The sequence below is a fragment of the Pantherophis guttatus genome, chromosome 2, assembly GCF_059756535.1.
Source record: "Pantherophis guttatus breed Tessera chromosome 2, ASM5975653v1, whole genome shotgun sequence".
NCBI classification, from domain to species: Eukaryota; Metazoa; Chordata; class Lepidosauria; order Squamata; family Colubridae; genus Pantherophis; species Pantherophis guttatus.
This window is the reverse complement of record NC_142064.1, coordinates 257,838,188-257,910,276: the sequence shown is the minus strand read 5'-3', so window position 1 is coordinate 257,910,276 and position 72,089 is coordinate 257,838,188. Positions and strand designations below refer to the sequence as shown.

The following is a 72,089-nucleotide window of genomic DNA, read 5'->3' as shown; positions in this document are numbered from 1 at the left end:
CCAACATGCTGAAGGTGATCAGTTTGGCTTCATTAAAAGCCCCTGGCAGGTTTCGAGCCAGAAATGCCACCAAGAAACAGATGGCAGCCAAAAAACCCATGTAGCCAAGAGCAGAGTAGAACATGGTGACAGAGCCTTCATTGCACTGCAGCAGGATGTGTTCTGGTTGGGAATGAAAGTCAGAATCAGGGAATGGGGGAAAGACTCCCAGCCACATCATACAGAGGCCTACTTGAATACCAGAGCAGGATAAAACAATAGAGTTGGCCAGACTCTTCCCCAGCCATTTCCTCATGCTGCTGCCTGGCTTTGTGGCCAGAAAGGCCACCACCACCATGACAGTCTTGGCCAGCAAGGAAGACACAGCAACTGAGAAAACAACACTGAAAATGGTTTGTCGGAGGAGACAGGTCATTTTCACGGGGCGACCGATGAATAGAAGGGAGGTCAAGAAAGAAAGCAGGAGTGAAACCAGGAGGATGTAGGTGAGTTCACAGTTGTTGGCTTTGACTATGGGAGTGTCTCGGTATTTCATGAAGATTCCCAGAATAAAGGCGGTGGTTAGGGACAAAGCAATGGCAAAGAAAGCCAGGATGAGTCCCAACAATTCTTGGTAGGATAAGAAGCTTATATTTTTGGGGACACACTGATCTCGCTTCTTATTGGAATACTGGTCATCTGGACACTTTTCACAATGGGCTGCATCTAAGAAAAAAATGGTTAGCATGAATCTGTTTGTGGAGCTGTAGAAGCATGAAAACCGCATCAGAAATCAATTACTTCATTTTCAAGGAATAATATAATATTGCTCCCCAGTGATATCTATATGACACAAAATTAGTTAAAATAATCAAACAGTCTTTTTAAAGGCTGAAGATAAATGTGATTATCAGCTCTCAAAACTTGTCCTCTTGCCCACAGCCAAGCAAGAAAGTAACAACTCAATAGAAATCAGCAACCTTTCAACCCAAAAAACAAGATAGAATATTGATCGTACCTTGATTTTTATTTGTTTTTTGGAGTCACCTACTATACCTTCTTGCCCAGAGAATGTTCCTTCCATACACAGAGAACAGTCGTAGCAGCAAACTGGGGCTCCCTCTCTCACAAGCTTGGCATAACCTGGGGAGCAACTTTCTGTGCATCTAGAAGAAGGCACCATCTAAACATAAACAGAAAGATTAGTCAGGGTGATACATGAATTAGAAGGATTTACTGAACTCAACTGGCTTCCAGAAGCTCAGGAGCACATAGAGCAAAATCAGTCAAAAAGTCGTGGCATGAACTTTAATGACTCTACTTGCAAGGGGCAAATGAAAGATCATTCTCTTTCTCTATCAGTCTCCATTGTAGATCCCAAAACAGACTCATTGCCACATTCTTTTTTCCAAAGGAAAATAGTTCCATTGCAAAAGGTGTTTCTCCTGAGGGCATGTGTAAGAATGCTATAACATACCATATTTTTCAGATTATAAGATGCACTTCCCCCCCCCACCTAAAAGCGGGTGAAAATTTGGTACTGTTCTATATACTGAATGTAACAAAAAATGCGAGGCACGGAGGAGGCGATGGTCTATGGAAATCCCTGCAGCCTGGAACAGCTGATTGTGGGTATTCCAGGAGACCAATCCATCCACCAATCAGCTGCTCATACTGAATCAGGCTACAATAATGTGCTGAGGCTGACCTGACTGTTTGTGCAAGGACTGTCAGAGTTTGAGCAGCAAGGAAAACACAAGCAGAGGAGAGGAGTTTCAGTTTCAGTTTTAGTTTCAGAGATCAGCACAGCATACAGCTTTAGAACAATTGACCTAAGCCATGCCCACACTCCTTCCTTGTTGGTCACTCAGCAAATACTTTTTCAGTTTTCACAAAGCCCTCAACTCTCTCACACACTGACAGGATGTTAGCCAGATGAATACTGATGGATGCTGGTAGACAGAGGCAGTTTTTTTTTTCTTCCTATTTTCCTCTCCCAAAACTAAGATGCATCTTTTATTCTGGAGTGTTTTATACTCCGAAAAATACGGTATATTTTTTTTTATCAATCTTTGCTTTCTCAGGAAACCTCTAATATCTAGCTTTCCCTAGAGTCCCTATCTTTTTCTCCTACAACTGATCATTGTATCATCATATGTAAATGATTTTTTTAGCTGCCCTCATTTCCCTCACCACATTCTTAGTCATATCTTTCTCTTATGCAATTCAGCGGGCTAAACCCTTCATATTCTGGATTTTTCTCCCAAAGGTGCTTTTTCAAAAGACAACTGATCTTTGTTTTCCCTTGAAGACATTTCACTTCTCATTCCAGAAGCTTCTTCAGTTTTGACTGAATGGTGGAATATAGAAGGATTTGTATTTCTTGCAGTCATTTGGTTGTTAGCAGTCTTTCTGAAAGTTGTTGAGGCCACTTGGAATTTATCTGTGCCCTCAGGGTCACATGAATAGTGCAAATGGGTGTGTAATCTTCCTGCAATTGCTGAATCTATATCCTGTTTACAACACAGTCTTTTCAGCAGTTCCAAATCTTTCCATCCTCCACCATTCAGTCAGAACTGAAGAAGCTTCTTGGATGAGAAGTGAAACATCTTCAAGGGAAAACAAAGTCCAGGTGCCTTTTGAAAAAGCACCTTTGGCACAATCATGACATGGATGACTGAGAATCTCCATAGACATTCTGGATTTTCTCTTACTGAAAACAAGATAATTTGATGTACTATAAATTATGGCAACATATCCCAGTTTAATAATGTAGATTGCAAATCCCTCAATACAATGCAGCAGGTTCCAGCATGTGATAGATTATTATAAAACCTCTAAAGTAAAATGATATAAATTAAGGAGGCTTTAAGTTCTCTTATTTGGAAGTTATCTCAACAGGCCTCAATAAGAATTATTTCTGAACAGATGGAGATAAATAGCAAAATCCAAGCAGCCTCAACTACTTTGTTAAATAAAGTTGGCCATTGGATGGCGCTTTGATTGACAGATATCTTGACTTTCGAGGAGGCTTGTCTTTCTACGTTTCCAATTTTCACCCCTGCATCTGATTTGTTCAAAACTGATATCCACTGCATGATATCAAAGTCACCAACAGGAACTCCATTTTCATCAAAAGAAATTCCATCTCTGGAAATATTGTGATGCTGGAAGTTTCTCAGGAACTTATGAAGCTGCAGAAACATAGAAAGAACATGACAATTTGAGCCTTTGTTCAATGTTTTTCTTGCCAATAATCTGGATTGGAGGTACTCTGAATAATTCAACCTCTTCAAATCAGTACTACAATCTGAAACAGATCAATTCAGCATTTCATGGGAAGCTTCTTTCAGACATTCTCCAGGATTTTCAAATATTTATCTCACTTATCTTGAAAACATGGAATAGATAACACCATCACCATCAGGTGGCTTTGTAACTGTCTGACAAATTATATTCAACATGTAATCCTCTGGGGAACCTCATCCACATGGAGGGAAATAAACAATGGGGTACCCCAAGTTTCCATTTTAGGCCCAGCACTCTTCAACATCTTCAGAAAAGATCTAGGTGAGGGAATTGAAGGGGAACTCATCAAATTTGCAGACAACACTAAGCTGGCAGGAATAGCCAACACCCCCGAAGACAAGCTGGAAGCCACCCCTTAGGTTGAAAAAGGGGCCATTTCCACACTTCTGGAAAGCGTGTGCTGCACCCCCCTGTGTTCCCCCACCACCCACGCATCTGCATGCAACCCCCATGCATGCTCACACATCACCCACATCCTGCACATCCCAAAAATCAGATGGTCGGCGGGAGGCCATCATGGATATAAGGTCTCCTGCTTGATTAGTGGGTTGGACTAGAAAACCTCTGAGGTCCTTTCAAACTCTTATTATTCTATGTTTTATGTTCTATGTTTTGCTGCTTCACCATCACAGCCCATCTGAGGCAAGACCATTTGCAGACATGGGAAAACTTGTAATGGGAGAAGATGGAGAATACAATTTTGCCATCAGTCCTGATCAAGATGAAGTTAGCCGAGTTTAACTTTGGGCTAGGAATGTAACAAAAGTTGCATAGTGATGTTATCTCTTTCAAAGAACAGCTATGGAAGCATATCCATTAGTTCAGGAGATGTATGGATGAACCTTTTGTTGCCCCCAGAAGATGCTTTGATTTATATCTTGTTGCTATGTTAGAAACTTTTAGCCAGCAAAATTCAATCTTAATCCAGAACAAAAAATCCAGCTGAACTCCTTAGCTTGGAGATCACTTTGTGATCACAATAAGAGGTTGAGGATTGTAGAAATATTCTGTTCCTTGTTAGTTTTGAAAATTACGTTGTCACCATAACTTTGGAAGATTTTTCTCTATCATCTCTCTCTAACTCACTGTCAGGGTTCCAAGTAATACGCCCATAGCAACCAGGACTCTGAGGCAAGCAGGTTCCTCAAATATCTGTTTTATTGGACATACCATATAGGCATAGGCTGGTGAAAACTGACTCTAAATATTCCCACAGTTTTCACCTAATTAAAAGTAAAAGTTTTCCTCCTCTTTCCAAACAATCAGTCACATGGTCCAATCAAGGTGTCATCCGGTTGCCTGGTGACTTCACTCATCCTCCCTCTGGCCATCAGTAGGAATGTCCTTGGTTCCCAGGAGAAAGTATTTTGTTTTGGCTACAAAACTCCAGTATCTCTATTCCTCCCCTCCCTCTCTATCCCTCAGCTCCAATGTCGCAACACTGAAGCATCAAAATGGCCTCGGTCAGGTCAGCTTCAGAATTGACACCCACTCTCAAATATCACAAACTGGGCAATTGCTCTTTGGAATATCTCACCCTTTTCTACATCTAATTTAATATTGAGGAATTGGAAGGGGAGAATCCATGGAACCTCAAGGGAGAAGACTTACCTGCCATGGCTGTACAATCTGGGGTGGTTGATGGTCTCCAACTTGCATTCTCCTCTTACTCCATTGGGAGGAAGATGCAGCACTGAGGACCCAGGCCACAATTTGAATTATTTGAGAAATACTCGAGGAATCCTGAGAGAGGATTCTTTCAATCACATCATGGGGTGGGAATTCCCAATTCTCTTTTTCTCTGCATTTTTTCCAAACTTTCTTAGATAACACAGGACTTGAATAAGAACATTGGAACGCTTCCTTTCCATACAATATGACCATGGATGCATAAGATTTAATGTCATAATACTGAGTCCTTCTCTTTGTCTGGATGAGGAAAGAAAACAAAGCATATTTATTTTGGAGATCAACCCAGAGGTCAAAAATACCTAAAGCTGTCAAAGTTGTTGCAATCCACACCCTTCCCACAATGGATGTATTAGTCGTATCAATTGCTTGTATTATTGCTGCTAACATTCCTGAGGCCTGAAAATCCAGTTGGCATACAATAATTTTTATTTGACTCTTGATAAGAGAATGGAACATTTTTCTTTTTTCTTGTATGAGAGATTCTCCAGCACTTGTCTGCACATTTCCTTCTGGGACAGTTCCTGAGAGGACAATGCAAATCCCATTTTTTAGAGCGAGAACTTCCAAGCGTCTTTTGAATTTTTCTCCTCTTTCATTATCCCGAGAAAGGAGGCCGATCCACGTCCATTGGAACTGCAGGAGTAGCTGGACAATAGCTGAGTAAGGAGGTTCTTGGTTTGGGGTCATCCGATATGAAAAAGGAAAACGATAATTTTGCTCAGCCATCTGGTTAATGACATTATAGTTGATCTAAAATAAAAGAGAAAGTATTAGTAGTGTAGGAAGTTAGCACCCACTCCGTCCTAGAAAAATGAGATATTTTAGATAACAGTATAGTTTCCCCTCCCCTCGTTCCCGACACTAGGGGGCGGTTCTCATCTCTGTTTCAAAGCCAAAGAGTCAGCACTGTCCGAAGACGTCTCCGTGGTCATTTAGCTGGTATGACTAAATGCCAAAGGCGCATGGAACACTGTTACCTTCCCACCAAAGGTGGTCCCTATTTTTTGGGTTGGGAGAAGCTGGGACAAGTAACGGGAGCCACCACATTATGCGGCACTAGGGATTCGAACTGCTGAACTGCCGATGTTTCGATTGACAAGCTTAGCATCTTAGCCACTGAGCCACCATGTCCCATTTAGATATTTTAGGAAACATTAAAAGGGCAGAATATTTCCCCTGAAAGGGAGGCAGAAACTCAGCCCCTCCACCTTTGTCAATGGGCCATTAAGGCCTGAGCCAGTCTATTCTACATAACAAAGATCTACTTGCTTCAGGCAGAACCATAATAGCAATTCCAAAGCCCTTTCAGTACATCACCATCCAGCAAGACTCAACTAAACTTGAATTCAAAACACAGCCTACAGAGTTGCCCCTGTATGGCCCCAAGGGAGTCTGACAACCAATCAGAATACAAGCTCAAATTCAAAAGCCAGAGAGGGCATAAAACTCAGTCACTCTCAGCATCTCTTCCCTTTTTTCTTCATCCTTGTGATCCTGTCCACCATTAAAACCATCTTTCCAAGCAACTTCCTTGAATCCTGCGTCTTTCCCCCCACCTTGGAACTGAACCCAGAAGGATATTTCTGCCAACAGTAGTTTGTGCCCATTTTAATGATAAAAATCAGATGGTAAATCTAAGGGCCTTTCCACACTGCTGAGGGACGTTTCAAATGATAACTGCATGAATTTTGCTATATCCCTTGATGTTTTGTCCTGTTGTCTTGTATGCTGCCTTTGAAATCAGGGAGGTCTGAATTATCTGTGGGTGATGTTCATTGGTGGTCCTCATAGAGCACACCCTTCTGGTCACATTAGAACTCTGTTGGTCACCCATCCACTCAGTCAATTAGTCAATAAGAATAGAGCTGGAAAGTGTGTGTGTGTTTCTGTGAGAGCATGCTTTGTGCACGTGTGCAGCATTCAAAATACATCAATTTCAAGCTCTATAACTTACCTTCTAGGGCAGCCCCGGTAAGTAAAACAGCTGAGGCATGGAAATCCACAATGCCACACAAATCAGGTGAGCTGAGAAACATGGAAATATAGGACAGGATAGGGTGGGGGCAGGTGGGCAGGTGGGCAGGGACAACTGATCGCTGGAGCTTTCTTTGTCCAAACTGGCAGCATCCCACCACTGTATGTATATAGAGAAACACACATATACACACAGAGACACACACACACATATACATATATATACAGAAACACATAATTTGTGAATTAAAAATTCTTTTAGCTCTTCTAATATTTATTCTCTGACTTTCAATTTATTTGGAGAAATATATACAAGTGCTGCCTGCTAGGCAAATCTGAACATTTTACAACATGGAATTAATTTCATTTGGCTTTATACCTGAGGAAATTTATAGATGCTCAAGACATTGGAAATGTGATCAAAGAGTTCAGAATCCATCTCTTCAAGAATCGCCAGCAGGTTCTTTTGTCTTCCACATCTGTAGTTTGGGATGTTCTCCTGTCCTGTAGACAGCACATCCAGCATGGCCTCATATGTCATTCTTGCACTGAAAAAGTTCTCATAGATGTTGTAGCCCAGGGTGATGTTGGGTAAGAGCCTTGAATTCTGGTTGACTTCGTGAACAGCCAACAAGAAGGGCAGAATGTTGTAGAAGGTATTCTCACTGCAATATAAACAATTTCATCATGTTTTTTTGCTCTTTATCAACGATTTATGTGATCAACTTAAAAGCAATTGCGTTCTTTTTGCCGATGATGTAAAATTATTCAATTCTACAGATAATTCTGTTGTTTTGCAAAGTGATCTCGACTATGTGTCTGAATGGTCAAATTTAAATTAATAAATGCTCTGTCTTACATATTGGTAAATGTAATCGGAATGTCAAGTATAAGATAGGTGGGATAGATGTAGCAGATAATCCTCACCTTGTTAAGGACCTTATCTGTACGTATCTCAGATGATTTATGTTCCAAAGCTCACTGTAACAGCATTGCTAAAAAAGCATTAAGAATTGTAAGGTTAATTTGGTGAAGCTTTTTTTTCTGGAAACATGTTATTGCTAATTAGAGCTTATAAAACCTATGCTAGACCAATCTTAGAGTATTGTTCAACTGTTTGGAATCCCCACCATTATATCTGACATCAGTACAATTGAGCGAGTTCAGAAGCACTTCATGAGAAAAGTCTTGCACTCTTCTGTACACAATAGAATTCCCTATGCTTCTAAGCTCTAAATTCTCGATTTGGATAACTTAGAACTGTGTCACTTGTGGTCAGGCCTAGGTATTGAATACAAAATTAAACGTAATAATGTTTTACCTATAAATGACTTTTTCTGTTTTAATTGCAATAATATGTCCGTGAACAACTGCTTTAAACTCCATGTAAATCGTTCTAAACTTGACTGTAAAAATATGATTTCTGTAATAGAGTTGTCAAAGTCTGGAATGCTCCACCTGATTCAGTTGTCTCAGCTACAAATTTTCACAGTTTCAGTCACAAATTGACTTCCATGGACATTACTTCATACTTAAGTGGTCAGTAGAGGGAGCGTGCATAAGTGCACTAATGTACCTATCGTCCAGGGGTAAAATTCAGCAGGTTCTGACAGGTTCTGGAGAACTGTTAGTGGAATATTTTTTTTGTACCTTTTTTTAATTTTTTTTTATAAAACAAATAAACATTTAAAAAATCAGTCGTCCCTCTCCTATGACATTTCTGTGTTGACTTCTACTTTTCTTTTTGTTCTTCTTGTTCCATCAGTTTCTTCTATCTTAATCATCATTCAATCCACTGTAAAAGTTCATTCCTGTAGACATATTCTTACAATCAAATTTTTATACATAGTTGTAAAATTAATCATTTATATCTCCTTTCCAACCAACAATAAAAATAATTCCATGTTCTAAAATATTCTGATTCTTTCCTATCTTTAATCAACAAGGTTAATCGATTCTTTTCTGCACAATCTAAAATCTTTTTTATTACTTCTTCTTCCACAGGTATTTTCTCTTTTTTCCAATTTTGAGCATAAACCAGGGGTTCTAAAATTTTTTACTACTGGTTCTGTGGGCGTGGCTTATTTTGTGGGTGTGGTTTCATGGTGTAGTTTCATGTGACAAATCTTTAGGATTTAGCAGAGGTACTGGTCTACCAGGCTTTTAACTGCTTGCAGAGCTGTACCAATCTACCCATTTGTTCTTGGAGCGTTCCGGTCTACCCATTTGTTTTTGGAGGCACCGGTCTACCCATTTATTTTTGGAGGCATCGGTCTACTCATTTGTTTTTGGAGGCACCGGTCTACCCATTTGTTTTTCAAGCGCACTGGTCTACCACCACACTGCCTTTTAACACTGATCAGCTGTAGGGCGGCCCTTTGAAGCCCCGTGGCGAGAGTTTAAATAGTTTTTTTTCCTTCTACCCAATCAGCTGGGACTTGGGAGGCAGCGAATAGATTGGGGGTGGGGCCAAATAAAATGTAAGAATAACATGGAGGGAGGGTTGGAGGGCCCACCTCCTGAACAAAGAGAACCGGTTCGGTGACATCATATCGTCACCGCTACCGGCTCAGCTGAACCGGGAGGAACCCACCACTGTCATAAAAAATTCTTGCAGCTGCTATTACATGTATAATCAAATAAATTTATTCCTTTTTAATTTTATCTGGTAGGATACCCAATAGGAACAGCTCTGGTTTAAATTCAATACGTATTTGTTTCATTTCTTTCAGCCAAATTTTAATTTTATTCCAATAATTTTTTGCTTCAGGACATGTCCACCACATATGATAATAAGATCCTGGTAGTTGGTGACATTTCCAACATTTTGCTGATTTATCTTTAAACATTTTTGCTAACTTCTCTGGTGGCATATACCATCTATAAAACATTTTATATTGGTTTTCCTTGTATGTGGTGGACATCATTAATTTATAATTCCTTTCCCATAGTTGTTGCCATTTTTAAGATCAATTGAATGTCCAAAATTTCTTCTCCAAGCTATCATTGTTTGTTTCACCTGTTCCTCCTCCAATTCAATATATAACAAAAAATTATAAACTTTTTTTATTAAATTTTCTTCTGTTCCTGTGAGTATCCTATCTAACTCAGTCTTTTCAAATAAAAACCATGTAATTTAGCATCTTTTTCATATCTTGTTCTTATCTGCATATACATATATCAATCTATCACAATCCCCTGTTCTTCCAGTTCTCATTTCTCTTTCAATTCCCCCTTATCTGTTAACAAATCCTTGTATCTAACAAAATTTCCAAAATTAAAAACATTTGGGTGTATTAAAGCTTCCATTATTGATAATTACCGTTCTGGAGAACCGGTAGTGGAAATTTTGAGTAGTTCAGAGAACTGGCAAATACCACCTCTGGCTGGCCCCAGAGTGGGGTCGGAATGGGGATTTTGCAATATCCTTCCTATGGAGTAGGGTGGGAATGGAAATTTTGCGGTATCCTTCCCCTGCCATGCCAAACAAGCTGGGTCCACCAAGCCACACTTTGCCCACCAAGCCATGCCCACAGAACCGGTAGTAAAAATAATTTGAATGTCACCACTGCTATCATCTCTGTCATTGTATTTTTATTCTCTTAATCTTGTTCCAATAAAGGAATAAATAAATCTTCAGTTTGGATGTTCATGAAAGCATGTCATATTTACTGTAGCTTTATATCTATATAGTGTAATGCCAAAATATAATCAACTTCTCATTATTCATGTCAGGGTTCCGACGGATGCCCTAATTAAATCATGAACCTTAAGCCAAGCTTCAAAAGAAATCCAGTTATTTATTAGGAGCTTCATGTCGGCACATTCCCAAGTGAAGCCAACTCTGACCCCACATAATTTACGCCCCAATCATGACCCTGTTTCTCCCCCCAGGATGTGTCATCAATCACATTCACCAACAGAGCAATTTTGCGGGTTGTAGAAATCACTCCTCTCAGGCTGCTGTGGTAACCCTGAGATAGAGCCTTGAGAGAGATAAGTCTGGAATGTGCATCTGTCTTTGGCTGCCATGCTGTTTTGTTGGTTTCCCATCCCCCTGGCCTATGGCAACTCAAGAGCAAGCCAGGGATGCTTTGTGAGTTGACATTTCAATTAAATCATTCAATTTATTTGAACTTTGCAAGTGATAGGCATTTTTGAAATTTCTATGAGAACAACAGTCTCATTGACAACACTAGGAGCTTCTTGCCAAAAGAAATATCAGAGAGAGATAGCAAACTTTGTTATGTCAGGATCAAAGGAATCCTATCAAAATCACCAGAACTGATTCTGCCTATTTTTTTCTCTACATTATGACTTGGGAGGAAGAAATGAGGACAATTATTCTTACAGTTCAGGAGCCAGGTAAGATAAATGGTTACAATGGTATGAAACCTCCACACCTTCTTCTACTCACAAAGAAAGTGTGAAGGTTTCTTACTATTGTAACTGTTTCTTAGTTTAGTTTAGTTTAGTTTTATTAAATTTATATACCGCCCTTCTCCCAAAGGACTCAGGGCGGTGTACAGCCAAGATAAAAAACCAACAATATAAAAGTTAAAAACAATTTAAAATTATTAAATAGTTTGGCCCACAATCTAAAATAACATAAAATAACCCATTAAAAATAATATTTTAGGCCAGCCCTGCTTGATGGAATAATAGTGTTTTAAGGGCGCGGCGAAAGGTATGAAGGTCAGGAATCAGACGAATCTCCGGGGGCAGCTTGTTCCAGAGGGTAGGTACCCCCACAGAGAAGGCTCTCCCCCTGGGCGTCGCCAGTCGACACTGTCTAACTGACGGCACCCTGAGGAGACCCTCTCTGTGGGAGCGTACTGGTCGGTGGGAGGCTATCGGAGGCAGAAGGCGGTCTCATAGGTAACCAGGTCCTATGCCATGGAGCGCTTTAAAGGTGGCGACCAACACCTTGAATCGCACCCAGAAGACCACCGGGAGCCAGTGCAGGTCACGCAGGAACGGTGTTACATGGGAGCACCGAGTCACCCCCATAATCACCCACGCGGCCGCATTCTGGACCAGCTGGAGCCTCCAGGTGCTCTTCAAGGGGAGCCCCATGTAGAGAGCGGTACAGTAGTCCAGACGGGAATATTACTTACTATTGTAAAAAAGTTTAGAATAAACTTTTTGCAAAACCAAAGCATTTATTTTATATACTTACTTATTTGCAAAGCTAATATATCACTCATATCAATTCACAACAATCCATAAAATGTAATTAAATTACCCTTACCCCCAGGCACCAGACTAAATATGCTCATTGCTCGCAACCTCCATCCTAACCAAATGCTTGGGGGAAGATCTGTATCTTCCCAGTCCCTAAGAATGCTAATAAGGGATGCTACCAAGTATAGGAATACCCAGTTGCTATGTGTGGCTGTGAAAGGTGGACCATAAGGAAGGCTGAGCACCAAAGATTTGAGGCCTTTGAACTATGGTGCTGGAAAAGACTCCTGTGAGTCCCTTGGATTGCAAGGTGTTCAAACCGGTCAGTCCTAGAGGAGATCAACCCTGACTGCTCTTCAGAAGGCCAGATCCTGAAGATGAAACCCAAATACTTTGGCTATCTAATGAGAAGGAAGGACTCACTGGAGAAGAGCCTAATGCTGGGAACGATTGAGAGCAAAAGAAGAAGGGGACGGCAGAGAATGAGGTGGCTGGATGGAGTCACTGAAGCAGTAGGAATGAGATTAAATGGACTCCAGAGGATGGTAGAGGACAGGAAGGCCTGGAGGAATGTTGTTCATGGGGTCACAATGGGCTGGACACAACTTTGCAACTAACAACAACAACATTCATGACTTTAGAGTGATTGTCCTATATTCTACAGTTAACAACAGTTAATGTGATTCCTCTGCGACTAAACATTAACTTATCACATAAAGTCTCTCCCCTCCTTGAATTTGGTTTTTAAAAAGTATCCCTTTTATTTAAACCAAAAGGAACAGGGAAGCTGCAAAAGTGTTAAAGGGTGGAAAGAAAGAGTGGAGAGGGTGGTAGGAATTATAGAGTAAATGTAAGGAAGGGAAAGAAACAATGGGGAGAAAATACCAGAGATCTCACTCTGTTCTAAGGTGTCATTCAATCACTTTATTGGGAGTTACTGTTTAACTATTGTTAATAAATAAACAAAATAAATATGAATAAATAAGTTGTTGACTCTCCACAGTACCTATGTAAGCAGGCAGAACCCATCCAGGCAAGATTCATTGTGGGACAGTGTTGGCAGTGCCCAGTGTTGCCCAGTGTTGAGGCTGACACTTGTGGAAGAACTTAAAAAGAAACTTTGCAAACTCAGGTTTTACAAAATTATCCCCAGGAGCCTTTCCTCTAAAGCAAATTGGGATGACCAATAATGACTTGCCTTTTTCAAGATGAGGAATAGGGGAAAGGAAATCATTTCTAGAAAAGACATTGGAGGTTTGTGGTTGGAGAAGATGACGCAGGAACATATCGATTTAAAACCTGGACTATTCCTGTTCTGTATTCTACCAGAAGCTTATAGTAAAGAAAATACTTGATTATTCATGTAATAACTGCAGCTAGAATTGTATTTGCACAAAATTGGAAAAGTGAAGAGATCCCTAAGAATGAAAATATGATTAAGAAAATATTAGAATGTGCAGAAATGAATAGATTAACACTTGCAATCAAAGGAAAGGAAGAATCTGATTATTACAATATATGGGAGTTATTCTATCAATGGTTAGAGAATAAATATGAAAGCAATGTATTATAAAGGCAAATAAATTAAGAAGAGAAATGTTATAAGAGTAGGTATGTTAAATATTAGTAGTAATGTAAGAATAGACACAAATAACAAATATGGTGGTAAATTTTAATTTAAAAAATTATATATATACAATGTATATATAAAAAGAAAAGACATTGGAGCAGGTAAAATCAATCACCAGAACCCTTGGACGAGCTGACAATTATCTTTTCAGTTGGTGGGTTGGAGGCTTGGAGAATGAAAATTGATACAATCGAGCTAAGATTCCAGACATTATTCCAGTAATCCAGTAGTCTCCTGGCTTGTAGTAATGGAACCACTCCTTTTCTTCTATGATCACCTTAAATGGACATTTCATCAGTGTACTGGCACAGGGAATTTGAGACAGAAACTGAAGCAGAAAAAGCTGTATTTGCAGCAGCAGCAACATTTGACATACAGTATACTGCAGGAGATCCTTCCTAGAGTTTTTTCTTCAGCACAGAGCTAAATCTCAGAGATCACAAAAAGACTACAACTATAGTGAAGAAAGTCCAGTTTGCCCCCAGATTTGGAAGAGCTATCTGCAATTTCAGACTGCTAGAGTATTTGCCCAGCTTTTCTCCAAACTCTGATCTCATCACAGGAGGCTGTTACAAATCAGATTATCACATGCTGTCTAACCCATTTGTTGTCACATTGATTGGCCAGTAATTGTGGTGGTGTAAATCCCATAAACCTTGTTCAAAGGAGAATAAATAATCATGATTTTAACAATTAGAAGGGGAATTGGGAACGAGCCTTGGCCATCAAAGTGTGCTGTTGGAGAAAAGAGTTTTCTTTGACTCAGGAGAATAATCCTAATTTGAGAATTGAGAAAGGAACAATTCAGGGAAGTTTGATTGTTTTTTAGTCTCCAAACTTATTCTTGAGATTGTAAAGATTTAAATGTGAAAAAACAGTTCAACACTTTTGAAATAGGCAGTGGGCCATTATAATTCTGTCTTATTTTGTCTGGTGTGGATGACACCATCTTCTTCAGTGAAGGTTAGATCAGTGGTGGGATTCAAGTAATTTAACAACCAGTTCTCTGCCCTAATGATTTCTTCTAACAACCACTTTATTTATTTTTATTTATTTATTTGATTTGATTTTTATACCACCCTTCTCCAGCAGGACTCAGGGCGGTGAACAGCCGAGATAAAACAGAACATACAAAATTTAAAAAACAGTTTAAAAGATAATTAAATAATTTCGGCCCACAATTTAAAACAACCCAATTAAAATCAATTTCAAATTGAAACCAAACGGATGGGATCAAGCCAGCCCGGCTAGGTGAAATAAATGAATTTTCAGGGCCCGACGAAAATTCCGGAGGTCTGGTATCATGCCTATCTCTGGGGGTAGGTCGTTCCAGAGGGCGGGTGCCGCCACAGAGAAGGCTCTCCCCCTGGGGGTCACCAGCTGACATTGTCTGGCGGACAGCACACTAAGGAGGCCCTCTCTGTGCGAGCGTACCAGTCGGTGGGAGGCTATTGGCGGCAGAAGGTGGTCTTGTAGATACCTGGGCCCTAAGCCATGGAGCGCTTTAAAGGTGGTCACCAACACCTTGAAGCGCACCTGGAAGACCACCGGGAGTCAGTGCAGCTCGCGCAGGAGAGGTGTCACATGGGAGCGCCCCGTTGCTCCCATAATCACCCGTGCGGCCGCATTCTGGACCAAGGGGAGCCCCATGTAGAGAGCATTGCAGTAGTCCAGGCGGGAAGTGACTAGTGCCTGAGTGACCGTGCATAGGGAGTCCCGATCCAGAAAGGGACACAACTGGCGTATCAGGCGGACCTGATAAAAAAAACCCCTGGCCACGGCCATCATATGCTCTTCTAAAGACAGCTGTGCATCCAGGAGGATGCCCAAGTTGAGAGCCCTCTCCGTGGGAGCCAGTGATTCGCCCCCAATAACCAGCAATGGCACCAGCTGGCTATATCGGGACGCCGGAAGCCACAGCCACTTGGTCTTGGAAGCGTTAAGTCAGAGCCTGTTTCTCCCCATCCAGGCCTGCACCACCTCCAGGACCAGGACATCACTTCAAGGGCATCGTTGGGGTGGCCTGGGGTGGAGATGTACAGCTGAGTGTCATCAGTGTACTGATGGAACTCCACCCCAAAGCCATGGATGATCTCACCCAGCGGCTTTACAATAAATGTTGAACAGAAGGGGTGAGAGGACTGACCCTTGCGGTACCCCACAAACAAGGCACCTCAAGGTTGACCGCTGCCCCCCTGTCAATACAGATTGCGACCGGTCAGAGAGGTAGGAGGAGAACCACCGCAGAACAGTGCCCCCAACCCCAACCCCTCCAATTGGTGCAACATGATACCATGGTCGATGGTATCAAAAGCCGCTGAGAGATCTAATAGGACCAGGATAGAGGAGCAACCCCTATCCCAAGCCCTCCAGAGATCATCCACCAATGCGACCAATGCCCTTTCCGTGCTGTGCCCAGGCCTGAAGCCAGACTGGAGCAGATCTAGATAGACAGCTTCATCCAGGTACTGTGGCAGCTGCCACGCCACCACACTCTCAACAACCTTTGCAATAAAACGAAGGTTGGAGACTGGACGATAGTTAGCCAAAACAGCCGGATCCAGAGAGGACTTCTTGAGGAGGGGCCTCACCACCGCTTCTTTCAAGGCGGCCAGCAGGACACCCTCACTCAAAGAAGCGTTAATAATCCTCTGGAGCCAACCTTGTGTAACCTCCCGGGAAGCCAGCACCAACCAGGAGGGACACGGGTCCAATAAACATGTGGTCGCATTCAGCCATCCCAGGATCCTGTTCACATCCTTGGTAGCCACAGGATCAAACTCCTCCCAGATAACACTCTCAATCATGCCTCAATCATCCCATCCGGACTTACCCAGTCAGTGGCCAGACCTTCCCGAATCTGAGCGATTTTATCATACAGATACTGCACAAAATCATGGAGCGGATGGAGGAGGGAGCGGGTCACCCTAAACAGGGTGGCTGGGCGATTATCTGACAATGCAATAAGAGTGGAAAAATAGCTAGATTTTGCCGCTTTTATCACCACTAGGTAAGTTTTAATATGAGACCTCACCAGTGTTCAGTCAGATTCGGAATGGCTGGTCCTCCAACCGCTCTCCAGGCGTCTTTTCCGGCGTTTCATAAGCACATCTTCATTGTCACAGCATGTCTACATGATTCCCCCACCCAAATCATTCAGAGTTGTACATATTTTTTCTTTTGATTGAAGATTGTCAAAAATAATAATTTGTCTCATTAATTGATTCAAAGGGACGGAGAAAAAAATTAAAGTTGCTCCAATGTTCATGTCGATATTTTATCTATTCTTAATATATAGCATGTTATCTGTCTCTCTGTTTTTCTCTTTCTTGATCTCTCCCTCCCTCTCTCTCTCTCATTTATCTATCTCATTTACCTAACTATGAATGATCTTACATTATCGAGCCAGAAGAGATCAACTATATACAGTATTTAATATTAACTACTTTTTAAAACAAAGTCAGAACATCACTCCAGAAAATAAAATAGAACACCAGCACACCAACCTATATAGTAACAAAAACACACATCATCATTAGCCATAGTCTTTAATTTAAACCAAAACCATATCAGAACATCTCTGGTCACAGTTTGTCTGGCCTGGCCTTAGAAATTTTATTAATGTCATAATATGAATTATGAATAATATGAATTCAGATTAGGACAGTTGAAGGATATGATTACTTCAAATAGTTTGAGTTTTTTAAAGCAACTTTACTACTCAATTACTATAATTCAAAGTTCACATGGAATGAAGAAAGATAAGCGACAACATATAAAATATTACTTCGAAGTATGTGATTGTATGCTGCATGTAAACTGTACAAAAATAAACACCAGCAAAAGGAGACTTAATGATTTTTTATCATCAGATGTTCTTTGGTGTTCATGTCAGGTCTCAGGATAATAATGTAGCATTTTGGGATAAAGATGCAGCCCAGTAAACCCAGGCCAGAGGCCAGGATGGAGAAGATCTGCACGGCTACCATGTATTTCCCCTTGGTGCTCAGATAAGTGGGAACAAAGGAGATCCAAACGCTACAAAATACCAACATGCTGAAGGTGATCAGTTTGGCTTCGTTAAAAGCCCCTGGCAGATTTCGAGCCAGAAATGCCACCAAGAAACAGATGGCAGCCAAAAAACCCATGTAGCCAAGAGCAGAGTAGAACATGGTGACAGAGCCTTCATTGCACTGCAGCAGGATGTGTTCTGGTTGGGAATGAAAGTCAGAATCTGGGAATGGGGGAAAGACTCCCAGCCACATCATACAGAGGCCTACTTGAATACCAGAGCAGGATAAAACAATAGAGTTGGCCAGACTCTTCCCCAGCCATTTCCTCATGCTGCTGCCTGGCTTTGTGGCCAGAAAGGCCACCACCACCATGACAGTCTTGGCCAGCAAGGAAGACACAGCAACTGAGAAAACAACACTGAAAATGGTTTGTCGGAGGAGACAGGTCATTTTCACGGGGCGACCGATGAATAGAAGGGAGGTCAAGAAAGAAAGCAGGAGTGAAACCAGGAGGATGTAGGTGAGTTCACAGTTGTTGGCTTTGACTATGGGAGTGTCTCGGTATTTCATGAAGATTCCCAGAATAAAGGCGGTGGTTAGGGACAAAGCGATGGCAAAGAAAGCCAGGATGAGTCCCAACAATTCTTGATATGATAAGAAGCTTATATTTTTGGGAACACACTGATCTCGCTTCTTATTGGAATACTGGTCATCTGGACACTTTTCACAATGGGCTGCACCTGAGAAAAAAAATGGTTAGCATGAATCTGTTTCTGCAGCTGTAGGAGCATGAAAACCACATCAGAAATCAATTACTTCATTTTCAAAGAATAATATAATATTTCTGCCCAGGGATATCCATGCGATACTACATTAGTTAACACTCTTTTTAAAGATGAATGAATGAAGATGAAAGTGATTATCAGTTCTCAAATCTTCTTTCCCAAAACCAAGCAAGAAAGTAACAACTCAATAGAAGTCAGCAATCTTTCATTATATATTTTAATGCTCACATCATCCAAATTTGGCAATAGTGCCCAGTCTTTGTAGTTTGTGGATTAAGAAATTTAATGTTTTTCTTGCTTCTTCATCAAATACACCAAACCACCCCCCCCCAAAAAAAACAAGATAGAATATTGATTGTATCTTTATTTTGGGGGGGTTATTTTTGAAGCCACCTACTGTACCTTCTTGCCCAGAGAATGTTCCTTCCATACACAGAGAACAGTCATAGCAGCAAACTGGGGCTCCCTCTCTCACAAGCTTGACATAACCTGGGGAGCAACTTTCTGTACATCTTGAATAAGGCACCACCTAAACATAAACAGAAAAATTAGTCAGGGCAATATTTATTTATTTTTTATTTATTTTTCAAATTTATATGCCGCCCTTCCCCCATAGGACTCGGGGCGGCTCACAAAATAAAAACAACACAACAATCCAAATAGTAAAATTAGTCAATTTAAAATCCCCAGACAATTAAAAACCCCCACGGTTATTAGTTATTTTTTTAAAAAAATGTCTTTTTAAAGGCTGAAGATGAATGTGATTATCAGCTCTCAAAACTTGTCCTCTTTCCCAAAACCAAGCAAGAAAGTAACAACTCAATAGAAATCAGCAACCTTTCATTATTTATTTATTTATTTATTTATTTATTTATTTATTTATTTATTTATTTATTTATTTATTTATTTAGTCAGATTTATATGCCGCCCTTCTCCCGTAGGAATTGGGGCGGCTCACAACAATAGAAAAAACCCGACAATAAGTAAAAATTAGATAGTATTAAAACCAAATTAAAAATACCCAAATACCCAAATTAAAATCCATGGCAGGTCAAGGAATTTGCTGAAAAAGCCATGTCTTCAGCTCGGCGCGGAAAGTGCGGAGGTCAGGGGCCGTCCAGAGCCCGGTGGGTAACCCATTCCAGAGGGTCAGTGCGACCACAGAGAACGCCCTCATCCTGGGGGCCGCCAGCTGACATTGTCTGGCCGACGGCACCCGGAGGTGGGCAGTCCTATGTGAGCGCACTGGGTGGTGGGAGGCTGGTAGGAGGTGGTCCTGCAAGTACCCCGGGCCCATGCCATGAAGGGCTTTATAGGTAAGTACCAGCACCTTGAAGTGGATCCGAAGGGTCACCGGCAGCCAGTGCAACTCGCGCAGGAGAGGTGTTACATGGGAGTAGCAGGAAGCTCCCGTAACAATCCGGGCGGCCTCATTCTTGACCAGCTGGAGCCTCTGGGTGCACCCCAAGGGCAGCCCCATGTGGAGGGCATTGCAGTAATCCAACCGAGAAATGATGAGAGCATGAGTGACTGTACGGAGGGCATCCCTGTCTAGGAAAGGGCGTAACTGGCGCACCAGGTGAACCTGTGCAAAAGCCCCCCTTGTTATGGCTGTCAGATGATCCACCAAGGACAGCCATGAGTCAAGGGAGACGCCAAGATTACGAACCCTTTCAGAGGGAGTAAGCAGCTCCCTCCCCATCGGAAGTGATGGGGATGCTAGATCAAGAGATGCCAGTAACCACAGTCACTCAATCTTGGAGGGGTTGAGTCTGAGCCTGTTCCTGCCCATCCAGACCCATACCGCCTCCAGGCACTTAGACATCACAGAGAGGGCATCCCTGGATTGATCCGGGGTAGAGATGTACAGTTGGGTATCATCAGCATATTGATGATACTTCACGCCGAAGCTGCGAATAATCTCACCCAGCGGTTTCATGTAGATATTAAAGAGCAGGGGGGAGAGAACCGACCCCTGCAGCACCCCACAAATGAGGGGCCTCGGGGAGGATCTCTGACCCCCCGCCCAAACAAACTGCGTACAGCCCGAGAGGTAGGAGGAGAACCACTGTAGAACAGTGCCCCCCACCCCCAATCTCCTGGAGCCGTCGCAGTAGGATACCATGGTCGATGGTATCAAAAGCTGCTGAGAGGTCAAGTAGCACCAGAATAGAGGAATAATCCCCATCCCGGGCCCGCCAGAGATCATTCACCAGGGCGACCAATGCCATTTCCATGCTGTGTCCGCACCTGAAACCCGATTGGTACGGGTCTAGATAATATATGAATATATATTATATTACTAATATATGAATTAGACGGATTTACTGAAATCAACTGGCTTCCAGAAGTTCAAGAGCACATTGAGCAAAATCAGTCAAGAAGTAGTGGCATGAACTTTAGTTACTCTACTTGCAAGGGGCAAGTGAAAGGTCATTCTCTTTCTCTATTAATCTCCATTGTAGATCCCAAAACAAACTCATTGCCTCATTCTTTTTTCCAAAGGAAAATAGTTCAATTGCAAAAGGTGTTTCTCCTTAGGGCATGTATGAGAATGCTATAACAGGAAACCTCGAAAATCAAGGTTCCTCTAGAGTCCGTATCTTTCTCTCCTACAACTGATTATTATATCATCATCTTTAAATGACTTTTTTTAGCAACCCTCACTTTCCTTGCCAGATTCTTAATAATATCTTTCTCTTATGCAATTCAGAGGGCTAAACCCTTCATATTCTGGATTTTTCTCCCAAAGGTGCTTTTTCAAAAACAACTGATCTTTGTTTTCCCTTGAAGACATTTTGCTTTCCATTCCAGAAGCTTCTTCACTTTTGACTGAATGGTGAAGTATGGAAGGATTTATATTACTTCCAGTCAGCTGGTCATTAGCAGTCTTTCTGAAAGTTGTTGAGGCCACTTGGAATTTATCTGTGCCCTCAGGGTCACATGAATTGTGCAAATGGATGTGGAACCTTCCTGCAATTGCTGAATCTATATCCTGTTTACAAGACAATCTTTTCAGCAGTTCCAAATCTTTCCATCCTCCACTATTCACTGAGAACTGAAGAAGCTTCTTGGATGAAAAGTGAAACTTCTTGAAGGGAAAACAAAGCCCAGGTGCCTTTTGTAAAAGCACCTTTGGCACAACCATGACCTGGATGACTGAGAATCTCCATAGACATTCTGGATTTTCTCTTACTGAAAACAAGATAATTTGATGTACTATAAATTATGGCAACATATTCCAGTTTAATAATGTAGATTGCAAATTCCGCAATACAATGCAGCAGGTTCCATTGTGTGGTAGATTATTGTAAAATCTCTAAAGTAAAATGATATGTAATAAATTAATGAGGCTTTATGTTCTCTTATTTGGAAGGTATCTCAATTGGCCTCAATAAGAATTATTTCTGAGCAGATGGAGATAAATACAAGAGCAAAATCCAAGCAGCCTCAACTACTTTGTTAAATAAAGTTGGCCATTGGACGGCACTTTGATTGACAGAAATCTTGACTTCTGAGGAGGCTTGTCTTTCTACATTCCCAATTTTCACCGCCACATGTGATTTGTTCAAAACTGATGTCCACTGCATGATGCCAAAGTCACCAACAGGAACTCCATTTCCATCAAAAGAAATTCCATCTCTGGAAATATTGTGATGTTGGAAATTTCTCAGGAAACTATGAAGCTGCAGAAACATAGAAAAAACATGACAATTTGAGCCTTTATTCAATGTTTTTCTTGCCAATAATCTGGATTGGAGGTACTCTGAATAATTCAGCTTCTTCAAATCACCACTGCAGTCTGAAACAGATCAATTCAGCATTTCATGGGAAGCTTCTTTCAGACATTCTCCAGGAATTTACAGCTCTTTTTCAAATATTTATCTCACTTATCTTGAAAACATGGTGTTGTGGTCCGCCAGCAGCCTGGGGAGCTGGCAGCCAAGTCGGACAGCAATGAGGCTGAGGAAGAACATGGGCCAGTCCTGAAGGCTGGGGAAGACCCTGATGAGGGCTTTGCGTCGGAGGCAGAGATGGGGCCAGGACCATTGGGGAATGAGGTGAGGACTCCAGAGCCTCCATAGACTGATAGTAGTGAGGCAGAGGAAAAAGAGGACCCTATTCCTAATGCACGCATGAGAAGAGCTGCCAGAAGGCAAGAGCAGCTCAAGCAAAGATGACAACTCGGGAGTAGGGCCAAGAGATGATTGGCCCCTCCCATAAGGCTTAAAACAGACCAGCAAAGGCATTTGGGCTTTGCCGGGAAACAACGTTGGTAGCTTCGTCTTCTTCATCTACATCTTGCATTTATTTTTGTATCTGTGACTTCTGAATGTTTGCCAAGAAAGGCCTTTGGCAGTTTGCCTAATTGGATCAAGGTTTGCGATACGATTGAGGAATTTACTTTAATTTAGTTGAACGATGCTGGGAATGAAGTAATTCTCAGCTGTTCAAATAAAGTTTGTTTATTTTTTCACTGACTGATTTTCCTACTACTTACTTGGGCCTGGGTCACAACACATGGTATAGATAACACCACTATCACCAGGTGGCTTTGTACCTTTCTGACAAATTATATTCAATGTGTAATCCTCTGGGGACCCTCATCCACATGGAGGGAAGTAAGCAATGGGGTACCCCAAGCTTCCATTTTTGGGCCAGCACTCTTCAATATGTTCAAAAAAGATCCAGGCAAGGGAATTGAAGGGGAACTCATCAAATTTGCAGACAACACTTAGCTGGCAGGAATAGCCAACACCCCAGAAGAGAAGCTCAAGATCCAAAAAGATCTTGACAAATTGAACATGGGCCCCTACCTAACAAAATGAAATTCAACATAGATAAAAGTAAGGCTTTACATTTAGGCAAGGAAAACCAACAGTACAGGTACAGACTATTTGAAACTTGGCTTATTGCCAGTAACCATGAGAAGGATCTTGGAGTCCTAGTGGACAATCACTTAAATATGAGCCAGCAATGTGTGGCAGCAGACAAAAATGCCAATGCAATCCTAGGCTGTGTTAATAAAGGGATAGAATCAAGATCACCTGAAGTTCTAATATCGCTTTACAAAGCCTTAGTAAGGCCATATTTAGAATACTGCATCCAGTTATGATCAACACAATATACAAAAGATATTGAAACTCTGGAAAGACTGTAGAGATGAGCAACAAAAATGATTAGGTGGCTGGAGGCTAAAACATACCAAGAACAGTTACAGGAATTTGGTATGTCTAGTCTAAGGAAAAGAAGGACTGGGGAGAAATGATATCACTTTTCTAATATTTGAGGGGCTCCTACAAAGATGAGGGGGTCAAAACATTTCCCAAAGCATCAATAGGCAAGACAAGAAACAATGGTTGGAAACTAACAAAGGAGAGAAGCAACCTAGAACTAAAGAGAAATTTCCTAACGGTGAGAGCAATCAACCAATGGAATAGCTTGCCTTCAGAAGTTGTGAGTGCTCCATCATTGGAGGCTTTCAAAAAGAGATCTGGGCAACCATTTGTCTGAAATGGTATAGGGCAGTGATAGCTAACCTTTTTCTCTTTGTATGCCAAAAGTGCTTGTACACGTGATAGCATGCGTGTGTGCTGGCACCCATAATGCAATGCACGACCCCACAGCACATGCGTGCACGACCCCCCCACCATGCCCCCCGGACATACTCATGAGCATGCAGCTCTCGCCCCTTGCACATGCACGTAAGGGATGGGATTCAAAAATGTTAGTAACCTGCACCACGGGGGGGGGGGGGGGCTTTTCGCCCTCCCAAGGCTCCAGAAGCTTTCCTCAAGCCTCTGGAAGGGTGAAAATAGCCTCCACCAGACTTGGAAGCCCTCTGGAGGCTGGAAACGGGCCAGTTTTTGGAGTTCCGATACTTCCTGTAGGCCATTTTTTCACCCTCCCCAGGCTCCGGAGGCTGGAAATGGCCTCCCCTGGGCTCTGGGGGGCCTCCGGGGCAAGAAAATGGGCCGTTTCCACACTTCCAGAAAGCATGTGCCGCACCTCCCCTGTGCTCCTCCCACCCCCTGCATTCAACCCCATCCCCCACACATGCGCACACATCTCTCACATCCTGCGCATCCCAAAAATCAGGTGGCCGGCAGGAGGCCCTCATGGGTATAGGATCTCCTGCTTGATTAGTGGGTTGGACTAGAAAACCTCTGAGGTCCTTTCAAAATCTTTTATGTTTTATGTTTTGCTGCTTCACCATCACAGCCCATCTGAGGCAAGACCATTTGCAGATATGGGAAAACTTGTAATGGGAGAAGATGGAGAATACAATTTTGCCATCATTCCTGATCAAAATGAAGTTAGAGTTTAACTTTGGGCTAGGAATGTGACAAAAATTGCATAGTGATGTTATTTCTTTCAAAGAATAGCTATGGAAGCATATGCATTAGTTCAGGAGATGTATGGATGAAACTTTTGTGCCCCCAGAAGATGCTTTGATTTATATCTTGTTGCTAGAAACTTTTAGCCAGCAAAATTCAATCTTAATCCAGAACAAACAATCCAGCTGAACTCCTTAGCTTGGATATCACTTTGTGACCACAATAAAGAGTTGAGGATTGTTGGAATATTCTGATGTTTGTTCAGTTTTGAAAATTACATTGTCACCATAGAGCTATTTCTCTCACTAAAGCATCCCAAACTAACACAGGTTGTTTAACTTTGGAAGATTTTTCTCTATCACCTCTCTCTAACTCACTGTCAGGGTTCCAAGTAATACACCCATAGCAAACAGGACTGTGAGGCAAGCAGGTTCCTCAAATATCAGCTTTATTGGACATATCATATAGACATAAGATGGTGAAAACTGACTCTAAATCTTCACTAAAATGTGGATAGAAAGGGAATATTTTTCAATATAATAGTGGCAAATTTAAAAGTTAGAAAGGGGACGGAAACTAGAGAGAGGGGAATTAATTGAGTACATATCTTTATATAATAAGGTGAAGTAATAATAAAAGGGGAACATAAATGTGTGTAATACTATTAGAACCATATAAGTCTGTTAAATGTAACAAGTATGATTATTAATATTTTATTTGCAGTAAAATGAATGACATTTAGAATATGGTGATTGGCATAAAAATAACACATTGAAATATGGAATAACTAATAATGCAAGATTATAATTCAACAAAAATATGTGTACTATTACCAGAACTATATAAACCAGGGGTCACCAACCTTTAGGACCTCAGGGACCACTAAATTCATAATTTTAAATCCCACAGACCACTAATATGAATTAGTGACAGGATGGGGTCCTTCAGGCACTTAGCTTGACTGCTTGTTAGTGGAGAGAAGTGCCCTGGGTCAACCCTAGCTCTGCTGTCCATTGCAGCTAAGAATCTCAAATACGGCCAAGAATTAATGTTTTTCTTGTGGCCAGCCTGGGCATTTGATCAGCCCCCTGCAAACTCTTTCTCTCAAGAAGCCCAGCTAAAGTTTGCGTGCCACTCACAGAAGCGGCTGGTTTCCAAGGGAGGGAGGGAAGGGCTGGAGCTACTAAACAGGTGGCCAAGCTAAGTGCCTGAAGGATCCCATCCCGTCAGTAGAATGGGATTAATTGTTTTGGCAGGCCACAGGGGCCATAGTTCGAGGATCCCTGATTTAGTGCAATATAAAAAAATGCAAAAAAATTTCTGCAGACCACCAAAATGTATACTTGTACCAAAATGTAAGTCACTCAGGTGCCACACTGTTCACACATTGATATCTTTCTAAAAAATTAAAAAATAAAAAACCTGAAAAAAACAAAAAAACATTTAGAGACAGTTTAATGTTAGGGTTCCAAATAATACGCCCATAGCAAACAAAACTCTGAGACAAGCAGGTTCCTCAAATATCAGTTTTATTGGACATATCATAGAGGCATAGGCTGGTGAAGACTGACTCTAAATGTTCCCACAGTTCTCACCTAAATAACCCTGGTAACTTCACTCATCCTCTCGCCAGTCATCGGTGGGAATGTCCTTGGTTCCCAGGAGAAAATATTTTATTTTGGCTACAAAACTCCAGCTATCTCTATTTCCCCCTCCCTATCCCTCAGCTCCAGTGTGGCAACACTGAAGCATCAAAATGGCCACAGTCAGGTCAGCTTCAGGGTTGACACTCACTCTCAAATACCACAAACTGGGCAACTACTCTTTGGAATATCTCACCCCTTTCTACATCTAATTTAATATTGAGGAATTGGAAGGGGAGAATCAGTGGTGGGATCCTGCTAGTTTAACAACCGGTTCTGTGATTGTGTGCTTCATGTGTGCACATGCTCATTGTACATGGATGGAGGTTTAGAAATATTAACCTTCTTTGTTATCACTAGGGAGTAATGCAGCAGAGGCACAGCAATCCACTGTGCTGCACCAATCAGCAGAGAAGATAAAGATAAATAAAGCACAGGGGTGGGTGGTGGGCTGACCTGCTCATTGCAGTGAACTGGTTTGCTCCCAGCTGATCGTCGGAGCAATCCCAAACCCTGGGGAGAATCAATGGAACCTCAAAAGAGAAGACTTACCTGCCATGGCTGTACAATCTGGGGTGGTTGATGGTCTCCAACTTGCATTCTCCTCTTACTCCATTGGGAGGAAGAGGCAGCACTAAGGACCCAGGCCACAATTTGAATTATTTTGGAAATACTGGAGGAATCCATAGACAGGATTCTTGCAATCACATCAGGGGGTGGGAATTCCCAATTCTCTTTTTCTCTGCATTTTTTCCAAACTTTCTTAGATAACACAGGACTTGAATAGGAACATTGGAACGCTTCCTTTCCATACGATAAGACAATAGATGCATAAGAATTAATGTCATCATACTGAGTCCTTCTCTTTGACTGGATGAGGAAGGAAAACAAAGCATATTTATTTTGGAGATCAACCCAGTGGTAAAAAATATCTACACTTGAAGCTGTCAAAGTTGTTGCAATCCACACCCTTCCCACAACGGATGTATTAGTCATATCAATTGCTCGTATTATTAATGCTAACATTCCCGAGGCCTGAAAATCCAGTTGGCATACTATAATTTTTATTTGACTCTTCATAAGAGAGTAGAACATTTTCCTTTTTTTTTGCGTGAGAGTTTCTCCAGCACTTGTCTTCAAATTTGCTTCTGGGACGGTTCCTGAGAGGACAATGCAAATCCCATTTTTTAGAGCGAGAACTTCCAAGTGTCTTTTGAATTTTTCTCCTTTTTCATTATCCCGAGAAAGGAGGCCGATCCACGTCCATTGGAACTGCAGGAGCAGCTTGACAATTGCTGAGTATAGAGGTTCTTGGTTTGGGGTCATCCGATATGAAAAAGGAAAATGATGATTTTGCTCAGCCATCTGGTTGATGACACTATAGTTGATCTAAGATGAAAGAAAAGATATTGATAGTTTGTGCCAGTTTTAATGATAAAAGTCAGATGGTAAATCTAAGGGCCTTTCCACACTGCTGAGAGACACTTCAAACGATAACTGCTTGAATTTTGCTGGTTCCCTTGATGTTCTGTCCTGTTGTCTTGTATGCTCCCTTTGAAACCAGGGAGCTCTGAATTATCTGTGGGTGATGTTCATTGGTGGTCCTCATAGAGTACACCCTTCTGGTCACATTAGAACTCTGTGGGTCACCCATCCACTCAGTCAATTAGTCAATTAGAATAGAGCTGGAAAGTCTTCTAGTCCACCACACATGTATGTGTGTGTGTTTATGTAAGCGAGTGCTTTGTGCACGTGTGCAGCATTCAAAATACACCAATTTCAAGTTGTATTGTGTAGGGTATTCTAGGGCAGCCCAGGTAAGTAAAACAGCTGAGGTGCAGAAATCCACCATGCCATGCAAATCAGCTGAGCTGAGAAAAACGGAAATATAGGACAGGATAGGGCGGGTGCAGCTGGGCAGGTACAACTGATCACCGGATCTACCAGTTCGCTTGAACTGGTCCAAACCAGCAGCAACCCACCAATTTATGTATACACATATACTTTGTGAATTTATAATTATTTGAGGTGGCATGCATAGCCATATCAGTGGGCATGTGAACTCAGCTCCAGCACACATGCGCCACTGGCAAGCTGATTTTCGGGCCTTCTGGAACCACCAGAAGTAGGGGAAAAGGTTGTTTCCTGCCTCGGGGGTGGTGGGGAAGGCCCATTTTTTGCTGTCTCCAGCCTCCACAGCCTTTCTAGGAGTCTGAGGAGAGCGAAAATGGCCTCCTCCCCGGAGGCCCTCTGGAGGCCAGAAACAGCCCATTTGTCAACTTCCAATGGGACACCCCACCCCACCCCACTCCTGGCACGCAATGGCAAAAAGGTTAGCCATCACTGGTATATAGAGACACTCACACATACAAACACACACACCAGGGATGGGTTCTACTTACCTTTACTACTGGTTCGCAACAGGATCGCCTTACTTCTGCGTATGCGCAGATCACTTCTCATGACGTCAGGGTCAGTGGGTGGATCTGACTGACACACACCCATATACATACATATATATGTGTGTGTATATATTTATATGTAGCATATACCTACTTTGTGTGTGTGTGTGTGTGTGTGTGTGTGTGTGTGTATTTGTTTTCTTTTCTTTTCGTAGGCCTTTATGTGTATTTCTCTTTAGCCAGGTTCTTCCCACGTAAACCAAGATTTTTATGGAGCCCTAGTTCAGTGAAATCACAATCCACTAGGTTCTAGGCTATTTTCAGGCAGCCAGCAAGCTGAATTAAAAATTATTTCCACTCTTCTAATATTTACTCTCTGACTTTCAATTTATTTGGAGAAATATATACAATTGCTGCCTTCTAGGCAAATCTGAACATTTTACAACACAGAATTAATTTCATTTGTCTTTATACCTGTGGAATTTTATAGATGCTCAAGACATTGGAAATATGATCAAAGAGTTCGGAATCCATCTCTTCAAGAATCGCCAGCAGGTTCTTTTCTTTTCCACATCTGTAGTTTGGGATGTTCTCCTGTCCTGTAGACAGCACATCCAACATGGCTTCATATGTCATTCTTGCACTGAAAAAGGTCTGATAGATGTTGTAGCCCAGGGTGATGTTGGGTAAGAGCCTTGAATTCTGGTTGACTTCATGAACAGCCAACAAGAAGGGCAGAATGTGGTAGAAGTTGTTCTTACTGCAACGTAAGAAATTTCATCATCTATTTTTTTTGCTCTATATCAACCATTTATGTGATCAACTTAAAAGCAATTTAGTTTGGATTTTCATGAAGATAATCAACTTCTCATTATTCATGTCAGGCATCCGACGGATGCCCTAATTAAATCCTTGAGCCAAGCTTCAAAAGAAATCCAGTTATTTATTAGGAGTTTCATGTCAGCACATTCCCAAGTGAAGCCAACTCCGACTCCACATAAGTTATGCCCCAATCATGACTCTGTTTCCTCCTTCCCCCCAGGGTGTGTCATCAATCATATTCGTCAATGGAGCAATTTCGCGGGTTGTAGAGATCACTCCTCTCAAACCACTGTGGTTACCCTGGGATGCTGCCTTGAGAGAGTTAAGTCTGGAATGTGCATCTGTCTTTGTCTGGTGTGCTGTTTTGTCGGTTTCCCATCCCCCTTGCCTATGGCAACTCGAGAGCAGGCCAGGGATGCTTTGTGAGTTGACATTTCAATTAAATTATGTCAGGATCAAAGGCAGTGGTGGGATTCTACCAGTTCTAGATGTTTTGGCCGAACCGTTTGTTAAATTGTTGGCTCGCACCGCCCCTTGCCCCGCCCCTCCACACCACTATTTATTGCCAATAAATAGTGGTGGGTGAGGGGCAGGCGAGCCAACAATTTAACAAATGGTTCGGTGTTTTTTTGTAATTTTATTGGCCCGCCGAGCCAGTAGTGACGACATGACATCACCGAACCGGTTCTGGCCCCTGCCCCCCACCCCCCACCCCCCACCGCGTTATTCTTACCTTTAATTTGCCCCCACCCCCAATCTATTGCCTCCTGAGTCCCAGCTGATTGGCTAGAGGGGAAAAAACTGTTTAAACTCTTGCCGCAGGGCTTCAAAGGGCCGCCCTACAGTTGATCAGTGTTAAAAGAAAACAAATGAGTAGACCAGTGGTTCCCAAAGTGGGCGGTATCACCCCCTGGGGGGCGTTGGGATGCCTTAGGGGGCAGTAAGAGGCAAGGGGTGGCAGGTAGGTGCAAACAATGGGAAATTTAGGGCAAAAGAGGAGAGTTCAAGATTTTAAAACACAAAAGAAAAATAGCTCTATTTAACTAGGGAATTGTAATAATTGAGATTCTATTAATTGTATATTGTGTTGAAAGCAGAAATGGTTAAGTTGTGGTTTGGAGGAAAGCCACCCTGAGTCTTCGGAGAGGGGCCACATATAAATTGAATTAATTAAATTAATTAAATTAAATATAGGGGAAATTATTTGGTTTATTATTATTGGTAAATATAATTAATTGATTTGTAAGAAATTGATTGCATGGAAATAATTGGAATATTTATGTTCATGTTGATTAATATACAAAAAAGATAGTTATATAACTAATTGATTTATATTAAAATGTTGAATTAAACAACTGTAATATTACATAATTAACCAATGTGAGGATGGATATAAAAATTGATGACAATGGGAAGGGGTATAATATAGAATAGAAGGGAAAAATTGAATTTGATTAAGATTAGAGATGAGGATGAAGGGTAATATTGTTTTTTTTTAAAAAAAATAGATGAATAAATATGGCAAAAAGGAAATATAGAAATTGTAAATTTAATTGAAATGACTAAACACTGTTTAAATTTGTGAACCGGCCAAATACTCTGTTCAAAGAAAATACATTGTATGTTTGTAGGTGTATTTCTAATTATTGCTATTTATTCATATTTGTTCTCTTTTATTCTTTAAAGTTTAACAATTCATTCTTTATCTTAATATCTTTATATTTGTTTGGGGTTGCCTTTCTTCCATTTCATCTTTTTTATTGTACAGCAATCTTTCTCCTCAAACCTACCACCACTCTCTTTTCTTTCCTTCTTACTTTCTCTTCCCCCCACCCTCTTTTTCTCCTCCCTACTTCCTCTTCCTTTCTCCTTCTCCTCCTCTCTTCCTCCCTCTTTTACCCTCACTCCTACTCTAATTTCCCTTCCCTTCCTTCCTTCCTCCCTTCCCTTCCTTCCCTTTCTCTCTTTCCTTCTTCCGTCTCTCTTCTCCTTCCTTCATCCCTCTCTATTGCTGTATTCATTTTCAATTTTATATTTTCCACTATGGAGTCCCCGGTCTTTTTTTCATTTATCAAGTATATTTCTCAAAATTTCCCCTCATCTTTTTAATTTTTAGCAGTATATTTCATCTTATTCTATTTTTTCTATTGAACCCAGTGTAATCATCTTTATCTTTTTTTCCCCAATTATTTCCTTTTCAATATTATCTCCTTTGTCAGATATAAATGCCTTATTCTCTAATGTGTAAATAGTGTACAAACAGGGTATCAGGGGTTAACTTATTTTTCACTTCTTAATGTATTCATAATTCACCACTCCCACATATAGCTCCACCCATTGTATATATAAGGAGCTACCTACACCCTTTCCCTTGCTTCTATCTGTGAATATTCAGTGAATATAGAATGCCTATTGTAAATAAAAGAATATATAGTTAAATCTTTAACTCTTGCTAATCTTATTGAGTCTGATCCTGGAAATATTGCAACAAACTGGTAGCAGAGGATGGTTAATTGACTCAATAAAAAACTTTAAAATGTCTAAGAAAGATAGGCCCAACACCAGGGCCTACAGCAAAGAAATGGAAACGGAACAAGAAATAATCAACGAATCCACAAACGCAATTTCGAGAGAGTCCGAAGAATACACCACTGAAGACGAAGAAATAATTGATGACCAGGAGGAAATCGAAATAGAGAATAACGAACTCAGGTCAGAGATATTAAAACTATTAAAAAGCCAGAAGAATGATGAAAGCCTCATCGCGAACCTCCAAGATATGCTGAAGAACAGCGGAGCAGCGAGAGAGAAAAACATCACTAATGAAAAGCCTAAAGACCCAAAAGTAGTGAGTGATATGATTGCGGAGAAAATCATTACAAAGAAGAAAAACGATGATCCCGCGTGAAAATTTGAATGGCAGCCATCTTGGTTTCAACAGACCTCCAAGATGAGCGAAGCAGAGCCAATCAGCAAACTCAATTCAAAATTTCTGGCGCGAAAAATGTTATCAGACAACGAAAACGAAAAAGAAGATTCAAACACCTCAGAAGAATCAGAACCAGAAAGTGAGGAAGATCCAACAAAACACCAAATAAAATCAGCAATGAAAACGCTCTTTGCTGCATTTGGGCCAAAACTGAAAATTACTAAAAAGATGCCGAAGAAACGAGCGAGCAAGCCAATGCCTCAAGACCTGCCCGCTCCCATCCTGACTACAAGAGCGCTGACGCCTGAACCCAGAGAGCCCTGCCGATACCGCCCTACGCCGCAGACCGAAGCAAGCACCAACGCTCTCAATAGAAGAGGAAGAGCAGCCACCGTCGTCAGGACTCCCAAAGTCGAACCAGAGACCGACTCGTCTGAAGAGGAGCAGAGCGAGCAAGCCGCAATGGGGAGAACCTTCCACGACGACGCCGAAGAAGAAATGAACAACGCGCATGCGCGAAACTACGCTGACGGTCCAGGAAGACATGAACTGGAGAGAAGACCATGCAGACTCGTAGCGAGCATCCCCACGCCGTTTTGCAATTTTCTGCATTTACGAGACCACGGACTACCTCAGGTTGTAAGTAATAAATGGACCCAATAATGTCGGAAATTTACCCAGTGACTTCCCAAAACTAAGGGTTGATGGCATTAATTTACAAGAATGGTATCAACAGCTCCAGGTTGTCTTTATGAAGGAAAACTTACTGTTTTTTATCACTAGTCCCCCAAAAAGACCTTGGACTCTAAAAATAGATTGTTTACACCATAGAGCTTTTTTCTTAATAATATCTAGTGTGTCTCCTGCAATGTATCACAGCATTAAGCCAAATTTGACTGTTTCAGAAATTATTCAATGCATGTTTAATTTGTTTCACAGTGACAGTGTAGCTACCACCACAAGGATATCTAAAGATTTCTTTTCGTCTAGGGTAAAACCAGGGGTTTCCATAAGTGAACATTTAATATCTTTGAACAAAATAAGAGCTGAACTGCATTTGAGGGGGGAGGTGATTTCAGACCAAACAATGAAAAGTGTTATTATCAACTCACTTGATCCATCATGGGACAATTTTATGTCACATTTAGACACAATCAATCTAGGATATTTATCCGTAGAAAGTCTATCCAACAAATTGATAACAGAAGATAATTCAAGAAGGAATCGTTCTAACAATCACACAGAACACAAACCATATAGGAAAGTAGCTTTCCAAGAAAAATATAGTGGAACATTTAAATGTCATAATTGTGGATCCAGGGAACACAATAGAAGAGATTGCCCAAAATTTTTAAAAGAAAGATATAGATCAGAATACAGAAACAAATACGATTATAGACAGCCTTCCATAGAAAGGCATAGATATAGGAGCCCACCAAATCACAGAGAGAATAGAGGGGGCAGAGACAATTCAAAGGATAGAAAATCTGGTTCACTGAATGGATTAAATAAACAAGACAACACTAACACACAGCAAAGTGAGAACAATAATTGGCTTATTGATTCTGGAGCAACTAATCACACCACCAATAACAAAAGTATATTGTCTTCATTTGCAGAAGATAAGTTTGTAATTAAGGTAGCTAACCAAGAAAAGGTTCAAGTATTAGGTAGAGGAAATGTAACCTTGCCTGGTCTAGGAAAAATAGAGGGGGTATTACTAATACCTGAAATACCTCATAACATATTAAGTGCCATAAAACTAAGCAGAGATTCTGACATTAACATTGTCTTTTCAAAAGGAAAGGCAACTTTGGAAAAGAATAAAATAAATGTAGGCACTGTGGTGATTAAAGGAGGCCTACCTTATCTGATAACAAAAGAAAAATGGTTACATAACATTGATTCAAATATGGAAGATTGTATTGAAATAGATGATGAGAATGTTAGCAACAGTGACAATGATGAATGTAAAATATCTCATGATCACACAGATGCACACAACGATAAGAAGCCAAAAATAGGTAAACCAATTCATGATGAGTGTGCTCACATCTTACATAGGAAGTTAGGACATGCCAGTTTTCCTGTAGTACAAAAAATGACTGAACACGCAGAAGGTGTTAAAATAAAAAATTGTGAAAATTATCTGGAATGCTCAGTATGTAAATCTACAAAACTAAAAACTAGTCCCAGGCCAAGAAAATCTACTAGATCAACTAACAAAATTTTTGATTTAGTACACATGGACTTAGTTGGTCCATTAACTCCATCAATCACTTATAGAAAACGTTACTTCCTGACAATAGTGGACGATTATAGCCGCTATGGATTTGTTTATACATTAAAACACAAAGATGAAACATTTCAAAAATTTAAAGAATTTTACAAACGCATAGAAACACAACACAACATCAAAATAAAACAAATTATGACAGACAGAGGATGCGAATTCATGTCTAAAGAATTCTCCCAATGGTTAAAAGACAAAGGAATGTTACATTACACATCTAGTCCATTTTCTGCGTTCCAAAACGGGATTGCAGAGAGAAAAAATTCCACATTACAAACCATGATTAGATGCACATTGGAAGATGCTGGCTTAAGCAAACAATTCTGGTCAGAAGCCTTACATTACTCAAATTACACACAAAATAGAACATGGTCCAGCATTGTAAATAAGACACCATATGAAGTGATGTATAATAGAAAACCAAAATTAGCACACATGCATATATTTGGAGTCACAGCAGACGTACACATACCTAAACAATTAAGAAGAAAGGGAGAAAATGTGTCCAGAAGACTCAGATTTATGGGATATGAGACTGGCACTAAAGGATACAGATTCATTGATAGTAACAACAAATTTATAGTCTCCAGAACAGCTGTGTTCCATGAACAAGCCAACTGGTCTAAATTACATCTTAATGAAATATTCCCAAATAAATATGAAGATACAAAACCTCATGAGAAAGGGACTATAGAAAAGCAAAATATCAACAAATATAAAAACAAAACCAAGACTTGGACAAATAGCCAACACAAAATAAAGACAGACACACTAACAAAAAAGGAAGCAAGATATTTGCATGATAACGATAGTAAACCCGAAAAAATCATTAGAAACACCAGAAATCAAATGCCAAATAAATACAAGGATTATGTAATGCACATGGATGGTGAACCAACAACACCCAATACATATGAGGAAGTGTTAAAACTTCCTCGCGAAGAAAAAGAAAAATGGGAATTAGCAATGAAGAAAGAGATGGAAAGTTTACAAGGATTAAATGTATTTACACCTGCAATTGCACCTAAAGATAAGACAATTATTGGTACCAGATGGATATATAAAATTAAAAATTTAGAGGGAGGAAATACTCTATACAAAGCTAGATTAGTTGCACAGGGTTATGCACAGAAATATCCGGAGGACTATACTGACACGTATTCCCCCACTGTAAGAACAGAGAGTGTCAAAACAGCTCTAGTGGTAGCATCAGCACTCAATCTTGATGTATTCCAATATGACATACAGACTGCGTACCTACACGCAAAACTAGATAAAGAAATATACGTAAGAGCACCTCACAGTCAATACACAAACAGAAATGAGACTTGGTTGTTAAACAAGAGTTTATACGGGCTAAAACAATCTGGTAAACGGTGGTATGATTGTTTAGTAAAAGTACTTAAGACCATGGACTTCAACGCTACCACTGCTGATAATTGTTTCTTTGTCAAGAGGGGTGATGATTACATTGAATTTGTATTGATTTATGTGGATGACATTTTATACATAGGAAAACATAAAGAGAGAAGAGAAACTTTTGTAACTAAATTAAATGAGCATTTCTCATTGAAATCTTTAGGCAAGGTAAACAAATACCTTGGTGTCCAAATTAATAAGACAAAAAGGGGATTCAAACTTACCCAGAGAGATAAGATCATAGAACTTTTAAATAAATGCAACTTAAACAATGCCAAACCTTGTGATACTCCTATGCAAACTGACTTTCTAAGAAATACTGATGAATCTTCTCCCGAGTTCAAGGACAACACATTTTATAGATCAATCATAGGTTCACTCCTTTATATATCTAATTGGACTAGACCAGATATCGCTTTACCACTCAATTTATTATCCAGGCATGTCAGCAAACCAACAATGTATCACTGGGAAGCTGTTAAAAGAATTTTAAGATATCTAAAAAGTACACTAGACTTTTGTTTAATGTTAGAACCTAATGATAATAAAGAACCAAAGCTTACGTGTTATGCAGATGCAGATTGGGCTGGAGACATCTCATGCAGAAAAAGTACATCTGGTTATGTATTTCTCTTAAATGACTGTCCAGTTTACTGGTACACTGGTAAACAAGAACTAGTGGCCACTTCAACGATAGAAGCGGAATATGTTTGTTTATCCAAAGCCGCAAATAACCTTGTATGGTTTAATGATTTAATTTCAGATGTCTGGAAAAAACCTGCTTTGCCTTTTGTTATGCATGAAGACAATAAAGCAGCCATTGAAATATCTAGATCTGATGCCATTGGACAAAGGTCCAGACATATAGATATAAAATTTAAACATGTGAGACAATTATCTCAGGATGGATTTATTAAAGCAGTGCATTGCGACACTTCAGAACAATTAGCTGATATATTGACAAAGCCTTTACCTTCTAAGCAGCACAAATATTTAACCTCTAAGTTTTATGTTTTGTATTGTCCTGAATCTGAGTGTAACTGGTGTTGTATAACGAATCGGCATTTAGAGGGGGATTTGTCAGATATAAATGCCTTATTCTCTAATGTGTAAATAGTGTACAAACAGGGTATCAGGGGTTAACTTATTTTTCACTTCTTAATGTATTCATAATTCACCACTCCCACATATAGCTCCACCCATTGTATATATAAGGAGCTACCTACACCCTTTCCCTTGCTTCTATCTGTGAATATTCAGTGAATATAGAATGCCTATTGTAAATAAAAGAATATATAGTTAAATCTTTAACTCTTGCTAATCTTATTGAGTCTGATCCTGGAAATATTGCAACATCCTTGTTTCTCTTGCTTCTCATTCATCTTTTCTCTTTCTTTTTTTTTGCAAGCTAACCAATTCTCCATATTTTCAATTTTAAAAGGCTAGGATTTTTAAGCTTATTTTTTTCATTTACATATGTGGGGGGGGGTGCTTTTCAAGGAGCCACAATGGGGGCTGAGAGCAGAGTCATTCTGACAGTGTCTTTTAAAATTGCTTGGAAGGCCCATTTTTTTCCTAACAATAATGGTTTGTATACTTTGAAATAAAACATATACCTGGAAAAAGTACTTGCAAAACTTGGACAGAAGGAAAAGAAATGCAGGACTGGACTCATTATCAGTAGCTAGTTAGTTCATTCTTATCAGTGACTCCCACTGATTCTAAACTCATTTTAAGACTGGGATTGGTGACTACTGAAATTTAAGTATTCAACATTGGTCTCAGAAATCTTTGATTTGAACTATGGCAAGAAAAATCGTAAAATGGGGCAAAACTCACTTAACCATAATAATTTCTATATATTTTAAGTGTAGAGAATTCGAATGTTGAGAATGACCCATTATTTCGTCTCTTTTTCCGCACTAGGTACCACTATTTGATTTCTTTTCATTTTATTCAAATAACAACAGAAAACCCAATACTGTTCAGTATGAATTGGCTTTCCAGTCCTTCCTTGATGCACTTTTTCACATTGGTTATCTAGTTTAAATGCCAAAGAAAAATCAATGATATATTTTTCAGACCTTTGGAGAATCACACTGTCAATTGTTCACATTGCTCAAGCAAAACTAACAGGTGTGAATTAAGTTTTAGCTAAAAAATGGAGCTTTAATTCCAGAAGTCCATTCTTTAAACTTGGACTTCTGGAATTAAAAGGCTCTGGATTAAATGGTACTCCAGATTAAAAATGGAGAAGAGTATCTTGCTTTTAGACATGATAATAGCTGTCTAGAAAGGTGAGTTATGAGCTATTTTTACGTCATCAGAAATTTAATTTATTACCTATTAAAAATGCAAAGACAAGGAGTACAAGGAGCAAATAAAAGACCTTCATGCTGGGGTTGGTTCTGGACCAAATCTTACTTGTGGGGCAGAAACCAGCTCTCAGCCCTCCTTGTGACTTCTTAAAAAGCATCCCCTCCCACACGCTCCATCGCCTTAGGAGGCAGGGGAGAGCTGCAGGTTGATCCCAAGGGGATCTGGGGCTACTGGTCTACCAGTTAAAAGCCTGGTAGACCAGTACCTCTGCTAAATCCTAAAGAATTGTCACATGACCATCAAGCCACGCCCACAAAATAAGCCACGCCCACAGAACCGGTAGTAAAAATATTTAGAACCCACCCCTGACTGGCTGCCCAGGCTGCAGCCGAAGCTCCGCATCGTAATGGGCTCCAGGAGGAGGAGGGGCGCCATCTGCCCCATTGCGAAGCTCACTAAGAGCAACAAGAGCTGCTGGCTGCAGGCGCAGTCGGGTGGGTGCACACGCAGTGGGGAGCAGACTTAAGGTGCCGCCTCCAAGCCGAGGGGCGACCCGATGGTGCGGTAGGTTCGCTGCCACTGCTGCCCAGACAGGAGAGGAGAAAGAGATGGAGAGAAAGAGAAATGAAGGAGAGAAGGGGGAAAGAGATGAAGGGGAGAAAGAGGGAGAGGAGAAAGAGATGGAGAGAAAGAGAAATGAAGGAGAGAAAGGGGGGAGAAAGAGAAATGAAGGAGAGAAGGGAGGAAAGAGATGAAGGGGAGAAAGGGGGAGAGGAGAAAGAGATGGAGAGAAAGAGAAATGAAGGAGAGAAATGGGGAGAGAAAGAGAGATGAAGGAGAGAGAGGGGGGAGAAAGAGAGATGAAGGGAAGAAAGAAAGATGAGAGAGATGAGACACCCAGAGATACCTGTTTAAAAGAAAATACTGGGAGGCACAAAACCTGGATGGGAGTACGTGATATGGAGTTGGCAATGCCCACCCAGGTTTAAGGTTGTGTTTAAGTGTTTACATGTGTTTAAGGTTGAGTATTTAAGGTTGCAGACATCCGATCGCTTCACCCTGCAGCCAGCCCTGTAGGCCTGCGCCTGTCACCCACTTGGGCAGCAGCGGCCTACCTACCCTGGTTGTATCACCTTGCCCTGCAGCCAGCCCGAATGCCCGCCTCAGACTGCCTCCGACTACTCCAGCAGGTCATTTTTATTTAATTAATTTAATTAAAAATGCTGCAATGGGCATAAATGATGACCGGTCAAAAGTGCGAGGACCAGTCAGAAATGACTTTTTCAGCCCTCTGGGTAGTCCCTATGCACATAGCCATGCCCACCTGGTCACATGACCAGCTAGCCATGCCTACCCAGTCACATGACCACCAAGCCACACACCCCAACTAAGCCACGCCCACAGAACAGGTTATTAAAAAAAATTGAATCCCATCACTGATCAAAGGAATCCTATCAAAATCACCAGAACTGATTCTGCCTTTCATTTTCTCCACATTATGACTTGGGAGGAAAAAATGAGGAAAATTATTCTTATAGTTCAGTAGCCAGCCAAGGAAAACAGTTACAATAGTAAGAAACCTCCACACCTTCTTCTACTCAAAAAGAAAGTGTGAAGGTTTCTTACTATTGTAACTGTTTCAATCTGCTTAGAATAATTTTTTGCAAAACCAAAGTATTCATTTTATTCACTTACCTATTTACAAAGCTAATATATCACTCGTATCAATTCACAACAATCCATAAAATGTAATTAAAATCATACCACTCAGGTGTGAACTAAATCATATCCCTGATGAATATACAGTAGAGGTGACAAATAGATTTAAGGAATTAGATCTGATAGACAGAGTGCCTGAAGAACTATGGACGGAGGGTCACAACATTGTACAAGAGGTAGCAACTAAAACCATCCCAAAGAAAAAGTAATGCAAGAAAGCAAAATGGCTGTCAGAGGAAGCTTTGCAAATAGCTGAGGAAAGAAGGGAAGCGAAAAGCAAGGGAGAAAGAGAAAGATACACCCAACTGAATGCAGAATTCCAGAGAATAGCTAGAAGAGATAAGAATACCTTCTTAAATGAACAGTGCAAAGAAATCGATAAAAACAAAAGAATAGGGAAGACCAAAGTTCTCTTCAAGAAAATTTGAGATATGAAGGAAACATTTCATGCAAAGATGGACATGATAAAGGACCAAAATGGCAGGGACCAAACAGAAGCAGAAGAGATTAAGAAGAGGTTTAAAGTTACACAGAAGAACTATACAAGATCCGTATCTTTCCAGTCCTCAAGAATGCTAATAAGGGATGCTACCAAGTGTACATGTATAGGTTGTGACCGTATGATATGATTTCTTCCTGTTATATCACCCTGGAGAGGACTAACAGTTGGATTCAAGTGCTAGATTAGGAAGTGGTATTACCTATCTGAAGATGGATATCTCTTTAGCAAGTCTTCTTTAGATCTAGAGATTTGCTGCAAAATATGCATGGCTTCCATAAGAAAGGCTAAGAACAAAAGAATAGAGGCCTTTGAACTATGGTGCTGGAGAAGACTCCTGCGAGTCCCTTGGACTGCAAGGCAATCAAACTGGTCAGTCCTAGAGGAGATCAACCCTGACTGCTCTTTAGAAGGCCAGATCCTGAAGATGAAACTCAAATACTTTAGGCACCTAATGAAAAGAAAGGACTCACTGGTGAAGAGCCTGGTGCTGGGAACAATGGAGGGCAAAAAAAGAAGGGGATGGCAAAGAATGAGGTGGCTGGATGGAGTCACTGAAGCAGTCGGCGTGAGCTTAAATGGACTCCACAGGATGGTAGAGGACAGGAAGACCTGGCAGAACGTTGTCCATGGGGTCGCAGTGGGCTGGACACAACTTCGCGACTAACAACAACAACATTCATGACTTTAGAGTGATTGTCCTATATTCTACAGTTAACTACAGTTAATGTGATTCCTCTGCGACTAAACATTAACTTATCCCATAAAGTCTCTCCCCTTCTTGAATTTGGTATTTAAAAAGTATCCCTTTTCTTTAAACCAAAAGGAACAGGGAAACCACAAAAGTGGCAAAAGTGTTAAAGGGTGGAAAGAAAGAGCTGAGAGGGTGGTAGGAATTATAGAATAAAGGTAAGGAAGGGGAAGACAACAGTGGGGAGAAAATACAATAAATAAACAAATAAATAAAATAAATAAAATAAAATAAAATAAAATAAAATAAAATAAAATAAAATAAAATAAAATAAAATAAAATAAAATAAAATAAAATAAAATAAAATAAAATAAAATAAAATAAAATAAAATAAAATAAAATAAAATAGATATGAATAAATATGTTACTGGCTCTCCAGAGTATCAAGGTAGTCATTTTGAAAGCAGGCAGAGCCTCATCCAGGCAAGATTTATCATGGGACAGTGTTGGCAGTGCCCAGTGTTGCCCAGTGTTAAGGCTGACAGTTGTGGAAGAACTGAAAAAGAAACTTTGCAAACTCAGGTTTTACAAAATCATCAGGAGCCTTTCCTCTAAAGCAAATTGGGATGAGCAATAGTGACTTGCCGTTCTCAAGATGAGGAATAGGGGAAAGGAAATCATTCCTAGAAAAGACATTGGAGGTATGTGGTTGGAGAAGATGACGCAGCAACATATCGATTTAAAACCTGGACTATTCCTGTTGTGGATAATACCAGAAGCTTATAGTAAAGAAAATGTATACTTGATTATTCATATAATAACTGCAGCTAGTATTTGCACAAAATTGGAAAAGTGAAGAGATCCCTACGGATGAAAATATGATTAAGAAAATATTAGAATGTGCAGAAATGAATAGATAAACACTTGCAATCAAAGGAAAGGAAACATCTGATTATTATAATACATAGGAGTTATTCTATCAATGGGTGGAGAATAAATATGAAAGCAAAGTATTATAAAGACAAATAAGTTAAGAAGAGAAATGTTATAATAGTAGGTATGTTAAATATTAGTAGTAATATAAAAATAGATGCAAATAATGAATATGGTGGTAAATTTTAATTGTCATGACACAAAAATATGTACTCAGACGATACACTGTTTACTGAAAGAGCGATTTTTTGTATTAAAAGAAAATTTAATTTTTTTTATATATATACTGTATATATAAAAAGAAAAGACATTGGAGCAGGTAAAATCAATCACCACAATCCTTGGACGAGCTGACAATTACCTTTTCAGTTGGTGGGTTGGAGGCTTTGAGAATGAAAATTGGTACAATAGAGATACCATTCCAGACATTATTCCCGTAATCCAGTAGTCTCCTGGCTTGTAGTAATGGAACCACTCGTTTTCTTCTATTATCACCTTAAATGGACATTTCATCAGTGTACTGGCACAGGGAATTTGAGACAGAAACTGAAGCAGAAAAAGCTGTATATGCAGCAGCAGCAACATTTGACATACAGTATACTGCAGGAGATCCTTCCTAGAGTTCTTTCTTCAGCACAGAGCTAAATCTCAGAGATCACAGAAAGACCATAACTGCAGTGGAGAAGGTCCAGTTTGCTCCCAGATTTGGAAGAGGTATCTGCAATTTCAGACTGCTACAGTATTTGCCCAGCTTTACCCCAAACTCTGATCTCATCACAGGAGGCTGTTACAAATCACATTATCACATGCTTTCTGTCCCATTTGTTGTCACATTGATTGGCCACTAATTGTGGTGGTGGAAATCTCATGAACCTTGTCCAAAGGAGAATAAATAATCATGATTTTAATAATTAGAAGGGGAATTGGGAACGAGCCTTGGCCATAAAAGTGTGCCATTGGAGAAAAGAGTTTTCTTTGACTCAGGAGAATAATCCTTTTTTTTTGTTTTAAAAACAAATTTTATTAGATTTAAAAAAATAAAATTGTATAAAACATTCACAACCTTAAAATACAATCAACAATATCAACAAACAACAAACAAAGTATATATAATGTATATAAGGACAAATATATACAAAAACTTATTTTCCCTTTTTTTCCTTAATGACGGTTTATAATTATTACTTTTAATTTCTTACTAGATTTTGACTTTACCTTCTTTTCCATTGGTTTATCCAGTCATACCAACTGTCCCATATCTTAAAATACTGTGAGTCTTCCTTATCTTTCAATTTCAACGTTAGTCTATCCATTTCTGCACATGTGTAATTTTTTTGAATTATTTGCTGCTCTGTTGGCAATTGATCTGTTTTCCAGGCTTGTGCTAGGGCTAACCTAGCTGCCATAATTATATGTAATATTAGGTACTTTTTTTCCTTTCTAATGTTTGGTTTAAGCATTCCTAGCAAAAAAAATTCTGGTTCTAACTCAATATCCTCTGCAATTATTTCTGATATCCAAATTTTTATTTTTATCCAATATTTCTTAATTTTTGGGCAAAGCCACCAGACATGAAAGAAGGTTCCCTGTGCTTGCTTGCATTTCCAACACGTTGGATTAAGATTTGCATACATCCTCACCAGTCTCGCAGGGGCTAGATACCATCTGTACCACATCTTGTAGTGGTTCTCCTTATATGCTACGGATTTTGTTATTCTATAGTTGGTTTCCCATACCCTTTCCCATTCTTCCAATTGTATATTTTTGCCAATATTCCTTGCCCAAGCTATCATTTGTCCTTTAACTAAATTTTCTGCTAGGTCGAATTCTAATAAGTATTTGTAAATCTTTGAAATCAAATTTCCATCTTTAGTTCCTAATAATTTGTCTAGTAGGTTGGGATTTATGTCGATTCCTCCTTCCTCATTGTCTTTATTGTATCTAGTTTGTATTTGTAGGTAGGGCCACCAATCTATTTCTATGCCTTGTTCCCTGAGTTCCTGCCGTGTTTTTAATCTTCCTTGGGGGTCCAGTAATTCTTTATATCTTATTAATTTATGGGGGGCTAGTGTGTTGGGGTGCATTGCTGCCTCCAATGCAGATATCCAGCCGGGAACCTTCATATAATGTTTATTTTTAATTTCGAACCAAATGCCAATCAGTGAATTTCTTATTATGTGGTTTTTAAAATGTTTATAGGTTTTGTTCCTGGTGTTCCACAAGAAGGCATGCCACCCCTTTAACAAATTGTGGCCTTCCAATTTTACTAGTCTGTAATTCTCCAAATTGACCCACTCCTTAATCCATGTTAAACCTATTGTTGTTGATGATGACCTGTGGTTGAATGTGGTATTGCAGGCTACTTCTGCTGATCACTGGTTGCCAGCAGTTTGGCAGATCGAATCTCATCAGGCTCAGGGTTGACTCAGTGAGTCTCAATGAGGACCCAGATTGTTGGGGGAAATATGCTGACTCTGTCTATTCTACCCTCTGCTTAGAGAGGGTAGAATAGAATAGAATAGAATAGAATAGAATAGAATAGAATAGAATAGAATAGAATAGAATAGAATAGAATAGAATAGAATAGAATAGAATAGAATACCAGAGTTGGAAGGGACCTTGGAGTTCTGTATACCATTTTATTCTTGTTGAGTTCATTCTTGTTGAGTGCTGAGTTCTGGACCCTTTGATTTGGTAAACAGTTGGAGGGAGGACATGTTTCTCATCTTTGCAGATAACCTAGAAGTGGCTAGGATAGATTCAACACTACAATGACAGAAATCAAAATTAGGACAATCTAGAATCCTGATTTAGCATAATGAGTGAAACTGATTTAGCATAATGAGTGAATGAGTATGTGAATAAAAATACATTGCAATTGCTTTGCTTTTCTAATGCTTTCTCAATATCCAAAGAGAGATAGTGTAGAAGGCAGAGGTAATTGCATTGAGAGACCATTACCAAGACAAAGTCAGATAAAAGTAGTACTGATTTATATGATATAGCTTTCCTAATCTGTAATACATCGAAAGGATGACTGACAAAAAGACAAAGACAAAGACAAACATAACATGCACAAAAACAACTTTATATATTTATAGGTAAAGGTTTAAGTGGGTATAGGTAAAGATTTCCCCTGTCAGTCATGACCAACCCAAGGGGCGGTGCTCATCTTTGATTCACAAATGAAGAGCCTTTATCTGAAGATGCTTCCATGGTCATGTGGCTGGTATGACTATGCACTGAAGATGCACGGAACATTGATACTTTCCCACTAAAATGGTACCTATTTATCTCTTTGCATTTACATGTTTTTTAATTGCTACGTTGGCAGGACACCCACACACCCACACTATATGGAAATGGAAATGGAAATGGATATGGACATGGATAAAAAACAGGAATCAATTTTAATATTCATAAGCATACCTTCATTGTCACATTAGGTGTCTACATGAATTTCCCCCCAAATCATTCAGAGTTGTACATATTTTTCTTTTGATTGAAGACTGTCAAAAATAATAATTTGTCCCATGTTGATATTTTATCTATTCTCAATATATAGAATGTTATCTGTGTCTCTGTTTTTATCTTTCCCAATATCTCCCATCTAGCTATCTCATTTATCTATCTCTGAGTAATCTTACATTATCCAGCCAGAAGAGATTAATCAAATATATATTTCAAATTAACTATTTTTTTAAAAAAATCAGAACATCACCCAGAAAATAAAATATAACACCAGAAAACCAACCTATATAGTAACAAAAACATACATCATCATTAGCCATAGTCTTTAATTTAATCTAAAATTGTATCAGAACATCTCTGGTCACAGTTTATATGGCTTGGTTTCAGAAATTTTATTAATGTCATAATATGAATTCAGATTAGGACAATTGAAGGATATGATTATTTCAAATAGTTTGAGTTGTTTTAGCCACTTTAATACTCAATTATTATAATTCAAAATTCACATGGAATGAAGAAAGATAAATGACAACAAACAAAACATTACTTCAAAGTATGTGATTTTATGCTGCATGTAAACTGTACAAAAATAAACACCAACACAAGGAACCTTAATGATTTTTTATCCTCAGATGTTCTTTGGTGTTCATGTCAGGTCTCAGGATAATAATGTAGCATTTGGGGATAAAGATGCAGCCCAGTAAACCCAGGCCAGAGGCCAGGATGGAGAAGATCTGCACAGCTACCATGTATTTCCCCTTGGTGCTCAGATATGTGGGAACAAAGGAGATCCAAACACTACAAAAAACCAACATGCTGAAGGTGATCAGTTTGGCTTCATTAAAGGCCCCTGGCAGATTTCGAGCCAGAAATGCCACCAAGAAACAGATGGCAGCCAAAAAACCCATGTAGCCAAGAGCAGAGTAGAACATGGTGACAGAGCCTTCATTGCACTGCAGCAGGATGTGTTCTGGTTGGGAATGAAAGTCAGAATCTGGGAATGGGGGAAAGACTCCCAGCCACATCATACAGAGGCCTACTTGAATACCAGAGCAGGATAAAACAATAGAGTTGGCCAGACTCTTCCCCAGCCATTTCCTCATGCTGCTGCCTGGCTTTGTGGCCAGAAAGGCCACCACCACCATGACAGTCTTGGCCAGCAAGGAAGACACAGCAACTGAGAAAACAACACTGAAAATGGTTTGTCGAAGGAGACAAGTCATTTTCACGGGGCGACCGATGAATAGAAGGGAGGTCAAGAAAGAAAGCAGGAGTGAAACCAGGAGAATGTAGGTGAGTTCACAGTTGTTGGCTTTGACTATGGGAGTGTCTCGGTATTTCATGAAGATTCCCAGAATAAAGGCGGTGGTTAGGGACAAAGCGATGGCAAAGAGAGCCAGGATGAGTCCCAATGATTCTTGATAGGATAAGAAGCTTATATTTTTGGGGACACACTGATCTCGCTTCTTATTGGAATACTGGTCATCTGGACACTTTTCACAATCGGCTGCATCTAAGAAAAAAAATGGTTAACATGAATCTTTTTCTGCAGCTGTAGCAGCATGAAAACCGCATCAGAAATCAATTACTTCATTTTCAAGGAATAATATAATATTTCTCCCCAGGGATATCCATACGATACTACATTAGTTAACACTCTTTTTAAAGGCTGAAGATGAATGTGATTATCAGTTCTCAAAACTTCTTTCCTAAAACAAAGCAAGAAAGTAACAACTCAGTAGAAATCAGCAACCTTTCATTATTTATTTTAATGCTCAAATCATCATCCAAATTTGGCAATAGTGCCCAATATTTGAAGTTATTATTATTTTATTATTATTATTATTTGTTCAACTTGTATGCCGCCTTTCTTCAAAGACTCAAGGCGGCTTACAATGCATTTAAAAAGTTTGTGGATGCCTTTAAGAAATGTAATGTTTTTCTTACTTATTTATCAAACACTCCCCCAAAAAACAACATAGTATATTTATTGTATCTTGATTTTTTTTTGGAGCCACCTACTGTACCTTCTTGCCCAGAGAATGTTCCTTCCATACACAGAGAACAATCATAGCAGCAAACTGGGGCTCCCTCTCTCACAAGCTTGGCATAACCTGGGGAGCAACTTTCTGTACATCTTGAATAAGGCACCATCTAAACATAAACAGAAAGATTAGTCAGGGTAATATATGAATTAGAAGGATTTACTGAAATCAAGTGGCTTCTAAAAGCTCAGGAGCACATTGAGCAAAATCAGTCAAGAAGTAATGGCATGAAGTAAAGGTCATTCTCTTTCTCTATCAATCTCCATTGTAGGTTCCAAAACAGACTCATTGGTTCATTCTTTTTTCCAAAGGAAAGTAGTTCCATTGCAAAAAGTGTTTCTCCTTAAAAATTCTATTATATATAATGCTATATATAAAAATTTGAGTGCATCTTATACACCAAATGTAGTTAAAAATGTGAGGCACGGAGCAGCAAAGGAAAACACAAGCAGAGGAGAGGAGTTTCAGTTTTAGTTTTAGTTTCAGAGCTTTAGAACAATTATCCTAAGACCCGCCGAGGCTCCTTCCTTGTTGCTCACACAGCAAACACTTTTTCAGTTTCCGAACAGCCCTCAACTCTCTCACACACCAACAGTACAGTATCTAGATGAATACTGATGGATGCTGGTAGCCAGAGGCAGATTTTTTTTCTTATTATTTTCCTCCCCCAAAACTAAGGTGCGTTTTATACTCCGAAAAATACGGTATATATTTTTTCTTCATCTTTGCTTTCTGCGGGAAACCTCCAATATTGAGCTTTCTCTAGAGTCCCTATCTTTCTCTCCTACAACTGATCATTGTATCATTGTATCATCATATGTAAATGACTTTTTTAGCCCTCACTTTCCCTGCCAGATTCTTAATGATACCTTTCTCTTATGCAATTCAGTGGGCTAAACCCTTCATATTCTGTCTTTTCTCCCAAAGAGGCTTTTTCAAAAGACAACTGATCTTTGTTTTCCCTTGAAGATGTTTTGCTTCTCATTCCAGAAGCTTCTTCAGTTCTGACTGAATGGTGAAGTATGGAAGGATTCACTTCTTGGATGAGAAGTGAAACATCTTCAAGGGAAAACAAAGTCCAGGTGCCTTTTGAAAAAGCACCTTTGGCACAATCATGACCTGGATGACTGAGAATCTCCATAGACATTCTGGATTTTCTCTTACTGAAAACAAGATAATTTGATGTACTATAAATTATGGCAACATATCCCAGTTTAATAATGTAGATTGCAAATCCCGCAATACAATGCAGCAGGTTCCAGCATGTGATAGATTATTATAAAACCTCTAAAGTAAAATGATATAAATTAATGAGGCTTTAAGTTCTCTTATTTGGAAGTTATCTCAACAGGCCTCAATAAGAATTATTTCTGAACAGATGGAGATAAATAGCAAAATCCAAGCAGCCTCAACTACTTTGTTAAATAAAGTTGGCCATTGGACGGCACTTTGATTGACAGAAATCTTGACTTCCGAGGAGGCTTGTTTTTCTACATTCCCAATTTTCATCCCCGCAACTGATTTGTTCAAAACGGATGTCCACTGCATGATATCAAAGTCACCAACAGGAACTCCATTTTCATCAAAAGAAATCCCATCTCTGGAAATATTGTGATGTTTGAAATTTCTCAGGAACCTATGAAGCTGCAGAAACATAGAAAAAAAACCATTACAGTTTGAGCTTTTATTCAATTTCTTTTTCTTGTTATTATTCTGGATTAGACGTACTCTGAATATTTCAACCTCTTCAAATCATCACTGCAGTCTGAAACAGATTGATTCAACATTTCATGGGAAGCTTCTTTCAGTCATACTCCAGGAATTTACAGCTCTTTTTCAAATACCATATATTTCGGAGTATAAGATGCACATTTTCATAAGATGAAAATGTCTATGCGTCTTATAGACCAAATATTGCTGAAGCCTCAACCACCTGGCTATTTTTGGTCTCCACACACCCCATTTTCAGCCTTTATTCAGTGTTTTTGCGGCCTATTTTGGCCCATTTTCGACCTTTCTTCAGGCTCTTTTTGAGGCTTCTTTCGGCCTGTTTTAAAGGCTTCTTGGGGGGATGAAAAAAGCCTCAAAAACGGGACAAGAAAAGCCCCAAAAACAGGCTGGAAAAAGGCTAGAAAAGGGCCAAAAAAAGGGCCAAAAAAAAAAAAAACTGCACAGGGGCCAAAAACTTTTTTTTTCCTTTTCTAAATTAATGTGCGTCTTATAGTCCAAAAAATATGGTATTTATCTCACATTCTTGAAAACATAATATAGATAACATCACCAACAGGTGGCTTTGTAACTGTGTGACAAATTATATTCAACATTTAGTCCTCTGGGGACCCTCATCCACATGGAGAGAAAGAAGTATTGGGGTACCCCACGCTTCCATTTTAGGCCCAGCACTCGTCAACATCTTCAAAAAAGATCTAGCTGAGGGAATTGAAAGGGAATTGATCAAATTTGAAGATGACACTAAGCTGGCAGCTTGTCTTTTGCCCCCAAAAGACAAGCTCAAAATCCAAAAAGATCTTGACAAATTGAACATGGGCCCCTAACTAACCAAATGAAATTCAACATAGATAAAAGTAAGGTTTTACACTTAGGCAAGGAAAACCAACAGTGTAGGTACAGACTATTTGAAACTTGGCTTATTGCCAGTAACTGTGAGAAGGATCTTGGAGTCCTAGTGGACAATTACTTAAATATGAGCCAACAATGTGTGGCAGCAGACAAAAATGCCAATGCAATCCTAGGCTGTGTTAATAAAGAGATAGAATTAAGATTACATGAAGTTCTAATATCACTTTACAAAGCCTTAGAAAGACCACATTTAGAATACTGCATCCAGTTCTAGTCAACACTATGTACAAAAGATATTGAAACTCTGGAAAGGCTGTAGAGATGAGCAACAAAAATGATTAGGTGGCTGGAGGCTAAAACTTAAAAAGGACAGTTACTGGAATTTGGTATGTCTAGTCCAGTGGTGTATTGCCCCCAGTTCGCACTAGTTCTATAGAACCGGTAGTAAAATTGGCAGGAGGCTCCGCCCACCAACCCCACCATCATCAAAACACTTCTGTGCATGTGTGGACCTACGCTACAGTTCAACCTCGTTACAGGAGAGATAGAGATAATTATGGGATATATGTGATGGAACAGAGTTTTGATAAAATATTATTGGGAGAGGACCATAAATACATAACCAAAATGTATGCACAATTGCTTGAGCGAATGATAGGAGAGGAGGTTGTAAAAGACACTATGATTGCCTGGGGGAGGATTTTTGGGTACTCAATTCTTTTAGATAAATGGCAACAAATGTTGGGGAAAAATATTAAAATGACTATGGCAACGTCTTTCAAGGAAAATGCATATAAAATATTGAAATAGGTGGCACCTCCCACCAGCAAGAATTGCTAAAATGTTTCCGGGTGCATCAGAGTTATGTTGGAAATGTGGGAAAACCAGAGATACGTATTTCCATCAATGGTGGACTTCTATAATGGCAAAGAAGTATTGGAGAAGGATTAAGAATTGGATTAAGGAAATTACTAATGTGGACCTCCAATGGAAACCTGAGATATATTTACTAGGTATTCGCCCAGAGGGGCTGAGTAAGAAAAAAATGTTATCTCACTCTACATATTTTAGTCGGACCCAGCAGTGTTGGCAAATTATCGTCCAGTCTCCAACCTTCGCTTCGTTGCGAAGGTTGTTGAGAGTGTGGTAGCGCGACAGCTCCCCCAGTACCTGGATGAATCGTCGTATCTGGATCCGTTCCAGTCGGGCTTCAGGCCTTGGTACAGCATGGAAACGGCATTGGTCGCGTTGGTTGATGATCTCTGGAGGGCTCGGGACAGGGGTTGTTCCTCTGTCCTGGTCCTATTAGACCTCTCAGCGGCTTTTGATACCATCGACCATGGTATCATGCTGCACCGGCTAGAGGAGTTAGGGGTGGGGGGCACTGTCCTACGGTGGTTCTCCTCCTTTCTCTCTGACCGGTCACAGTCTATGTTGACAGGGGGGCAGAGGTCGACCCCGAGGCCCCTTGTATATGGGGTGCCACAAGGGTCGGTCCTCTCACCCCTTCTGTTCAACATTTATGTGAAGCCGCTGGGTGAGATCATCCGTGGTTTCGGGGTGAAGTACCACCAGTACGCTGATGATACTCAGCTGTACATCTCCACCCCGGACCACCCCAATGATGCCCTTGAAGTGATGTCCCGGTGCCTGGAGGCCGTGCGGATCTGGATGGGGAGAAACAGACTCAGGCTCAACCCATCCAAGACCGAGTGGCTGTGGTTTCCGACATCCCGATATAGTCAGTTGGTGCCATCACTGACTATTGGGGGCGAGTCACTGGCCCCCACGGAGAGGGTTCGCAACTTGGGTGTCCTCCTGGACTCACGGCTGTCTTTAGAAGAGCACATGACGGCCGTGGCCAGGGGGCCTTTTTATCAGGTCCGCCTGATTCGCCAGTTGCGTCCCTTTCTGGATCGGGACTCGTTAAATACGGTCACTCATGCTCTCGTTACTTCCCGCTTGGACTACTGCAATGCTCTCTACATGGGGCTCCCCTTGAGGAGCACCCGGAGGCTCCAGCTGGTCCAGAATGCGGCCACGCGGGTGGTTATGGGAGCGACGTGGCGCTCCCATGTGACCCCCCTCCTGCGCGAGCTGCACTGGCTCCCGGTGGTCCTCCGGGTGCGCTTCAAGGTTTTGGTTACCACCTTTAGAGCGCTCCATGGCATCGGACCAGGGTATCTACGAGACCGCCTTCTGCTACCAATAGCCTCTCACCGACCAGTACGCTCCCATAAAGAGGGGCTCCTCAGGGTGCCGTCGGCCAAACAGTGTCGACTGGCGGCCCCCAGGGGGAGAGACTTCTCTGTGGGGGCACCTACCATCTGGAATGAGCTCCCCCCAGAGATACGGAAGATCCCGGACCTGCGCACGTTTCGCCGTGCTCTCAAAACTTTTCTATTTCAGCAAGCTGGCCTGGCCTAACTCCCATCTTTTAAATTTTTAAATTTTTTAATTCGTGATTTTACAAATTGGGTGTTTTAATCTGTGTTTCGGCCGAAATATTTAATAATTTTAACGGATTTTTTAATATTTGTATTATCTGTATTTTATCTTGGCTGTTCACCGCCCTGAGTCCTTCGGGAGTAGGGCGGTATAGAAATTTGATTAATAAATAAATAAATAATAGTCGCAGCTAGAATAGTGTTTGCCCAACAGTAGAAAGAAAAAGAGATTCCGGCTAGTGCCCAAATGATAAATAAAGTATTAGAGTGCGCTGAGGTGGACAGAATGATGTACATGTTGAAAGAAAAAGAGGATTCTGAATTTTTTCAAAGTTGGGACAGTTGGTATCAGTGGTTGAATAAAAGGATTGAGATGAAATGAGGGCCTAAGTCAATATGAGGAGAGATATACTTATCTAGATTGAAAGATAATTGTATGAAAACCATATTTGGGGATTACTTACTCCATTCTGTGTTGTGGGCATAATTACTTATTAATGAGGGCAGGAATATTATCAGCCGGGATAGACGTGTTTGTATGTTTAGTGTTATGAATGGGGGAGGGAGGGAGGGGAATGTATGGTTTTTGTTTTTCTGTATAATCAATGTTTTTGTCTTATGTTGACTTTAACTTGGAAAAAATAATAAAATTCATTTTTTTTAAAAAAAGAAGAAGCTTCTGCGTATGTGTAGAAGAGCGCACTCAAGCGAGTGAAGTAAGCGCATGCGCGCGGCCCCACTGCGAGTAAAGGTAAGTAGAACCCACCCCTGGTCTAGTCTAAGGAAATGAAGGATTGGGGAGAAATGATACCACTTTTCTAATATTTGAGGGGCTCAAATATTAACATCTTTGATATTAATGAAGGGGTCAAAACATTTCCCAAAGCACCAATACGCAAGACAAGAAACAATGGTTGGAAACTAACGAATAAGAGAAGCAACCTAGAACTAAAGAGAAATTTCCTAACGGTGAGAGCAATCAACCAATGGAATAGTTTGCCTTCAGAAGTTGTGAGTGCTCCATCATCGGAGGCTTTCAAAAAGAGACGTGGGCAACCGTATGTCGGAAATGGCATAGGGTCTCCTGCTTGATTGGTGGGTTGAACTAGAAAAGCTTCTGAGTTCCCTTCAAACTCTTACTATTCTATGTTTTATGTTCTATATTTTCTTGCTTCACTATCACAGCCCATCTGAGGCAAGATTATTTGCAGATAAGGGAAAGCTTGTAATGGAAGAAGATGGAAAATACAATTTTGCCATCAGTCCTGGTCAAGAGGAAATTAGAGGAGTTTAACTTTGGGCTAGGAATGTGACAAAAGTTGCATAGTGATGTTATCTCTTTCAAAGAATAGCTATGGAAGCATGTCCATTATTTCAGGAGATGTGTGGATGAACCTTTTGTTGACCCCAGAAGATCCTTTGATTTATACCTTGTTGCTATGTTAGAAACTTTTAGCCAACAAAATTCAGTCTTAATCCAGAACAAAAAATCCATCTGAACTCCTTAGTTGGAGATCACTTTGTGATCACAATAAAAGGTTGAGGATTGCTTGAATATTCTGATGCTTGTTTAGTTTTGAAAATTACGCTGTCACCATAGAGCTATTTCTGTCACAAAGCATCCCAAAGTAGTACAGGTTGTTTAACTTTGGAAGGTTTTTCTCTATCATCTCTCTCTAACTCACCGTCAGGGTTCCAAGTAATACGCCCATAGCAGACTCTGAGGCAAGCAGGTTCCTCAAACATCAGTTTTATTGGACATATCATATAGGCATAGGATGGTGAAAACTGACTCTAAATCTTCACTAAAATGTAGATAGAAAGGGAATATTTTTCAATATAATAGTGGGAAAATTAAAAATTAGAAAGGGGACGGAAACTAGAGAGAGGGGAATTAATGGAATAGACATCTTTATATAATAAGTTGAAGTAATAATAAGAGGGGAAATCAGAATGTGAACGATGGTACTATTAAGAATGTTTGAATGATATGGTGATTGGCATAAAAATAACATATTGAAATATTGAATAATTAAATAATGGAAGATTATAATTTAACATAAATATATGTATTACTCTTAGAACCATATAAGCCTGTTAAAAGTAACAAATATGATTATTAATATTTTATTTGTAGTAAAAGGAATGACACTCAGAATATGGTGATTGGCATAAAAACAACATATAGAAATATGGAATAGCTAATAATGTGAAATTATAATTCAACAAAAATATGTGTACTATTGCCAGAAGTATATATGCTTGTCAACTGTAGTAAATATGATGAATATTATTTGATTTGTACCAAAATGTAAGTCACTCAGGTTCCACACTGTTCACACATTGATATGTTTCTAAAAAATTAAAAAATAAAAAACTTGAAAAAAGGAAAAAACATTTAGAGATTGTTTAATGTCAGGGTTCCAAGTAATATGCCCATAGCAAACAGGACTCTGAGGCAAGCAGTTTCATCAAATATCAGTTTTATTAGACATACTGTATCATATAGGCATAGGCTGGTGAAAGCTGACTCTAAATGTTCCCACAGTTTTCACCTAATTAAAAGTAAAAGTTTTCCTCCTCTTTCCAATCAATCAGTCACATGGTCCAATCAAGGTGTCATCCGGTTGCCTGGTGACTTTACTCATCCTCCCTCTGGCCATCGGTGGGAATGTCCTTGGTTCCCAGGAGAAAATATTTTATTTTGGCTACAAAACCCTAGCTATCTCTATTCTCCCCTCCCTCTCTATCCCTCAGCTCCAATGTGGCAACACTGAAGCCTCCAAGATGGCCTCGGTCAGATCTGCTTCACGATTGAGACACACTCTCAAATTCCACAAACTGGGCAACTGCTCTTTGGAATATCTCACCCCTTTCTACATCTAATTTAATATTGAGGAATTGGAAGGGGAGAATCAATGGAACCTCAAGGGAGAAGACTTACCTGCCATGGCTGTACAATCTGGGATGGTTGATTGTCTCCAACTTGCATTCTCCTATTATTCCATTGGGAGGAAGAGGCAGCACTGAGGACCCAGGCCACAATTTGAATTATTTGGGAAATACTGGAGGAATCCAGAGACAGTATTCTTGCAATCACATCATGGGGTGGGAATTCCCAATTCTCTTTTTCTCTGCATTTTTTCCAAACTTTCTTAGATAACACAGGACTTGAATAAGAACATTGGAATGCTTCCTTTCCATACAATATGACCGTAGATGCATAAGAGTTAATGTCATCATACTGAGTCCTTCTCTTTGTCTGGATGAGGAAGGAAAACAAAGCATATTTATTTTGGAGATCAACCAAGAGATCAAAAGTACTTACACTTAAAGCTGTCAAAGTTGTTGCAATCCACACCCTTCCCACAATGGATGTATCCATCGTTTGTATTATTACTGCTAAGATTCCCGAGGCCTGAAAATCCAGTTGGCATACTATAATTTTTATTTGACTCTTGATTAGAGAAAGAAACGTTTTCCTTTTTTCTTGCATGAGAGTTTCTCCAGCACTTATATGCATATTTCCTTCTGGGACGGTTCCTGAGAGAACAATGCAAATCCCATTTTTTAGAGCAAGAACTTCCAAGCGTCTTTTGAATTTTTCTCCTCTTTCATTGTCCTGAGAAAGGACGCCGATCCACGTCCATTGGAACTGCAGGAGCAGCTGGATGATTGCTGAGTCAGGAGGTTCTTGGTTTGGGGTCATCCGATATGAAAAAGGAAAACGATAATTTTGCTCAGCCATCTGGTTGATGACACTGTAGTTGATCTAAGATGAAAGAAAAGGTATTGGTAGTTTGTACCAGTTTTAATGATAAAAGTCAGGTGGTAAATCTAAGGACCTTTCCACACTGCTGAGAGATGTTTCAAATGATAACTGCATGAATTTTGCTAGTTCCCTTGATGTTCTGTCCTGTTGTCTTGTATGCTCCCTTTGAAACCAGGGAGCTCTGAATTATCTGTGGGTGATGTTCATTGGTGGTCCTCATAGAGTACACCCTTCTGGTCACATTATAACTCTGTGGGTCACCCATCCTCTCAGTCAATTAATCAATCAGAATAGAGCTGGAAAGTCTTCTAGCCCAACCACATATGTGTTTGTGTGTCTGTGTTTCTGTGAGCATGTGCTTTGTGTGCTTGTGCAGCATTCAAAATACACCAATTTTACAGCTTACCTTCTAGGGCACAGTAAGTAAAACAGCTGAGGCACGGAAATCCACCATGCCACGCAAATCATCTGAGCTGAGAAACGTGGAATTATAGGACAGGATAGGATGGGGGAGGTGACATGGACAGGGACAAATGATTGCCAGAACTACTGGTTCGCTAGAACTGGTCTGAACCAGCAGCAGCCCAGCACTGAATGTATATAAAGACACACACACATACACACACACACATACATATACATGTGTGTGTATCTATGTGTGTGTGTGTATATAGCATATACATACATGTGTGTGTATACACATACACACACAAACACACACAAACATATATATGTATATACACACAGACATACTTTGTGAATTAAAAAATATTTAATCTCTTCTAATATTTATTCTCTGACTTTCAATTTATTTGGAGAAATATATACAACTGCTGCCTTCTAGGCAAATCTGAACATTTTACAACACAGAATTAATTTCATTTGGCTTTATACCTGTGGAAATTTATAGATGCTCAAGACATTGGAAATATGATCAAAGAGTTCAGAATCCATCTCTTCAAGAATTGCCAGCAGGTTCTTTTGTCTACCACATCTGTAGTTTGGGATGTTCTCCTGTCCTGTAGACAGCACATCCAGCATGGCCTCATATGTCATTCTTGCACTGAAAAAGTTCTGATAGATGTTGTAGCCCAGGGTGATGTTGGGTAAGAGCCTTGAATTCTGGTTGACTTCATGAACAGCCAACAAGAAGGGCAGAATGTAGTAGAAGTTGTTCTCACTGCAACATAAGAAATTTCATCATTTTTTTTGCTCTACATCAATGATTCATGTGATCAACTTAAAAGCAATTGCATTCTTTTTGCCGATGATGTAAAATTACTCAATTCTACAGATCTGTTGTTTTGCAAAGTGTCCAATCTTCAAGAAAATTGGAGATATGAAGGGAATGTTTCATGCAAAGATGGGCATGATAAAGGACCAAAATGGCAGGGACCAAACAGAGGCAGAAGAGATTAAGAAGAGGTGGCAAAATTATACAGAAGAATTATACAAGATCCGTATCTTCCCAGTCCTCAAGAATGCTAATAAGGGATGCTACCAGGTGTAGATGTATAGGTGGTGATCATATGATATGATTTGTTCCTGTTATATCACCCTGGAGAGGACTAACAGTTGGATTCAAGTGCTAGATTAGCAAGTGGTATTACCTATCTGAAGATGGATATCTCTTCACCAAGCCTTCTTTAGACCTAGAGATTAGCTGCAAAATATTCACGGCTTCCATAAGAAAGGCTAAGTGCCAAAGAATTGAGGCCTTTGAACTATGGTGCTGGAGAAGACTCCTGCGAGTCCCTTGGACTGCAAGGCAATCAAACTGGTCAGTCCTAGAGGAGATCAACCCTGACTGCTCTTTAGAAGGCCAAATCCTGAAGATGAAACTCAAATACTTTGGCCACCTAATGGGAAGGAAGGACTCACTGGAGAAGAACCTAATGCTGGGAACAATTGAGGGCAAGAGAAGAAGGGGACGGCAGAGAATGAGATGGCTGGATGGAGTCACTGAAGCAGTAGGAGTGAGATTAAATGGACTCTGGGGAATGGTAGAGGACAGGAAGGCCTGGAGGAACTTTGTCCATGGGGTTGCAAGGGGCTGGACACAACTTTGCAACAACAACATTCATGGCTTTAGAAGTGGTCAGCTGACGCCACGGCAGTACGGACGGGGATTTCTGAGTTCCAGAAACCCCCGCCGACAGCCCCGATTTCAGACAATCCTTCCGGGACCCCGCAGTTTAGTTTTGACTGCAGTAGTGGATTGCACATCCCTGTGATCTCAGGGGTACCACAAATCCCCTGATTGATCCAAGGAAAGCTCTTTTTCTGGTGTTGGGGTAACAGCCATTAATGGCTGCCAAGGCTGGGGCAGCTTGAAGAGCGAAAGTGACAGCGTATCGGATCAGTGAGAGCTTTCAATTTCTAAATAATATAAAGAACACCCCAAAGGGAAATGGTTTTGAAGATTGCATCTAAGATGAGATAAGCGGTGAATCTAAAGAAGGGGAATTTTTTTTTCTTTTTACCCTATTTGGCTATTTAGCAAAAGGACTTAATTGCTTAATTGCTTCACTTTCACTATTGACTGATACCGGGACTGAATTGAAAGAGAGAAGTTTAGTAGGACTTGCAATCTTTGTCTGCTTTTTTTTTTTTTAAAGAGAAGAACTGATGAATATTGGCTGGAATAATTGAATGGATTTGAAATTTTTCTTTCTTTTCTTTCTTTTAAAACTTGCAAAATCTTTTTTTTTTCCTTTTCCTTATTTTTATTTTTTATCTTTTTGGCCTTTTATTTTTTTATTTTTCTTTTTTATCCTTTCTTGCTTTTGGATCCCTTTTTTTGCTTTTTCTATTTTTCTATTTTTCTCTTTTCCTTTTTAACATTTAAAGGATTATGGTTTGGAAGAACCAGAAGAGCTTGATTTGACCAATTTTTTTGTCTTTTTTCTGTTCTTGTTTTTTCCTCTTTTACTTTTTCTCCCCTCCCTCCCCTCTTTTTTGGATTTTTTTCTTTTCCCCCCCTCCTTTTTCCCTTTTTTTCCTTCACTTGATTGGATTACAAAATGAGCAGAAAAGTAGCAACAGTGAGATCTGCTGCAACTACACCCGCATCATCACCATCTAGTGGGCAAAGATCTATTCAGCCAATGTTGCAACAAGAAAAAGACAAAGATAAAGAATCGCCAATACAAACAATTTTACAAACAGTACAAAGAATGGAACAACAACTGACTAAAGTGGAACAACAACTATCTAAGACAGACGAAAAAGTCCAAAGGATGGAACAACAGCTACTTAAGACAGATGAAAAAGTGGACAATATCCAGCAAACAATGGTGAATTATGAAGAGAGACTGTCAAAATTAGAGAAGAAGGAATATCAAAAAGAAGAGAAAATGAAAGAAATCGAGAATAGATTGGGAGATGTGGAGCTAGAAGCAAGTGGACTAATCGGATGGGAAATAGACAAAGCAGAATTTTATTTAAGATTTCAAAATGTTGAAGAAGAAAAGGAGAAAACCTTGCAGATGTGATGATTGGGTTACTGGCTGAAGCCTTAGAAACTACTAAAGAGAAGATGTTGGAAGGAGTTGACGAGATTTACCGAGTTTACACTAGATACGCAATACGTAATAAACTCCCAAGAGAGGTACATATAAGATTCACTAAGAAATCAATTAAAGCACAAATTCTCCAGGCAGCAAGAGAAAAAACTTTGAAATACAAAGAAAAAGAAGTGGTGGTTTTGAGACAAACACCAAAGAAAGTTAGAGAGCTGAGAAGAGAGTACCAGTTTTTGACAAAAATTTTGATGCAAAAAGGAATTAACTACAGATGGTTGACCCCAGAAGGACTAACTTTTGTATGGCAACTTCAACGATACAGACTGAACACAATTGATAAAGCAAGAGCTTTCTATGATCAATTTCTTAGAGAAAAAGAAATGGAAATGCAATTCGAAACCCAACCTGTAGCTCCAATAAAATTTACAGAGGAAGAATTGGCAATGCTCGAGTCAACAGAGGGAGCAGTTGGGGGAGTTATTCAACAAAAGGAACAACGTGAAGTAAGATTTACTAGAGCAATAAAACCTACATAAAAAGTATGAATATGGAAGAAAGGAAAGTAATTTCAATAAATATAAATGGACTTAATTTGGCTATTAAAAGAAAGAAAGTATTCCACAAATTAGAGAAACTAAAAGCTAATTTGCTTACAAGAAGTACATATTAAAAAACAACACGAATACTTATTGACACACCTAAAGAGACATCGATACAAAACCGCTGGGATACAATGAAGGCATATGCCAGAGGACTAATCATAGACTACACAAGGAAAAGGAATGCAAAAAAGGGCTAACTTCGAAATAATTAACCAATGATTACAAAAGATTCGAAAAGGAACTCCAGAAAGATCCACATAAGAATGATATTAAAATCAAAATGGATACAATAAAGCATAAAATGGATCTACTGGAGAAAGAAGAATTGGCTCAAAAAATAAGAAGTGCCAAACAAAACTAATTTGAAAATGCAAATAAACCAGGCAGATGGTTACCTTATAAATTGAAAAAGGAAAGAGAATCGAGGAAAATAACACACCTAGTCGATGCACAAGGGCAAAGTAAATTTGGACATAAAGAGATGGGGAAGATAATACAAGAGTTTTACAGACAACTATATAAAAGAGAGACGATAGAGGAGGAAAAAGTGCTAAAGTATCTACAAGAAGTAAAACTTCCTCAGATTTGTAAAGATGTGGAGGAGACGTTGGAAAGAAACATAATGATGATGGAGTTAACAGAAGCAATCAAGAAGCAAAAGAATGGGAAGGCGCCAGGGCCAGACGGTCTATCAGTTGAATATTACAGGACGCTACAAGAATCTTTGACCCTTCCACTATTGGAGGTGATGAATGAAGTGATGACAAAGAAGGTAATACCTAAATCATGGACTGAGATGTATATTACATTGATTCACAAAGAAGACACAGACCCACAACAAATCAAAAACTATAGGCCTATATCCTTGCTAAACTCAGATTAAAAAATTTTTGCATTAATATTGGCGGAAAGACTTAAGAGATATTTGAACAACTTTATACATGTGGATAAAAATGGATTCTTACCAAAAAGACAAATTAGAGATAACATAAGAATAATTTTGGACACTTTAGACTATTATGAAGCACATCCTGAAAAACAGATGGCTTTGGTATTTTTAGATGCACAAAAAGCTTTTGATAATGTTAATTGGTGATTTATGATACTCCAAATGGAAAAGATGGGCTTTGGTAGGAAATTTATACAGGCAATTGAAGCTATTTATTTTAAACAGACGGCAAAAGTAATGATAAATGGAGAATTGACTGATCCTATTGAAATAGAAAAAGGCGCTAGACAAGGATGCCTGCTGTCCCCATTGTTGTTTATAATGACTTTAGAAGATTTAAATAGACGCATCAGAGAAGAACAAGAGATAAAAGGCATGAAAATCCAAAAAGAAGAATATAAACTTCAAGCCTTTGCAGATGATTTGGTTTTTATCATTGAAGAACCATTAACAACAATAAATAAATTGATATAAACTGTTGGAGAATTTGGGAAAGTAGCTGGCTTGAAAATTAATAAAGATAAAATGAAGATAATGACTAGAAATATGTTGAAAAAGCAAAAAGAAGAACCGATGGAGGTTTCAAAAATGCAGGTTACAAATAAAGTAAAATATTTGGGGATATATTTAACATTAAGGTGTAGTGCACTTAAAGAAAATAACTATAACAAGCTTAAACAACAGATAGGGCAAGACTTGGTGAAATGGGGTAATTTGCAGTTATCTTTGATTGGTAGGATCTCAACTATCAAGATGAATATTTTACCTAGAATTTTGTACCTATTTCAGACAATTCCTATCAAGTTGGGTAAGGAATTTTTTGTAGATTTAAATAAAATGATACTGAAATATATTTGGCAAGGGAAAAAGGCGAGAATAAAATTAAAACTGTTACAAGATGCTAAAGCTAGGGGTAGTTTTGGTTTGCCTAATTTTGAACTGTATTATCAAGCAGCAAGTTTAATGTGGCTTAAAGAATGGATAACTTTGAGAAATACCAGATTATTGAATTTGGAGGGACATGTTTTGTTGATGGGGTGGCACGCCTTTTTATGGTACAAAGGCACAAAAATACAAGGGTATTTTAGAAGACATCAGATATGTGAAGCTTTATGGTTGAATTGGGAGAAGGTCAAAAAACATCATTATTTGAAGATTCCAATCTAAGAACCATATAAGCCTGTTAAATTAAGATAAATTAAAAAAAAAATCTTTTTATATGGAAATAACCTTGGGATTTATAGAGATATTTTGAAGAGAGGAGGGAGCACAAAAGGATGCAAACCAATCAATATACTGTCTGTAACTGTTTGGAATGATGATGTTTTTATGTTTTATTTTGTTTTAAAATAAAAAAAAATGATTGGGAAAAAAATTCATGGCTTTAGAGTTATTGTCCTATATTTTACAGTTAACTACAGTTAATGTGATTCCTCTGCGACTAAACATTAACTTATCACATAAAGTCTCTCCCCTCCTTGAATTTGGTTTTTAAAAAGTATCCCTTTTATTTAAACCAAAAGGAACAGGGAAGCCACAAAAGTGGCAGAACTGTTAAAGGGTGGAAAGAAAGAGCGGAGAGGGTGATAGGAATTATAGAGTAAATGAAAGGAAGGGGAAGAACAGAAGGGCGGAAATACCAGAGATCTCACTTTGTTCTAAAGTATCATTCAATCACTTTATTGGGAGTTACTGTTTAATTATTGTTAATAAATAAAGAAAATAAATATGAATAAACAAGTTGCTGACTCTCCACAGTACCAAGGTAGTCATTTTGAAAGCAGGCAGAACCCCATCCAGGCAAGATTCATCATGGGAGAGTGTTGGCAGTGCCCAGTGTTGCCCAGTGTTAAGGCTGACACTTGTGGAAGAACTTAAAAAGAAACTTTGTAAACTCAGGTTTTACAAAATCATCAGGAGCCTTTCCTCTAAAGCAAATTGGGATGAGCAATAATGACTTGCCTTTCTCAAGATGAGGAATAGGGGAAAGGAAATCATTCCTAGAAAAGACATTGGAGGTATGTGGTTGGAGAAGATGAACTAGCAACATTGATTTAAAACCTGGACTAATCCAGTTGTGGATAATACCAGAAGCTTATAGTAAAGAAAATGTATACTTGATAATTCATATAATAACTGCAGCTAGAATTGTATTTGCACAAAATTGGAAATGTGAAGAGATCCCAACGGATGAAAATATGATTAAGAAAATATTAGAATGTGCAGAAATGAATAGATAAACACTTGCAATCAAAGGAAAGGAAACATCTGATTATTATAATACATAGGAGTTATTCTATCAATAGGTGGAGAATAAATATGAAAGCAAAGTATTATAAAGAGAAATAAGTTAAGAAGAGAAATGTTATAATAGTAGGTATGTTAAATATTAGTAGTAATATAAAAATAGATGCAAATAATGAATATGGTGGTAAATTTTAATTGTCATGACACAAAAATATGTACTCAGACAATACACTGTTTACTGAAAGAGCAATTTTTTGTATTAAAAGAAAATTTAAATTTTTTTATATATATATACTGTATATATAAAAAGAAAAGACATTGGAGCAGGTAAAATCAATCACCACAATCCTTGGACGAGATGACAATTACCTTTTCAGTTGGTGGGTTGGAGGCTTTGAGAATGAAAATTGGTACAATAGAGATACCATTCCACACATTATTCCCGTAATCCAGTAGTCTCCTGGCTTGTAGTAATGGAACCACTCGTTTTCTTCTATTATCACCTTAAATGGACATTTCATCAGTGTACTGGCACAGGGAATTTGACACAGAAACTGAAGCAGAAAAAGCTGTATATGCAGCAGCAGCAGCATTTGACATACAGTATACTGCAGGAGATCCTTCCTAGAGTTCTTTCTTCAGCACAGAGTTAAATCTCAGAGATCACAGAAAGACCACAACTACAGTGAAGAAGGTCCAGTTTGCCCTCAGATTTGGAAGAGCTATCTGCAATTTCAGACTGCTACAGTATTTGCCCAGCTTTACCCCAACCTTTGATCTCATCACAGGAGGCTGTTACAAATCACATTATCACATGCTGTTTATTCCATTTGTTGTCACATTGATTGGTCACTAATTGTGGTGGTGGAAATCTCATGAACCTTGTCCAAAGGAGAATAAATAATCACGATTTTAATAATTAGAAGGGGAATTGGGAACGAGCCTTGGCCATAAAAGTGTGCCATTGGAGAAAAGAGTTTTCTTTGACTCAGGAGAATAATCCTTTTTTTTTTTCATTTTAAAAACAAACTTTATTAGATTTTAAAAAATAAAATTGTATAAAACATTCACAACTTTAAAATACAATCAGCAATATCAACAAACAACAAACAAATTATATATAATGTATATAAGGACACATATATACGAAAACTTATTTTCCCTTTTTTTCCTTAATGACGGTTTATAATTATTACTTTTAATTTCTTACTAGATTTTGACTTTACCTTCTTTTCCATTGGTTTATCCACTCATACCAACTGTCCCATATCTTAAAATACTGTGAGTCTTCCTTATCTTTCAATTTCAACGTTAGTCTATCCATTTCTGCACATGTGTAGTTTTTTTGAATTATTTGCTGCTCTGTTGGCAATTGATCTGTTTTCCAGACCTAGCTGCCATAATTATATGTAATATTAGGTACTTTTTTTTCCTTTCTAATGTTTGGTTTAAGCATTCCTAGCAAAAAAATTTCTGGTTCTAATTCAATATCCTCCGCAATTATTTCTGATATCCAAATTTTTATTTTTATCCAATATTTCTTAATTTTTGGGCAAAGCCACCAGACATGAAAGTAGGTTCCCTGTGCTTGCTTGCATTTCCAACATGTTGGATTAAGATTTGCATACATCCTCGCCAGTCTCGCAGGGGCTAGATACCATCTGTACCACATCTTGTAGTGGTTCTCCTTATATGCTACGGATTTTGTTATTCTACAGTTGGTTTCCCATACCCTTTCCCATTCTTCCAATTGTATATTTTTGCCAATATTCCTTGCCCAAGCTATCATTTGTCCTTTAACTAAATTTTCTGCTAGGTCGAATTCTAATAAGTATTTGTAAATCTTTGAAATCAAATTTCCATATTTAGTTCCTAATAATTTGTCTAGTAAGTTGGGATTTATGTCGATTCCTCCTTCCTCATTGTCTTTATTGTATCTAGTTTGTATTTGTAGGTAGGGCCACCAATCTATTTCTATGCTTGTTTCCTGAGTTCCTGCCGTGTTTTTAATCTTTATTTTATTTTATTTATTTGATTTGTATACCGCCCTACTCCCGAAGGACTCAGGGCGGTGAACAGCCAACAATAAAATACATAAATACACAAAATTTAAAAACCCGATAAAATCAAATTAAACTTTTTGGCCCAGACAAATTAAAATACCCCAATAATTTAAAAACAGATTAAAATTTACATATTTAAAAAGGGAAGAGATCAGGCCAAGCCTGCTTGATGGAATAAAAAGGTCTTCACAGCACGGCGGAAGGAGCGCCTTGGGGGTCCAGTAATTCTTTATATCTTATTAATTTATGGGGGGCTAGTGTGTTGGAGTGCGTTACCGCCTCCAATGCAGATATCCAGCTGGGAACCTTCATATAATGTTTATTTTTAATTTCGAACCAAATGCCAATCAGTGAATTTCTTATTATGTGGTTTTTAAAATGTTTATAGGTTTTGTTCCCGGTGTTCCACAAGAAGGCATGCCACCCCTTTAACAAATTGTGGCCTTCCAATTTTACTAGTCTGTAATTCTCCAAATTGACCCACTCCTTAATCCATGTTAAACCTATTGTTGTTGATGATGACCTGTGGTTGAATGTGGTATTGCAGGCTACTAGTGCTGATCACTGGTTGCCAGCAGTTTGGCAGATCGAATCTCATCAGGCTCAGGGTTGACTCAGTGAGTCTCAATGAGGACCCAGATTGTTGGGGGAAATATGCTGACTCTGTCTATTCTACCCTCTGCTTAGAGAGGGTAGAATAGAATAGAATAGAATAGAATAGAATAGAATAGAATAGAATAGAATAGAATAGAATAGAATAGAATAGAATAGAATAGAATACCAGAGTTGGAAGGGACCTTGGAGTTCTGTATACCATTTTATTCTTGTTGAGTTCATTCTTGTTGAGTGCTGAGTTCTGGACCCTTTGATTTGGTAAACAGTTGGAGGGAGGACATGTTTCTCATCTTTGCAGATAACCTAGAAGTGGCTAGGATAGATTCAACACTACAATGACAGAAATCAAAATTAGGACAATCTAGAATCCTGATTTAGCATAATGAGTGAAACTGATTTAGTATAATGAGTGAATGAGTATGTGAATAAAAATACATTGCAATTGCTTTGCTTTTCCAATGCTTTCTCAATATCCAAAGAGAGATAGTGTAGAAGGCAGAGGTAATTGCATTGAGAGACCATTACCAAGACAAAGTCAGATAAAAGTAGTACTGATTTATATGATATAGCTTTCCTAATCTGTAATACATCGAAGGGATGACTGACAAAAAGACAAAGACAAAGACAAACACAACATGCACAAAAACAACTTTATATATTTATAGGTAAAGGTTTAAATGGGTATAGGTAAAGATTTCTCCTGTCAGTCATGACCAACCCAAGGGGCGGTGCTCATCTTTGATTCACAAATGAAGAGCCTTTATCTGAAGATGCTTCCATGGTCATGTGGCTGGTATGACTATGCACTGAAGATGCACGGAACATGGTTACTTTCCCACTAAAATGGTACCTATTTATCTCTTTGCATTTACATGTTTTTTAATTGCTACGTTGGCAGGACACCCACACACCCACACACCCACACTATATGGAAATGGAAATGGAAATGGATATGGACATGGATAAAAAACAGGAATCAATTTTAATACTCATAAGCATACCTTCACTTTATATACATTTATGTACAGTATATGGAAATGGAAATTGATATTGATATGGATATGGATATGGACAATGATAAAGAACAAGAACCAATTTTAATACAAGAACCAATTTAGCACATCTTCATTGTCACATTAGGTGTCTACATGAATTTCCCCCCAAATCATTCAGAGTTGTACATATTTTTCTTTTGATTGAAGACTGTCAAAATAATAATTTGTCCCATGTTGATATTTTATCTATTCTCAATATATAGAATGTTATCTGTGTCTCTGTTTTTATCTTTCCCAATCTCTCCCATCTAGCTATCTCATTTATCTATCTCTGAGTAATCTTACATTATCCAGCCAGAAGAGATTAATCAAATATATATTTGAAATTAACTATTTTTTTTAAAAAAATCAGAACATCACCCAGAAAATAAAATATAACAGCAGCAAACCAACCTATATAGTTACAAAAACGTACATCATTATTAGCCATAGTCTTTAATTTAATCTAAAATCGTATCAGAACATCTCTGGTCAAAGTTTATGTGGCCTTGTTTCAGAAATTATATTATTAATTATTATTATTATTATTATTATTATTATTATTATTATTATTATTATTATTATTATTATTATTATTATTAATAATAATAATAATAATAATAATAATAATAATAATAATAATAATAATATTTTTTATTATTTAAAAAGTACAAACAAACATAAATACAACAATACAACATACAAAACAAATGAACATCAATCAAGTCTTACGACTTACTCTTAAAGTTGTCACATTGGTAGACTATTTTTCGGTATTTATCTATATATCTGTATATTTACCAATTTATATGTAAAACATGTAAATTACATGTAAAACATTAATATACGTTCCATCTTTAAGATTGTTACTTTCCTTAACTGGTACTCAAAGTTTTATCTTAAAGTTGACCTTATTCTTTAGTGTCCCTATAAATGTATTTCTAACTTTTTCTCCAACCAGTTATACCATTTTTGCCATCTAAGTAGTACTCTGTGTCATCTTTCTCCTGTAGTTCTTTTGTAAGTTTATCCATTTCTGCGCATTCTGTGATTTTAGTGATTATTTTGTTTTCTGTCGGTATGTGTTCCTGTTTCCAATTTTGGGCAAAGAGTATGCGAGCTGCAGTTAGGATATTGATAATAAGTATTTTATCTCTTTCTCATACTGTGCTGTAATTATTCTGAGTAGAAAGGTTTCCGGCTTCATTTCCAGTTTCTGATTTGTGATTTCTTCTATCATTTTCCTTATTTTGTGCCAATATTGTTTCACCTTTTGGCATGACCACCATAGGTGGTAATATGTTCCTTTATGTGCATTACACTTCCAGCAAATTGGCGAGGTGTTTGGGAACAATTTTGCTAGGCGCGCTGGTGGGAGGTGCCATCGATAGAACATTTTGAACCGATTTTCCTTGTAGGGTATAGACATTGTCAGTTTATAATTTACAGTCCATAATTTCTCCCATTTGCCCAATTCAATACTATACCCAAAATTTTTTGCCCAAATTATCATGTTTTCTTTAACCACTTCTTCCTCTAATTTATATCTTAATAAATAATTGTATATTTTGGTTATCATTTTCTCGTCCATTCCTTGTAAAATTTTATCCAATTCATTTTGTTCATTTTGAAATCCGAATTGTGCCCGATTTGATTTATACCTTGATTCTATTTGTAAATATGGCCACCAGTCAATGTCTATACCCTGTTCTTTCAATTCTTGTCTCGATTGTAATTCTCCTCTATTATTCAATTCAGAATTATTCAGTTCTTTGTAGTTTCTCATTTTCTCCATGTCCATAGCGTTAGGATAAATCAGTGCCTCCATAGTCGATAACCATCTCGAAATTTTGTTGTAATGTGTTTTTCTGATCTCTTGCCATATTCTATGTAATGATCCTCTAATAATATGTTGTTGGAAATATCGATGATGGTTATCTCTTCCCTCCCACAAAAATGTGTGCCAGCCTCGTTGTAGGTTGAATCCCTCTAGAAGTAGTGTTCTCTTATTTTTAAAGATCTATCCAGTCTCTAATCTAATTTAATGATGCCACCTTGTACAATTTCCAGTCTGGTAACCCTAATCCTCCTTTCTTCCGGGTATCTTGCAAGCATTTTATTTTAATTCTGGCCTTCTTCCCCTGCCAAATATACTTTGCTATCATTTTATCGAAGTCTTTGAAAAAATCCTTTCCTGGCCAAATCATAGTTACTTGGAAGAGGTATAGCAGTTTGGGTAGTATATTCATTTTAAGGGATACAATTTTTGGTTTCAGAAATTTTATTAATGCCATTGATGATATTTATGATTTAATATGAATTCAGATTATGACAATTGAAGGATATGATTATTTCAAATACTTTGAGTTGTTTTAGCAACTTTACTACTGAATTACTGAAGATGCTTCCATGGCTGGCATGACTATGCACTGAAGATGCATGGAAGATTGTTACTTTCCCACTGAAGAGGTACCTATTTATCTACTTGCATTTACATGCTTTTGTATTGCTGGGTTGGCAGGACACATACAGAGACACACAGACACTTTATGTACAGTATATGGAAATGGAAATGGATATTGATATGGATATGGACAATGATAAAAAACAAGAACCAATTTTAATACTCCTAAGCACATCTTCATTGTCACATTACGTGTCTACATGGTTTTCCACCCCAAATCATTCAGAGCTGTACATATTTTTCTTTTGATTGAAGACTGTCAAAAATAATAATTTGTCTCATTAATTTATTCAAAGGGATGGAGAAAAAAATTAAAGTTGCTCCAATGTTCATGTTGATATTTTATCTATTCTTAATATATAGAATATTATCAGTCTCTCTATTTTTCTCTTTCTTGATCTTTCCCACCCATCTTTCTCTCTCTCTCTCTCAGATTATCTATCTATCTATCTATCTATCTATCTATCTATCTATCTATCTATCTATCTATCTATCTATCTATCTATCTATCTATCTATCTCATTTATCTAACAATGAATGATCTTACATTATTGAGCCAGAAGAGATCAATCAAATATATACAGTATTTGAAATTAACTATTTTTAAAAACAAAGTCAGAAAACAAAGTCACCCCAGAAAATAAAATATAACACCAGCACACCAACCTATATAATGACAAAAACACACATCATCATTAGCCATAGTCTTTAAATTAATCTAAAACCATATCAGAACATCTCTGGTAACAGTTTATCTTGCCTGGTTTCAGAAATTTTATTAATGTCTTAATATGAATTCAGATTATGACAATTATTTCAAATAGTTTGAGTTGTTTTAGCAACTTTACTACTCAATTATTATAATTCAAAATTCACATGGAATAAAGAAAGATAAGTGACAAGACATAAAATATTACTTCAAAGTATGTGATTTTATGCTGCATGTAAACTGTACAAAAATAAATACCAACACAAGGAATCTTAATTATTTTTTATCATGAGATGTTCTTTGGTGTTCATGTCAGGTCTCAGGATAATAATGTAGCATTTGGGGATAAAGATGCAGCCCAGTAAACCCAGACCAGAGGCCAGGATGGAGAAGATCTGCACGGCTACCATGTATTTTCCCTTGGTGCTCAGATATGTGGGAACAAAGGAGATCCAAACGCTACAAAAAACCAACATGCTGAAGGTGATCAGTTTGGCTTCATTAAAGGCCCCTGGCAGATTTCGAGCCAGAAATGCCACCAAGAAACAGATGGCAGCCAAAAAACCCATGTAGCCAAGAACAGAGTAGAACATGGTGATAGAGCCTTCATTGCACTGCAGCAGGATGTGTTCTGGTTGGGAATGAAAGTCAGAATCTGGGAATGGGGGAAAGACTCCCAGCCACATCATACAGAGGCCTACTTGAATACCAGAGCAGGATAAAACAATAGAGTTGGCCAGACTCTTCCCCAGCCATTTCCTCATGCTGCTGCCTGGCTTTGTGGCCAGAAAGGCCACCACCACCATGACAGTCTTGGCCAGCAAGGAAGACACAGCAACTGAGAAAACAATACTGAAAATGGTTTGTCGGAGGAGACAGGTCATTTTCACGGGGTGACCGATGAATAGAAGGGAGGTCAAGAAAGAAAGAAGGAGTGAAACCAGGAGGATGTAGGTGAGTTCACAGTTGTTGGCTTTGACTATGGGAGTGTCTC

At 39.0% G+C, this 72,089-nt stretch overlaps 3 protein-coding genes across 3 annotated transcripts in view; all 3 read right to left on the bottom strand.

The window, feature by feature from the left end:
* The window catches only part of LOC117658226 (vomeronasal type-2 receptor 26-like), an 8,147-nt gene extending 200 nt beyond the window's left edge, over positions 1 to 7,947 (bottom strand). Inside the window, exons 1-4 of the mRNA XM_087885202.1 lie at positions 7,937 to 7,947; positions 7,334 to 7,619; positions 1,036 to 1,162; positions 1 to 705 (exon numbers count right to left, since the gene is read on the bottom strand). The exon at positions 1 to 705 is cut by the window's left edge and continues 200 nt beyond it. Of these exons, the coding sequence (XP_087741328.1) occupies positions 1 to 705; positions 1,036 to 1,162; positions 7,334 to 7,619; positions 7,937 to 7,947 (1,129 nt within the window). The remainder of the gene's footprint in view (positions 706 to 1,035; positions 1,163 to 7,333; positions 7,620 to 7,936) is intronic.
* Positions 7,948 to 17,306: 9,359 nt separating this feature from the next.
* LOC132711823 (vomeronasal type-2 receptor 26-like) lies at positions 17,307 to 19,013 on the bottom strand. Its single transcript, XM_060691586.2, has 2 exons — positions 18,969 to 19,013; positions 17,307 to 18,501 (listed from the first exon to the last, which is right to left on the bottom strand). The coding sequence occupies exons 1-2, from the start codon at positions 19,011 to 19,013 to the stop codon at positions 17,620 to 17,622; spliced, it is 927 nt and encodes a 308-aa protein (XP_060547569.2). The 3' UTR covers positions 17,307 to 17,619.
* A 26,635-nt stretch (positions 19,014 to 45,648) lies between these two features.
* Positions 45,649 to 64,905, bottom strand: LOC132711828 (vomeronasal type-2 receptor 26-like). Its single transcript, XM_087885097.1, has 6 exons — positions 64,580 to 64,905; positions 57,783 to 58,068; positions 56,061 to 56,888; positions 49,506 to 49,733; positions 48,072 to 48,198; positions 45,649 to 47,557 (listed from the first exon to the last, which is right to left on the bottom strand). Exons 1-6 carry the CDS (start codon positions 64,801 to 64,803, stop codon positions 46,656 to 46,658), a joined length of 2,595 nt encoding a protein of 864 aa, XP_087741223.1. The 5' UTR covers positions 64,804 to 64,905; the 3' UTR covers positions 45,649 to 46,655.
* Positions 64,906 to 72,089: the final 7,184 nt, after the last annotated feature.

Bases quoted from the DNA above. Each gene is read 5' to 3' on its own strand.
- LOC132711828 (XM_087885097.1), bottom strand. From the start codon at position 64,803: ATGCTGCTGCTGCTGCATATACAGCTTTTTCTGCTTCAGTTTCTGTGT. The intron at 48,199-49,505 runs GTAGTTGAGGCT...GTTTATGTTTAG, and splicing joins GGCCAACTTTATTTAACAAA to ATGGTGCCTTATTCAAGATG. The intron at 47,558-48,071 runs GTACAGTAGGTG...TTTTTTTCTTAG, and splicing joins AACATTCTCTGGGCAAGAAG to ATGCAGCCGATTGTGAAAAG.
- LOC132711823 (XM_060691586.2), bottom strand. From the start codon at position 19,013: ATGACTGTTCTCTGTGTATGGAAGGAACATTCTCTGGGCAAGAAG. The intron at 18,502-18,968 runs GTACAGTAGGTG...CATTGTGAAAAG, and splicing joins AACATTCTCTGGGCAAGAAG to TGTCCAGATGACCAGTATTC.